The sequence below is a fragment of the Elaeis guineensis genome, chromosome 1 (assembly GCF_000442705.2).
Source record: "Elaeis guineensis isolate ETL-2024a chromosome 1, EG11, whole genome shotgun sequence".
NCBI classification, from domain to species: Eukaryota; Viridiplantae; Streptophyta; class Magnoliopsida; order Arecales; family Arecaceae; genus Elaeis; species Elaeis guineensis.
This window is the reverse complement of record NC_025993.2, coordinates 82,138,754-82,210,842: the sequence shown is the minus strand read 5'-3', so window position 1 is coordinate 82,210,842 and position 72,089 is coordinate 82,138,754. Positions and strand designations below refer to the sequence as shown.

At 35.1% G+C, this 72,089-nt stretch overlaps 1 protein-coding gene across 3 annotated transcripts; it reads right to left on the bottom strand.

Annotated features, from left to right (window-relative positions):
- Window positions 1–16,857: 16,857 nt before the first annotated feature.
- On the bottom strand, window positions 16,858–61,493 carry LOC105032267 (transcription initiation factor TFIID subunit 1). 3 transcript variants are annotated; one of them, XM_010906664.4, is made up of 21 exons: window positions 61,034–61,493; window positions 59,033–59,145; window positions 58,223–58,285; window positions 58,064–58,106; window positions 51,840–52,097; window positions 48,249–48,358; window positions 47,823–47,994; window positions 46,394–47,438; window positions 44,273–44,481; window positions 43,805–44,042; window positions 39,081–39,417; window positions 35,065–35,274; window positions 34,756–34,848; window positions 34,036–34,242; window positions 32,019–32,225; window positions 28,198–28,678; window positions 24,574–24,764; window positions 24,273–24,398; window positions 19,844–19,912; window positions 18,774–19,760; window positions 16,858–17,483 (listed from the first exon to the last, which is right to left on the bottom strand). In XM_010906664.4, the coding sequence occupies exons 1-21, from the start codon at window positions 61,041–61,043 to the stop codon at window positions 17,121–17,123; spliced, it is 5,532 nt and encodes a 1,843-aa protein (XP_010904966.1). In that variant the 5' UTR covers window positions 61,044–61,493; the 3' UTR covers window positions 16,858–17,120. The 3 variants fall into 3 exon arrangements, with proteins under 3 accessions (XP_010904966.1, XP_073111262.1, XP_073111266.1); XM_073255161.1 differs by lacking the exons at window positions 58,064–58,106; window positions 58,223–58,285; window positions 59,033–59,145; window positions 61,034–61,493 and adding an exon at window positions 52,330–52,393; XM_073255165.1 differs by lacking the exons at window positions 51,840–52,097; window positions 58,064–58,106; window positions 58,223–58,285; window positions 59,033–59,145; window positions 61,034–61,493 and adding an exon at window positions 49,194–49,319.
- Window positions 61,494–72,089: the final 10,596 nt, after the last annotated feature.

The window sequence follows — 72,089 nt, the reverse complement described above, 5'->3', positions numbered from 1 at the left end:
TGGAACAGCCACTTAGTTTCACATCCAGTGATGATGATCACAAGGTCTGCAAGCTGCAAAAGTCCATTTATGGACTTAAGCAAGCATCTCGAAGCTGGAATACTCGTTTCAATGATGTGATCAAAATATTTGGTTTCATCAAGAACGAGGAGGAACCATGTGTGTTCAAAAAGGTCAGTGAGAGCGCAATTGTCTTCCTCGTATTGTACGTAGATGACATCCTCCTAATTAGGAATGACATTCCCATATTGACCTCAGTCAAAATATGGTTGTCTAAGGAGTTCTCTATGAAAGATCTAGGAGAGGCATCCTTTATACTGGGTATTAAGGTCTATAGAGATAGACCAAATAGGATGTTGGGACTTTCACAGAAGATGTACATAGAGGAGGTGCTAAAAAGATTTAGCATGAAAAACTCCAAAAGAGGTTTAGTACCTTTTAGACATGGCATTCATCTCTCCAAGAAGATGTGCCCTAGCACACCTGAGAAGATTGAATGCATGAGCAAAATTCCTTATGCTTCGGCAATAGGGAGCCTTATGTATGCCATGCTATGTACACGACCTGATATAGCCCATGCTGTGAGTGTCACAAGCAGATATCAGTCGAATCCAAACGAAGAGCACTAGACTTCTGTAAAATGTATCCTTAAGTACTTGAGAAAGACTAAGGATATGTTTCTAATCTTTGGGAATGGAGAACTCCAGATTCAGGGATATACAGACTCAGACTTTATATCTGATATAAATGATCGAAAGTCGGCATCTAGGAGTCTGTTCATTTGCAATGGTGGTGCAGTTAGCTGAAAGAGTTTCAAGCAGATGGTGATTGCAGATTCCACCATGGAGGCAGAGTATATTGCTGCATCGAAAGCTGTGAAGGAGGTATTCTGGTACAAGAAGTTTGCCGCAGAGCTTGGAGTGATGTCATTAGATGCCATCCCTCTTTACTGTGATAATAATGGCACCATAGCCCTAGCTAAGGAGCCAAGATCTCACCAGAAGTTCAAGCATATCGAGCGGCAATTTCATCTGATCCGTGATTACCTCGAAAAAAGTTATGTCGAGGTTAAGAGAGTCCACTCCACAAACAATGTGGCAGACCCGCTGACAAACCCATTAGGCCAGCAAAAGATCGAAGCCCACCTTGAGAAGATGGGACTTAGATATGTAGCCAATTGGCATGAGGTCAAGTGGGAGTTTGTTAGATATGTGCTCTAGATGCCAGATTGGCTGACACGTTCCTGTATAAATCTAAGGGCAAATTTATAATTTTGATTATAAATCAATAAATGGGTTATTCTTCTATCACATTGTGTACATTGTGTCTATGATACATCCTTTGAGTTAGTAGGAATGTCAATTCATATTTTCTAGAATTAAAAATTTAAGGCATGAATTTACATAACTAACTCATAAACAGTTCCTGACCATAGGATCATCACGAGGATGGTGATCGATTCGAAAGGTTGGTGTACGATCGCTTCCTTAAAGTAGATGTATCTTGAGTCTACGGTGTAGAGACACCGAAGCGAGAGTACGGTATTCGTTGAGAATGAGAGTACTGAGCGTGACCATATCAAGCAGTCATAAGGAAGTCTACCTTCTCATCGATGACTAGCTCGATGCTGCAGCTGTGTGTCTAGTTCTTTGACCTGAGGTGCATTGACAGTTCACCTTGAGTGTGTTATAGTTTGACTACACCATAACTCGATCTCCTAGCCATTCGAAACCCTGAGGTGTATGTTGGCTGTAGCATATTCATTGTAGAAACCAGATTGTACTAAGATGGGATCTATCAACCTCGGTAGATGAGAGGAGTAGTCCTATGATGATCGAAAGATCGAGTCCTTAAGCCCATGGCCATGGCAGAGTGAAACAATGAAAAAGAGTTTTCCATTGAGGTTTTATATCAGACTCAGATCGATCGATTGATTCATATGACTGATGTTGGGTTTGACGAGTTCACCTTAACCCTAATTCAGTTGGGACTCATGATAGAGGAACTCAATCACACAGGTAGCTGCACCGAGAGGTTTATCTTTATTTCTGATGGGTTGCCACCATATACTGCTATGTATCACTGGTAAATTTTGGGAGCAATTAGAATGATCTTGATGATCGATCATTCTAATTATCTGAATCAGAAGAGTTCTGATCCATCGAAAGGAGTTTCAATGATGTCGATGATGAGATCACGACATGTCTCATTACCATACGAAAATGAACCTAACTGGATCACACAAACAAGAGTTAGGGTCTGGATGTCATCAATTGAGCTAGCCCAGTTTGATTGATTTGGATTAGATCCAATTAGGTTCAAGAAAATCATGCTAGCACACGATTGAGCCTAACTTTCTCCTCGTGCAATCTTTTCCATCTCGACTGAGCCAAATATGATTTGACTCACCCAGAGAACCTTGAGAAGGTTTCTCTCAGTCTGACTGGAGCCAGTCCAGCTCAAAAAAGTTTTGTCTTAATTCATGAGATGAATTTAAGACAACACCTGTCAATTTCTGTCACCTACCATTTTCGTTTTAGGACATCGGTCAAACGTTGACTTATGGATCTTAAACTGAAGGCCACTTGGCAAGAGGTCATTGGAGAGTTTTTATGGAATGTCTACCTACTAAATTAGGCCTCAAAGTGGGCACCAAGATCAAATTGGGCGTGCGCCCCAAGTGGATAAGGATAGAGTCCCATGAGATGAGGACTCTGATCCCTTGATCGACTTGGACTGTGGGGTGCCAATCTCACTGTGCTTATCCAGTGTTGGTGCCAACAGTGGTGAAAATTGAGGATATTCTTATTTGATATGATCAGATGATATCACTCTACCAATCAAATTTTTTTCAAAATTAATTGGAATTTTTTGATTGGTCGAATGATGTGGCACTACATGGCCCAACAGGGTCTATTTAAACCCTATCTGCGCCTAGGGTTTAGAAGCTACTCAATACCCAGCAAAAATGAGATTTCCCTTCAATTTTCTACATCCCCTCTGCTCCTCTCTCTCCCCTCTTCACATCCAAGAAGTTGGACGTCCATCTGGTGCTTGTCCAAGGCGTGGTGGCTCTCTGAACAAAAGGCTGCAGAAATTTGTCGAGAAGCTGCTGCTCCAGCTTCAGAAGATCTTTTGAAGATCTTTCAGATCAGATCTAGATCTGATTTTTGGAGCAGAGATTCAAAAGGAGAAGATGATCTAGATCCTACTCGAGTAGATACCGGTAGAGGCCAGACGACTGCGTGGCTATTTTTGAACCTCGCGCATTGCTGCGATCATCTACAAGGTAATCAGATTACCCTTGAGGTATTTCATGTTTCCTCATGCTTTTAGATTTATTTTAGAATTAATATCAGATAATAAACTTAGATCTAGAGATTTAGATCTGAAATAAATATAGGATAAATTTTTTTTTTAAATTATTCCTCTGACCAAGGCTTTAAGACCCATATGCTTTACGAGGCTTATTGTAAATATTGGCATATTGAGTTCTTTTGATGTACTTGATTAATGGAAGTGATTTTGTATTTATGTTTTATTGATATTTTATTGTTATGAATCTTTTTCATCTTATACACCTATGATAAATATTAATATACATTGTTGATATGATAAATTGGTGGTACATTTGCATTAAGTCTTTTGGTTGTGTCCATATTTATTTTAGTATACTTGAAGATATTTCTTGTTTATGTATCTGTAATATGAAACCTAAGATCAGGTGTCAAGTCTCAAATATATTGTGTTGTCTCATCATTAATACCATATTAAGCATATGAGACAGAATGGCTTGTTGTTGAAGCCGTTAAAACTTTTCTTGCTTATTTTGTATCCAAACATGTTGAAGAAAAATTGAAAGACCGACAATGAAAATAGCATGTGTTTATATCACTTTTGGATGCTATTTTCTTGCTACACTACCACACCAAGACTTATATTGATAGTGTTGGTGATGTTTGTAACCATAGATAGGTCTTGTGTCAAATAAAGGATGCAATGACTCCCATGATTTCGCATAATTGATACTATTAGATCGAGTCAATTTTAAGATACTGTCTATGGATCATATGTTGTTTAAAAAAATTATGGCCATGTACTGTATTTTCTATTATTCAGTCCAAGAGTTATTTTTAAAATAAAATATTTTTAAAATTTTAAAATCATAATTAATGTTGTCCAAGTAGGAGAATATGAGAATTTTTTTAATTATGGATTGCTATTAATTATTTATTTATTTTATTAAAAATAGACTGATGATATGATTTGGATTAATAGACATGCATGTAAACCCAATATTGTTAGTGATCCTTATATTTTAGGCTATGTGAGCCTTATGTTCGGTAGTGTAGTTGGGCCGGCATAGTATATGCCTGAATCTGACTTAAGCCCATGATGGGAGGACCTATTAGGATTAGTTTTAAATAGCTAGATCTTCTCTTTACTTTCTATAAATATCATGAGATTAGTTCTCAGACTTGCCACATCGAATAGCCACCTATAGAAAAGAAGCTAGAGAGAAGGACTTGACTTTTGATGTTCATCTGAGCATCTGTGATTAATCAATTATTCGGAATCTATGGCAAACACAGATAAACATTCTAAATTTTGATTTATAAATCTCTTATATATTGAGATCTGTTTTTAAATGATAATTTTTGTATTCTAATTTTTTGCGTGAGATCTATAGAAAAATTTCAACAGTTTCTTCTCATCGGACCAAACATGATTACACCAGCATGCACTCCCTTTTCTTATTTTGCTGCTGCTTGCATTGGTGCTGTCGTCCCCCAATCCGAAGACCTCTCCCATGGATCACTTCCTGCCAACTCCCTTTTCAACTACCCTCACTTCCCATGGCTATGAAGTAAGAGAGCCCCTCATCCCAAAAAGCAAAAAAAAAAAAAAGGGGATAAAAAGCAATTGGTTGCCAACTGGTTAATAGTTAACATATTCGTACGTTGATAAAAGAAAAGGAAATATAACCACCATAATGGTAGCCTATGCGAAACGGGCTTGGCATCTACTCATACGTCACAGGTTCGAGACCATGCACAGTCGATAGGACTACCTAGAGGGGGTTGCAAACATAAAATTGTATCATAGCAAAATCTACAATGTTGGGGTTGGCCCTTTCTAATCCATAAAAAAGAAAAACAAAAGTTCAAGATCTCTTAGCTTCTAGCAACAATGACTTTATATTTTAAATGTTCTGTGGTACATCCAACCACTTTTGCTTGAAGCTTAAAAGGACGAAAAAAATTTTGGTCCGCATTACTCAAAGTGTGTCAGCTAACAAAGTTGCGTCAGCTAACAAGGAATAGCATTGGGTCATCCAAATGGTAATATCCACCAAAGACCATGGCGGTCCATGAAGCATATTTGAAATCCTAAGGTCATGCCACGTAACTTTCAATCTTTGGTCTGTTGTCTTCAAAAAATGGACATTGAAGAAGTAAAAGTCATCTTATAACAGATTTTTTTTTCTTCATTTGCAAAAATCCAATCTGATAATAATCACGTATAAACATTTTTATTGAAATGCAGCCCATCACTCTTCTTCTGTAAACATTCACTTGAATACTGGTCGAACTATTTTCACACCCAATTAAGCCATAAATAGATGGACTAAAAGATTATTTTGCAGTACTCTAATAGTTATTCAAGTGCCTCAATCTCAAACCAGACCTCCTTTGGATGCTCATTCTTGTTTGCCACTGCATCCTGCACAATTATCATACTCCGCACCAGCTTCAGCATTTCCAATTCTAGTAGCTTCATGTTGTTGTGATTTGTTGAACCTGCGGCGTTTTATGACCTGAATCTACCTTCTTTTGGTAGCTAAGATGAAAGAAAGTGTTGGAGCACAGTTTATGAATATATGCCAGATATAGTCTAAAGAGGCTAACAAAAGTATTTTCTTATTTATGAAAAATTGAAAAAAATAATTTATAAAAGATAGCAAATCAAAATTGAAAAGAATTAAAAGTCTGCACAGTACTGTTCTAAGGCATATTTCTATCCTTCATGTAAGAAATATCTAAAAATATCATCCCAGGATACAACCGATATCCTCCACCTGTGAGCACGATCATGGAAGATGTTGATGGACACTCTTTTAGCACCTAAAAAGATGAAGAAAAGAAAGAATATTGCAATGAAAAAGTGAACTATTAGAGAATAGAGAAAAAGATTAGAAAAGGAGATTAAAGGCTTATTGGATTAGGTTTCAAGGAAGCCTTTTTATAGCCAAAATATTCTAATCATTTGGGCTAGCCCATTAAGGCCAAAACTAAACTCCCAATGTTCAAAAATTAAAGAGCCCAACATTTAGAAAATTAAAAGCCCAATGTTCAGAAAATTAAAACCCCAATGTTTAAAATATTAAAGGCCCAACATTTGGAAATTAAAATCCAACATTTAAAAAATTAAAATGATACTTAAAACTTTAAATGATCAAATAAAAAATTAAAATAAAGATTTCGAGTTGGCAGGGCACTGCACCCACATCTGCGCGTATGCCCACGTCCTATTCGGTTTGCTTCGCACATATATGTACTAAAGATTTTCTTTTAAACCTTCTCAAACGCCCCTAAGGGCTTAGATAAATACTTTTTTTATATAAAGGGCTCAAAAAATCTTTTCACTCTTAATGTTGGACTAAAAAATCTCAATCAAAGTAGTCAAAAGGAAAAGCACAATTAAAGAAAAAGTTATTTGAAAAATTTTGGGTTACTAAATTTAAATTTCCCTCCAACAATCCCCATAAAATTTAAAATTTTTTAAATAACAGTAAAATAAAATAAAATATAAATTTTTGAATTCTTATACTATGTAATGGATAAGATGTCTTTACAAAACTTAATCTTACTTAGTGTGAATAGTTTCCATCTGAAGGAATTAGAGTGAACCAAATCTTGAACTATATTTTTTTAATCCAAACTTCAACTACCACATACATAAAATAGAGTTTTTCATCACGAGTCTGTGTATTAGTGGCCCTGTATATGTATCTTGATTTTTCATAAAAGTTATTAGAGAGCTCAGATTTCATATCTGTGGTTATGTACAGATACTCCCATATAGGTAATCCCATCTAAGGATATATATAGAGTCACATCTCATTCTGAGCTATAGTACTTTCTTAACCATTACACAAAAGCATTAAACACCATAGGGATAGAATATATATCAATTCAAAATGTGCTTCTTGATCAATCAATTAGCTTGTTATTACCATATTGAACCTTTTTCAATGGATCTCTTGTCACAGACTATTGAAAAATTTATTATGGGCAAAATCCCATCCCCCTCAATGTCTCAAGGACTTTTGCCCTGTCAAGCCCTTAGTAAGGCAGTCGGCAATATTTTGGTTAGATCTTATAAAATTTAATACTATTATATCATATTTTTATTATCATTTAATAGATTTTTTTCTCAATCTATTGGTTTTAAAATTTATGAGTTTCTTTTAACAAAGGTCAATTGCAGCTCTAGAATCACAGTGAATAAATATAGGAGGAATAAGAGTTTGTATCAAAGAAATAGATGACCACAAATTTTTTAGCCACTCAGCTTCTAAAGATGTGATTTCAAGGGCTATTAACTCTGTTTCCATAGTGCTTCTAGCTATTATAGTTTGCCTTATAGATTGCTAAGAGACAGCACTACCAACAAGAGTAAAGACATATCCAAAAATAAATTTAATATCTAAAGAATCGGATATCCAATTGGCATCACTATATCTCTCAAGTACAGTAGGATAGCCAATAAATCTAAGCTCATAAGATTGGTACCTTTAAAATGGTGAAACACTCTTTCTAAATCAATTTAGCAAGAATGCTAGGGTTACTGGTATATCTACTCAATCTAGAAACACCATAGGCAATATCAAGTCTAGTTTTATTGGCTAAATATTAGAGTGATCCAATAATTTGAGTATATCTTTCTTGATTCATAAATTTATCAGTATTCTTTACTAATTGAACCCTAGGATCATATGGTATGGACATAAGAGAATGATCTGAGTATCCAAATTTGTCTAAGATCATTTGAGTATAATGTGATTGAGCTAGATAATAAGAATTAAATAATATGTTAATCTTCATACCTAAGATTACATTAGCTTGACCAAGATATTTCATGTCAAAGTGATTTGATAATAGAGTTTTGATATTATTGATTAGATCAATATCTGGTGCTAGTATTAATATATCATCTACATGTAGATAAAAAAGGACACATGGATCATTAGATCTCTTATAATATAAATAATTATCAAAGTCATTAATTTAAAAATCATGAGAAAGAATAACACTATCAAATATCTCGTGCCATTGCTTAGGTGCTTGTTTCAACTCATATAAGGACCTAACTAGCTTGCATATGTTATTTTCTTATCCAAACATAGAAAATCTTTAAATTGTGTCATATAGATCTCTACTTCTAGATCATCATAAAGAAATATAGTTTTGATGTCCATTTGATGAACTAGAAGTTTATGAATAGAAGCTAAAGTAAGAAAGCCTCGGATAGTGGATATATGAGTAACAGATGAATATGTATCAAAGAAATCAAAATCAACTTTTTGCCCAAAATCTTGGGCTACAAACTATGCTCTGTACTTTTCCATAGATCCATCCATCCTAAGTTTTTTCTTAAAGATCCACTTACATTTAATAGGTTTGCTTTTAGGAGGTAAATTAGTGAGAATCCAGATACTGTTTCCAATAATTGATTTTATCTCAATGTTTATGAGAGCTCATAGCATCTTGATAAGCGATCAGTATTTTTTCAATCATGAAAGTAATAAATTCTTTACTGAAACTCTTTGCAATTCTAGCTCTCTTACTCCTCCTAAGATCAAGTGGAAGATTAGGTGCTATAAGGTTATAATCAAGTTGAGAAGTAGAAGGATAATTTGATGGAGAGCTAAAGATATTGATGAATACTTAGATGTTTGACTAGAAATTCAAGTTTTGAAAGAAAAGATATTTTTAAAAAAAGTTACATATCTAGATTCAATTATGCCATCATTTAAGATCTATTGATTTCAGGATTGACTATTAGAAATTTATAAGTATTGCTATCAAGAAAATATCCTACAAAAACAGCATCTACAGTTTTAAGTCCAAGCTTTTTTCTTTTGAATTCAGGGATTCCAACCTTTGCTAGACACCCCCGCACTCGGAAGTAACCTAGTCTAGGTACATGTCCCTTCCAAAGTTCACATGGAGTTTTTTCATTAGCCTTAGGTAGAATTCTATTTAGGATATAATAGACTAATAAAAGAGCATCTTTCCACAAGTTCTGAGGTACATCAAAACTTATAATCATGGCAATAACCATGTCTAGTAGTATTCAATTATTTCACTCAGTCATACCATTAGATTGAGGTATGAAGTTGTGACTTCATGAATTATTTCACTCTTCACAAAATAAGCCAAATTCATTTGAAGTATACTCACCTCCTCTATCTGACCTTATTATCTTAATCTTTTTCTCTTGTTGATTTTGAGCCTCAACTTATAAACCTTGAATGTATTAAGAACTTTGTCTTTGATCTTCAAGAGATAGGTATAACAATATTTGAAAAAGTTATCTATAAAAGTCATAAAATATCAACTTTCTCCTTGGTTGGTCTCCTATTTGAGTCACATATATCACCATAAATAAATTCTAACTTTTGGATATTCCTATTTGAGATTGATTTGAAAAGTTTTCTAGGTTTCTTGGATTGTGCATAGATTTCACATTTAATACTATGATTGATTTTGAACTTAGGGATTAAATTTAAATTGGATATTTTTATGATTAACCTATAATTTATATGATCTAGCTTACCATGCCACACATCATAAGATTCAGTATTCATCACATGAGATTAAGTAGAGAAAAGGAAGACTTTAAATTAATTAAAAGAGACGGTAGATTGATCTTGAAAAGACCCTCAGATACGAAATTTTTTTCAATAAATATTTTTCCTTTGAAGATTACCACTTTATAGATCCACTTATTAGGTTCCTATAAATCTCGAGAACATATTGGACATTATGTAGAGTTATAGTCTTTTCAAATGTCAGCCTTAGCTTAACAGTTCCAACTCCTAGCATGTTGACAAGTGTCCCATCTTTTATAGTTACACTTCCTCCATTTGAGTCTTAATAAAAACAAAACCAAGCTCTATTAGTACAGACATAAATATTGGCACTAGAATCTAACTACCAATCTTAGTTTGAGAAGGTAAGGTTAATGGTAGATACAAAGGTTACTAACCTAAAGGTAATATTTGAAGGTCCAGTCTCTATCATGTTGATTTGAGACTTGGGCTGGTTCGGTTGATCCTTCTTGAACATGATGACTTTTTCTTTCTTTCTATATCAATAACAAGATGATTGTCTCAACCATAAATGTAGCGGAACTTTCCATCATTATTTTTCTTATTTCCTTTTGGCTGATTGGGTTTAGATTTACCTTTTGGACTTTTATGCTTGGGCTTAAAGTTCCTTCCCTTAGGTTTAAAGTTGCAATTTTGAAATTATCTGGGTTGATGGCCCTTAAAGTTATAATTCTTATCTTGAGAATCAATATCAGTTAAATTTACCCTAGTTTACAACTGATTGTAGCCTCTCTAAGTTGGTGTTGGTCTTCTATTTTAATATATTGGTTGACTGTTTTAAGATTAAGTATTTCTTAGGTTCTTCTAAGTTCTTAGGCAAACTTAATCAGAAAGGTGGTAACTTATCAATTAGACAAGATATTTGTTAATTTTTATCTAACACAAAACCATCTCTATAGATCTCATAGATATAGTTTTAAAATTGATGGATTTGATCATTGATAGGGATATTATCTACCATCTTATAATTGTTAAAGTCTATAATAGTAAACCTTGGAGCACCTTTATTATCTCTAATATAGGCATCTTCTAATGCATACCAAAGATCTTTAGTAGTCTTGTATTTTCTATAGATTTCATACAATTAATCTAAAAGACAACTAAGAATTCTAAATCTATAATGGAACTCAATTTCTTTTGAAGATTTATCTAGTATAGATTCGGTGTATAACAGATATAAGGCCCAAAGTTATGAGCCAAGCTTCTAGATGTTTTCGCCATCTAGCAAATCCTAAACCATAAAATTTTTCATCCATTCAAAGAGATTTAGGAGAGAGAATTGGAGAAGAAAAGATGAAATAAATGAGCTGCAAAAGAAATTCAAAAGTTCTACTCAATATTTTCACGATTCTGAATAACATTTAGAATTATTTTAGCCTTTAAAATTATTGGATTAAATCCAACAAAATGAGCTATTGATAAAAATGATAACTATTATATCTAAAATTTAATAAATAAATATTCAAGAAAAGAAAAAGACTATTCCAATAAACCAAGCTTTATCTTGAAGAATGCTAACACAATTTTAATTCAAGCTGATTAATAAATTATGTATTATTGGATTAAAACTCTATTAGCATCTTAAACACAATCAAAAAATATACACCTTAGAATGTTGGAGCATAGTTTATGAATATATGTCGGATGTAGTCTAAAAAGATAAAAATATTTTTTTATTTATAAAAAAATAAAAAAAATAATTTACAGAAGGTAGCAAATCAAAACTGAAAAGAATAGAAAATGTGCACAATACTGTGCTAAGGGATATTTCTATCCCTCATACAAAAAATATCTAAAAATACTAAGATACGATAGATATTCTCTACTTGCAAGTACGAGCATAAAGGAGATTGATGAAGACTCTTTCAACACTCAGAAAAATGAAGAAAAAAATATTACAATAGAAAAGTGTACTATTGGAGAATAGAGAAGAAGATTAGAAATGAAGATTGAAGACTCTTGGATGGCTTATTGAACTAGATCCAAAGGTGTCTTTTTATGGTCAACATATTCTGATCGTTTGGGCTATAGCTCATTAAGGCTAGAAATAAACTCTCAACATTTAGAAATTAAAGAGCCTAATATTCAAAAAATTAAAAAACTCAATATTTAAAATATTAAAGGTCCAAAATTAAGAAATTAAAACCTGATGTTTAAAAAATTATAATAATAATTAAAAATTAAAATAATAATTAAAAAAATGACTTACAGAAGATAGCAAATCAAAATTATTAAAAATAATAAATATATGCAGCACTGTCCTAAGATGTATTTTCATCTCTCGTACAGAAAATATCCAAAAATAATATCTCAAGATACAACTGATATCTTCCATTTGTGAGCACAATCGTAGAAGAGATTGATGAAGTCTCTTTTAGTACCCAGAAAGATTAAAAGAAAGAAGAAATATTATAATAAAAAAATGAACTATTGAAGAATAAAGAAAAGATCAGAAGACTCTTGGATGGCTTATTGGAATAAGTCTCAAAAAGATCTTTTTATAGCCAACATATTCTGACCATTTGAGCTGACCCATTAAGGCCAAACATAAACTCCCAACACTCAAAAATTAAAGAGACTAACGTTCAAAAAAATTAAAAGTCTAATGTTTAAAATATTAAAGGCCCAACATTCAAGAATCAAAACCAAATGTTTAAAAAATTAAAATGATAATAAAAATTTTAAATAATTAAATAAAATATTATAATAAAAATTTTGGATCGATAAGTTCCGTGTTAAAGATTTTTCTTTAAACTTTCTTAAACGCCCCTAAGGATTTAGATAAACCCTTTTCTCATATAAAAGGCTCAAAAAATCTTTTCGCTCCCGATGTAGCACTAAAAGATATAGTCAAAAGAATAAATATATTTAGAAAAAAAATTATTTGAAAAATTTTAAATTTTTAAAATTAAATTTTCCTCCAATAGAAAAAAGTATGAAATAAGAGAAAAGATTATATGTAATACAAAGTATCTTGGGATTTTGGAGGCTTAGACTGATTTACCCTTTGTGGGTATGCAAGTCTTGAGGTTTCCCAGATTTTGCTGATGTACCTCCAAGTACAATTTTTTTTATTGATTCCTGATTTAGATATTTGGAAGTCCCATCATATCAATGTGCCTATAAAACATTTCAGTGTTAGCAGCAATCATACCAGCAGAAGATAAATAACTAACATTAACTTCTTATTTTCAATAATATCACGTATATGATGTTATTCAACTCAAATATGTTAACCTCTTGAGCCATTTGTTATACTATTAATTAGTGCAATACTATATTATAACCAAATGTATTCTGCTCCACACGTATGCGTAGCAATGCAACCTTGTTTCTTACTAAACCAAGAAATGGCAGCATGGCTTAAAATAAATGTATGCATGGACATTGATTTACCATTTATTATTGGTAAAATCAGTATCTAAATAATTAGTTACCTTCAATTGATTAGCTTGGTACCATAGTTTAAGACTTTTAGCCCTTTTAATATATCTAAAAATTCTTTTGATTGCTTTCCAATAGGTTATACTAGGATTATTTGGCATCTACTAACTAGGTCTATAGCATAACTTATATCAGGCCCCGTGCAAAGCGCAGCATCCATCAAACTCCCTATTACTTGTGCATAAGGAATATTTAATGTTTTTTTTCTTTCATCCATCCAATCTTTCTTACTCAATTTTAAATCCTTTTTAATAGGAGTGGACAATTCTTTGTAATTATCCATTTTAAATCTTTGAAGATTATAATCAAAATGCTTCTTGTCTCAAACAAGGCATGCTGGATTTTCTATTTCTAATAATTTTGATACCTGATGCTTCTTCCATATCCTTCATCTCAAATTGAGAGCTTAGTCATGATTTAGTTTTCTGAACCATTTCAAAACTATTTCCAACAAGAACTATATAATCAATATATAAATAAATAATTGTAAAATAGTTTCCCCTCTTCACAATACATGCACAATGATCCATTTTATTAATTATATGCCCTAACTTTAAAATTGTATTATGAAAAGTAAAATACCATGAACAAGAAGATTGTTTCAGCCCCTAGAAAGATTTATATAAACAATACATATCATTTTCTTGTCCTTCAACACTATGGAGCCAGGTTGTTCCATATAGATTGTTTAATTCAATCCACCATTAAGGACAATAGTTTTTTACATCCAGCTATACAAATTCTAAATCATAAAAAGCAATAATGGCCAAAATTATTCCGATGGATATTGTAACAGAAGATGAAGAATAAGGGTTTAGCAAAAACCTATAACTTTTTATCGAGTAAAATGTTTAGCTACCAACCTCGCTTTCTATTTATCTAGAGAACCATCAAATCTATTTTTCAAAAAATTATAAAGATACTCCTCCAAGTTTGGGCTATTTATACTTAGATCCTAAAAATTTAAAAAATATCAATTAGCTATCAAAACTTTAAATTCATTACAATGATGCTCAGCCATTCATCTCCATCATAACCTGTTATCATATGAGGATCAAATGATCACAATTTTTTTTATTAAATTGCATAATCGCCCTTCTCACTAACTTGGTAAAAAGCTCTTATTTTGAGAGGAATTGAAAGAAAGAGAGGGAAGAGTAGTGCTTTGAGAGATGTGCTAGTAGATGAATGAAAAAATTAAGTATTTGAAGATCTATGTAGGTGAATGGATCACAAAAGATGAAGTGCTTTAAAATCTATGTAAATAGATGAATGATAGAAGATAGAGTATACTTTAAGATTTGTGCAGATAGATATATGCCAAATTAAGGATGGGATGCTTTGAGATCTGTGCATGTAAATAAATGATAATAGATGTAGCACTTGGAGATTTATGCATGCAAATAGATAATAAAGAATAAATGCTTTGAGATTTGTGTAAGTAGATGGATGATAAAGGATGAAACTATTTAAGATCAATGTAAATGGATGGATGATGCAGGATAGATCAATTTGAGATCTGTGTAAGTGGATGGATGATAAAGCATGAGGCACTTCAAAATCCATATAAATGGATGAATGATAAAAGATGAAGTACTTTGAAATCTATATAAATAGATGAATAATAGAGGATGAAGTACTTTGAGATCTATGTAAATGGACAGATGATAAAAGATGGAGAGCTTTAAGATTTGTATGCAGATAAATGATAGAGGATGGAGTATTTTAGGATCTATGTAGGTAAATGAATGATACAAGATAGAGTACTTTATGATCTATCCAAGTAGATAGATAATAGAGGATAAAGCATTTCAAAATTTGTGTAGACAAATGGATGATAAAGGATAGAGCGCTTTGAGTTCTATGCAAATGAATTAATCATGGATAAAGCACTTTGAGATTTATATAGATAAATGGATCATAGATGAAACATTTTAAGATCTATATAGGTGGAACTCTTTGAGATGTATGCATATGGATGTGATTAAGGCTAGAGCACTTTAAGATATGTGCTAGCAAATAATAATCCAAAATGAAGTGCTTTAAAATCCATGCAAATTGATGAATAATAAAGAATGGAGGGTTTTGAGATTTGTGTAGGTCGATGGATGATAGAGGATGGACTGCACTAGTGGTAATAATATAACAACTCAATAGGGTATAACCTTCCATTTGGAATGGCATAGAGTCATTATCCCTATTTTATCTGGAGATAAAATGGCAAATGCTATTTAGAGGCCTTGATTTAGTTGAGAACTTAGACCCTGCCACACGAACTTACTTCAAATGTACATAGACCTAAGGGAACTAGGTCTCATTCTCCACCTAGGAGCCATTTTTCAATTTCATCTTTATCTAGAATTGAGGGAGAGAAAAGTATTACCTTTCATCCTCTTCCTTCTAAAGTGATATTATGTGTATTATATTATAATATTATATATTATATATTTCACAACTTCATAATAACAATAATATGGTGTGTAAGGTGATCATATATAGTATTACACTAATATAAAAATATATAGAACATATTTATATGTTATATTAAGAATTATTATAACAACAATTTAGTCATGAGCTGCATAATATGATCAGTGATATAATATTATATAATATATATATTTAAATCATATAATATTATATATTCTAATTTATAGCATTCATCTTTGTAATAACCTAAATTATACAGACTACCAACAAGACTAAGGAGCCCAGATGACTCATTTACAAAATGGAAGGAAACTGACGTGATTAGATGGGATTAGGATTCGAACTTACAACCAATCAGTTAATAGCAAAATTGTCAAACTCTCTAACTAATAATACAATAAAAATTAATATTTGATTAATCTGTATTTATATATAGATTAATTTGATCCATTGCTCATAAATTAGCTTAACATGGAATAGTGAGGTCAGGAAGAGCATACCCGTCCGCCACCTAAAAAATATATCTTTCCCACAAAAACCAAAAAGCATGTTTTAAACCTCCTCAACATCCAAACATACTCGATCATTACAGGCTTTCTCATTTTTTCCCAAGTGCAAAAATTAGATTTAGATGTTCTCCGCCTTTATCCATGCATCTCCATACAAGTAGAGGCCAGAAAGATCAATCCAACTGAACCACTCACATCATAGTTGTCAATTGCTCATGACCGTTGATCTGGGGCGACCCCAAGCCAATAACTTTCACAGATCTATCACCCCCGATTTAGCTTTCTTGAACCTTTCTCAACGGACTTCCCCTCCGCATTTTACTCGGGCCTCAAAAATGCTTCCAACTTTGTTTTAGAGGATGTCCCTGTAGTCGACTTACCTTGGATTTCCGCTTCACCAAAGAAAAAAAAAACAAGAAGAAGAAGAGAAGAATGTAGGTTCTTTTTCCCCGCAGACCACCAAGTCACCAAAAGATGGAAAGATCTAATTACTGAGTTTCTGGAGTTGAACTCTCCAAGCACTCAGAACCCCAGCCCACGGAAGAAACCACAGATCCGCCATAAGATTCTCCAGTATTGCTGGGTAAATTTCATTTTTTAACTATTTCTTATAATTATTTTACAGACATTTCGAATTACACAATACTGAACCCTCTCTCTGTACATTGTTACAGAAAAAATTTACTCCCCCCGATGCAACATGGACCGGTACAGATGTTGGCACTGAAGGTCATATAATACAGAAGAATCTAATTCCATTCCAAATTTATCACATAACTATTTCTTCTAAGCAGAGGTACTCATATTCGCCTTAGGTGAGATGATTACACGAGTTATTTCTACATATCCATGAACTCAATTCCAGCCTCAGCATCACTCAACATGTGATGCTTCTGTTCCAAGTGGTAATCGCAGAGTTCCAAGAGCTGGTCAGCAAGTGGAGGAATGCCTGGATTTCGACCATCATTGTACTTGTGGGCATTGTAAGCAATCTGCCAAACATCATGCCTGAAGTCCTCCCGGCTCTTGTACTCCATGTTTCTTACTTTGTCTCTGATTGTGGAAAGGTCCATCGGGCGCTTTATGATGTCCAGGTAGTCAGGGGCTTCTTTCTTTGTCACGGGTTTAAGAAAAAGATACGATATTTCGATATTTTCCTTCAAGCTATCTAGTATGCTCTCCAGTATGTTGGATAACTCAACCTGTGGAGGAATCCATCAATCATACAAAGGAACCTCAACAAAGCTTGTACAAGTGAAGAGAACTATAAAAATAAATATCAAGACTAGCACCAACTATAAAGCAACAGCATTAGTGAATCCTTCTTCAGCAATAGTTCCTAAAGACAACTGCTGGTGTTTCTGCAAGCTTTTCCGGAGCTTTTCTCACAACATATAAGAGAAATAAATATAAAACCACAAGGGAAGAGCCAATATACAAGCCTAGGGCATAGGGATAGCAAATCCAATTTTCAGCAAAATGGTTTGATAAACAAGCAGAAAAAAATACATGCCATATTTCAGGAAATTAGATCGAAAAAAGATAAGCACGTGAGGTTTTCTTTTGTGCTAGATAAGCACTAATTACTTAATTTGCATAAAAGGTTGCAACACCATTACTTTAACTCAATATCAGATTCTAATGATAAGAACTTGAAATTAATATTCAATTTTCAGATGAAGTGGCAAGAGTGCATTTATTGTTAGAGGCTTTTAGCAGATCACAAGGTTTCATGAGAACATAAAAGACACTTGTTGGATCATTAATGTATTTTTTAATTTAAAAAAAAATCATGTTTTTAAATAGCTATTCTAATTTATAAAATGAACAAGACACAGGATGTGACTGACCACTCACTTACCTTGGAAGCTTATGTCCAAACTCGAAACAACTCTGTTAATGAGAGAATCAAAACCTCCTTAAAGTTGACCATGCATTCAAAACACACCAAAACCCTCCCCAATATACTAGATTCTACATCTTAAATATAAACGGCTTGATTGATTAATTTTGAGGTGAAAACAAGACGTTAAAATTTGCATGTCAGGTTTTTCTTTTTTTTTTTTTTTTGGATACCATTCAAATTTATTATTTCTGACTTTTTTAATAGGTTCTACCATCCTAAGCTTATGAATTCTTAAATGGGCCAATCAATCTATTAACCAACACAACTGATTATAGTGGCTGCATGGTTACTTATAGACATAAATTAATGTGAAAGTTTGTTAGATAATACCAAAATTTACAAACTCTCTTAAAACCAGAGTAAACTACTACTATTGTAGCTATGCTAAAAGTTAACATTTTTCTTTTTCTGATTTTGCACATATGTAGTGCATAAATTGCTTGCAGATTCCACACAAGCATGCAAATGTTTATTGAAAGCAATGCTAGCTAAGTGGCTAACACTTAGTCAAATGAGGCCAATTAAATGTCACTGCCATCAAGAATATGAGAACTAGTAATTTCAATTCATTTAATTTTAGTGTTACCTCTCCTCCCCTACGACGCTTTGTTAATGGTGCACATTCTGTCTGATCTGCATCGGCCGTCGATCGCCTCTTTGCAGCTCGATCCCTTTCAGGTATCCTTCTGTCATTTCTGTATGGCCTATGATCTAGTAAGTATTCATCTCTGAAATCATGTTTTTTCTTTTTCTTCTTCTTCTTTGCCTTTTCCTCCCTCTTGAATGCTTCTTGATACCTTCTGGCATCAAATAATCTATGATGCTCTTCTTGCATCCTTTTTTCCTCCTGAAGCATCCTACTAGTTTTCTCTTCCATTATCCTCTCCTTGCCTTTTCTTTTCTCTTCCTCATCCCATAATCTCCTGTCAGACATGAGATTTCTCTTAGTCCCTTCAGTGAACCTCTGGCTCTCCTGATTTTTTTGCTTCTCAAAACTCGATAACTCAGTAATTTTCTTTATTTTTCTGAAATCATGATCAATTCCAGTGTCAGTGGCAGAATTAACTTGCTCCACATTAGTATTTACTTTTGGCTGTTTGATGATGATTTTCTTGCGTGATTGTTCTTTCTCTGTGTCAACAGGAAGACGTATAAGAACAGAGGATTTCTGAATTTCATTTTGAACATCACCAGACTTCATCTTATTAGATATTACTATTTTATTGATCTTTCCTGTCGGTTTATTCACCCCCTCTGCATGTACAATCTGTTTATCAGAAGTCTGAATCCCTGACAAGTTTTTCTCACTAGGCTTTTCAGCTGGGCCACATTTGAACTTCACTGGGAGAATCTTGGTCTGCAACTTCAATCCTGCCTTTTCAACACTTTCTGGTGCTTCTGCCTCTGCCACTTTTGCAAGCATCTTAGGCACCAACTTCTTGCCCGGAGCTTTCACATGGAGCTGAGTTGCAGCATCAGGAAGATTAGATTTTCCTGAGACACTATCTAGTTCTGAAGTTTCTGCATCTTCTCCATATTTAGGGCAGTTCTTGTTGGTCCGCATGTGTCCCAGCTGGTCAATCACAAAATTGTCAGTCACTGCAAAGACGGACAATCCATTTCTAGATGTAAACCTGCATATGATATATTACTTACCTGCCCACAGGCTCCACAGACAAAATTTTCTCTCACTGGTTTGTCAGTCTGTTTCTTTTCCTTGAAAACCTAATTTAGCATAGAGAGAAGGTTAAAATATTACGGAAACAGCTTTATATACAACTGAACACTAACCAAGTGGTAATCCACAACTATATAAAAAAAATTACTTTATCATTGCTCCGACCAATTTTTCAAACCGAAAAAATAGTGAGCACAATTGTACTTTAGAATAAAAAATTGGCTATCCTTAGATGAATTTGCACGAAGCAAAAACACATATGCATGGTTAGTAAAACCTACGTTAGATAAATACATGCTTGTGCTGGAATATATCTGAAAATGACATGCTTTTCACTGCCATGATTGAACATAACAAAATTAAGCCCTTGTTGTCCCACTTAGCTTTCTGGTAATGTTTCTTTTTACGGGGACTATAATGCTGGTTTGCTCATTTAAGACAATATTGCTCATAGATTGTTGGTGCATTACAGGGATATGTACCTCTACATAATTAATGCTACCACATATCATTTTCTATTGCTTAAATTGAAGTGTATCTTTTCAACCTTTGATATGTATGGTACAGGTAAGGGTGCAAATGAGCTGAACTAAACCAGGTATCAGGCTAAACAAGCTGCTTGAGCTTAGCTCAAACTCGAGGCAAGCCCATATGCTGCTCAAGATTGGCTCCTGCAAGTTCTGAGCTGAGCTTTTATCGAGCCGAGCCAAGCTTCCAATATCTTTTCAGTCCTCTAGTTTTCAAGCCCAACTCTTTTATGACCCAAGCTCAAAAATCTGCTAGAGCTCCGCTTGTCTTCTAGCTAAGCTGACCGGAACCAAGCCATCATTTAGCTAATTCTGAGCTGCTTATGAGCAGCCTGGATCCTTTGTGGCCCTAGGTACAAGATGACACATAATGGCACAGGCTTATATCCCATTTTCTGTTTTAATGCTTGACCACCCACATTCCACTGGATTGTCTGAAGCTTCTTCACATTCCGATTTTGTATTCTTCAAATACAAGTACATGACCCTCCCAGAATGCTGGTATAGTGAACATACATGAGTTGTCAGCATATAAGCATATTTATATAACTTTTTGTAGTTTTATCATGTATTTTTGAGCTTTGCTGTCACCATTCGCACATATATCTACGGCAAATTTGTACACATGAATTATTTGATAACCAATGTTGTCAAAGGTATATGATGCACATTTAGGTAGCATTTGATGACCCAAATGGGATCAAATATCACTAGTGATCCGAATCCTATGATGATCTGATCCTTAGTGATCTAAGATCACTGTTTGGCAAGCCACGGTCCAGTGTTTAAAGATCCCCAAGTATCTGCAAGTAATATATTTAGTATTACATGATAATCCAAGATCATTGACCATATAATACCAAAACTACTCATGATATATTTCATAAAAATATATTTATTAATCATATAAAATATATATTTATTTATATTAATAATAAATATATTCTATAAAAATATATTTATTAGTCTTATAAATTATTAATCCTATAAAAACATATTAATTGTTGTTATCATTGAATCATAATATAACAATGATATGATTAATAATATTTTATAATGTAATATATATCATAAATATAATATATAGTATCAATATAAACTAATATCAGATATATAATATTGATATGATATAATGGTACATTAATATAGCAATTTTTTCACTAAACTGTAGTGCATTTTTATCTTTAAATTTTAGCTCAAGATCACTGCCTAAGAATAATCTTGGATTTCCGACCTCAAGGATCGGTATCCCATCATTGGATTGGGTGATGATTTGAGAAATGAAAGTGATTTACGATCATTGCTACATTAGACCACCATAGTGCAACCTAATATGATGATCTCATCACCTCCACCTATATCATCTTTGATCTTGAATAGATCCCATACCAAATGCCCTCTTGGGCACTAAAAAATGCACCTTTTCTACACCATGAAGAAAAGCCTGGGTGCAAATCTCAGCTATCCATTATATCATGCCTAAGAATCACCAACTCAGAATCGGACCCCGTACCGACTGACTGATGGTACACCACTTTATTGGATCCAAACCAACACAAAAATGAGGGATCAATCAGGGAGAAAAAGAAAGAGAGAGAAATGGAGGAAGGAAAGGAAAGAGAGGCTGACGGAGATGCTAGCAGTGGCCATGGGAGGGCCTCGGAGCTTCGCGGTCCTCCATGAGAGAAAATGAGAAGAGAGAGAAAATAAAGAGAGGGGGAGGGGAAGACGGCGGGGAGCCGTCGTGGCCACTAAACAGCCCAAAACACCCCCATGATTGCCGTAAGTTCGAAACAAGCGTGAACCCCCTGTTTCATCGAATTTTTTAAAAATCCGATACACAATGAAGCCGGCAATAAGGGCATGGGTTCACGGTGTATCGGATTTTTTAAAAAAATCCAACGATACAAGAATGAAGCTCCTGTTTGAAAAGCAGCAGTCGTGGGGTATTTTGGCTCATCCTGCAGCCACCCGATGGCCTCCCCACCACCTTCACTTCCCTCCTCTCCCCTCCCCCTATCTCTCTCTTCTCACATCTCGTGGAGAATCGTAGAGATCCGAAGGCTCGACAGCCCTCTAACGGCCTTGACGGGCCACCATCGGTCACCACTAGCCTTTTCCTTTTCTTTCCTCTCCTCTTCTCTCTCTTTTCCTCTCTTTCCTTCTCCCTGGCTCTATCTCGCCAATGTTTCGAATCGAATGCTTGAATCGCACCGGTTAGCTGCCAATACAATTCGGCACATCCCGAACCGTTTGGAGAACCGTGATTATGCCAATTGACATTTTGGGGCTAATATGGCCATAAAAGGGGGAGAGGGGGGGGGAGAGAGAGAGAGAGAGGAGGTGGGGTGGAAAAGGAACTATCATAGAAAAGAGATACAGGCAGATAAAACTACGATTCCATGCACGACAGCAGGCATTCTTGTTCCATCTATCTGGTAAGCCCCTTATTCTTCCTCTTCCTTTTTCTTCTTGATTTGCTTCTCTCCCCTTTTTTTTGGGGTGGGTTTGGGGGGTGGGGAAGGGATATGAACTGGACATCGTCATCAAAAAAAGAGGAAGAAATAGACCTCCTCCTCCTCTTCCTCCTTTTTCTTCTTCTTCTTTAGCTGTTGCAGCTGCTATTGTCTTTCTGCCCATCCAGAACAGAAAACAGGATATTACCCCTAGTTTTCTTCTTCCTCCTCTTCTTCTTCTTCTTATGCCCACGAAAACTAGATAATCAGTTATGATCAACATTTGCTAAACCGATATGTTTTGTATTAGAAGTATGAATTTTAATGCTTTTATTATTTTTACTTGCATTGGTAAATTGATAATTTATTGGTAGACATGTATGTACTTACGTATGCAGTTAAAAACACATCAGATGTTTTTTTAAAAAAAATGGAGCTTACAAATGCTACAAGCTCTGATCTTGGGGGTTGAAAAATGCAAATGTAAACCATTGGTTGCGATCAACAAGGCCAAAAACAGTAAGTACAAAAAATTGCATTTGTGGAGGCTCCTTGCTAATGCATCAAGTTGTCCCAAATAGACTACCATCAAAACTAATATGAATGGAAGGTTTCAATGCATAAGCAAAAGGCCTCCACAATACATCAATTTTTATATGTAGACATTTTAGGCCTTGTTACAGAGTGTGCCACATGTCATGTTGTATTGTACTACTAAGGTAATACCTAACAGATCTGGTACCTGAGACAGAGAACCTTTACAGAAGGAATCAAAACAAGAATTGCTGAATTATTATATTTCACTAAAATTGATAGCCCAATTAACTACTTTATGCCAACGAATTTATTTGTCTTAAACATATGAATGCAGTATTTACTATTAAGCAGAAATTTGACATTGTATATCATGCTAAAGTTCCATACTATTTGTTTTTCAATAGTTGTCAAAGGCTCAAGGCATACTAAGGTGCCAAGGCCTCTTGGAGCCTAGGCCCAAAGCAAGGCATGCTCCTCGGCAGAGCAAGGCACAAATACACAGAGCACATGCGCGCGCATACAGACATGCATATGTCAATACATACATACACATATGTATATGCATATATCCATACGTATATACATAGATATATACATACATATATAACATGTATTAAGTACTCTGTAACACAAAAAAAATGTTGGTTTCTAATTTTATTTTTTTGGGTTCAGAAAGATATTAGTCCCTTATCTCTTCAAAGCTGCATTACAAATGGAGCTGAGACCACAAAGGAAGACTAATTCTTTGGAGATCACTGATGCTAAAAGCGGGAAATGGAAACAAGAATTTTTACAGAACTTTAAATACTTTTCTACATGAAATTGTAATCTATGTATCGTGCAAGTGCAAAGTTAGACATATCTAAAACTTACAAGTCATGCTATACCTTGAGTCCATCTTTAACTGAAGCACTTTTCTTATTTACTGATCCAGTTATGTCATCATTCACTCCATTACCCTTTTTAGGTTTTACCTTCCCAGACAGACTCCTTTCAGCGAAAAAAATTTCAACCTGCATTCATGCAATATTTAGTTGTTCAGTTGTTTGCACATTTAGAATCTCAGATATTCATTTCAGACAACACCTTTGCTAAAGGATGATAACAGTGATCTATCATTTCGTCTCCAAGTATAATCCAAGTCCAGATGCAGGCCAGTACTTTTACCCAGTAAGTGATAAGAATTACCTCCTTAGATTCTCGTGTCATCAACTCCTTTGAGGTGAATGAACCATCAGGATTTGGTGTGCTAACAATTTGTCCAACCACAGTGTTGATTTTCTTGGTAAACTCGCCATTTGCAGTATCTAAATGAGAACCATGACCTACTTCTACTCCACTAAGTTTAGTTGTCTTCTTCTTTATATCAGCTCCATCATCTGCATGATAATTTACCCAGCAAGTCAGAATAGCAATGGGCAAAGCTCTCATATTCTGAATTACTTGTGGATAGCTCAAGTAACTTGAGTACTAGCTGAAAAATGCAACTTCTAGATCTTCCATAAATCGCATTCAAATGTGCTAACCTTGAAGCAAAATCATATCTTTCAATCAAATGCACTGACAAATGCAACGTATGGATTGTACAAAGAATGCTGTATACATGTATGCAGCTCTATTTCTGGGTGTGAAGGTGATCAAAATAATCAAAAATAATGACACTCTTACTTCATCTACCATATAATATCCAACAATAATACAGAAATGAAGTACGATGATAGCTCAAATGCATATGTATGCTATTCTAGTTGCACTCAGTCCATTCAGTTACGTGGGTAACCGGACTGATCACCATAGATTTCATATATTACATAAGATGATGATATGGATTAAAATTCTCCTAAATATAGTGGAAACCATTCAGTACCCAGTCCATCGTGACCATCCTAGATGAAACTGGTGAGAAATCAGGTCCTAGGACAACTATGAGAATTTGGTCCAATATGAATCAGTGCGTCATGGACTGTCCCAATAGGTAACAGCTGGAGGAAAGTGGGTTTGTGACCAGGTCAATCAGCATCAACTGCGATAGAGCCAGGACATAGTGAAAAGAATAAAACTGAATCTCTATGTCCTGTTTTCGCACATCAAGAGAAAGAAGAAGTAAAAGAGAGAAAGAAGAGGAAGAATGAAGAAGGAAAAGGTTACGGTATTTTTTTTTTTTTTTTTTCCAAAGCATTGGTTATTGATGGCATTAACTCAATCATGTGAACTAAAAAAATCTACCATAGTCCTAAAATAAGGCAAAAACCTATGATAACCTTCTAAAAACATTTATTAAAAATAACAAACAACTAAAAAATAAAAATAAATAAAATAAATTAGTGTTCAAGTGATTCACTGGGATATCAAAGCATCCAAGCATGATGAGACAACATTGTCCCTTGACCTGCCCCAGACCAATAAAAGTCCCGGTATTGGGATGTAAAACCTTGGTGGGAAACACTATCATGCCAAACCCAGCAAAACTGTTTTTTTCTTTCTTTCTTTTTTTTTTTTTTTTTTTTTTTTTTTAATCTTGAGATATTGAATTTGAAAGCATAAGCAGTCTACTCTTAGGACAGCAACATTCCTTTGCCTCGAGGATTTAAGTCCTCTTGGGACAGCACGACATGCCACCATCCTCAATGTTGGAACAAGGCACCATCTTGAGTGTCAAGATGCAACAGGACATCCACCATCCTGTGTTAGGATGCAGCACACCCTGTTCAATGGAATAAGTGGGATGACCCTGCCTACCGGATTTCAATCATTGCCACCTAGTTGTAAGCCTTTCTCGACCTCTATATTTATCATCTCCACCTTACGTTACCATTATAAGTCCCTAACCATTATTTATATTCATTCTTGTCAACTAGGGTTTCTATCTTTTAATTCATCAATTTAGATGTCTACCTCAAAATTCTGCTCATATTTGACACCATAAACCCCATTTATGTGTCTCATCGCATCTAGTTATGGAATGTTTTCTTGCATCCATAGTTTCAAGTTCTATCCTTGTCAAACAAAGTCAGACAACATTGGCACCTACCAAGTCATTGTGACACCTGTTAAAATCTCTTTTCTGGTATTTCCATTTTTATGGTAAGAAGCATCGTTCACCATCCCAGTACTAAACTAGTACCATCCTATTATAGTATCAATATACGATATAGTATTATACAGCTACCGGTTTGGTACGATACAGTATGATGATACGATCACTATGGCAAACCTTGTTAACAAATGATACTTTCATTTGAATAAAAGGTGTTTGACTATTTCTTTTAAGGTTTTGGCTTAACATGTCACTCATGCCCAATGATTCAAATCCTGTGGAATGGACTATCATGGTCTTTCTGTGGAACATTATGCAACCGCATCCCAAAGCTCAAGACAGTGGATGTCCCATATGGTCCCCATCCCCATCCCATCATGTCCCATTTTGAACTTAGGATGGTGCCCTGTCCTGACACCTCGAATGTTGGGACACTGCTCATGCCAACACAATACCTAAGTATTAGTAGGTAATTGGCATTATACTTTGGCTTGGTAGCATTAATATTTTAAGTGTAACACAATTTAAACAATTTTGGATTTCTAATGGTCTAACTTCTACATTTATATGTGAGAAGATATGATATCTTGTGCAAGCACATACTGCACACCCAGCCACATGAACCCAATAGAGAGAGAGCATAATAAATCTTGCATATGTTTTGTCATTTTACTCTTGCAACCCATAAGTCTTTGGAGGCACACAATTATCTGAATCAATATAAACAAATGTTAAAATATAATATAGAAATTTAAAAACATATACTTGGTCTTTTGATACACAACCAAACTAACAACAAGTCTTATGTTTATTTCAGTCCATGGATTCTTTATTTTCTCCATAAATTTTCAAATTTCATGCATTATCATCATCAAGAGGCATGTCCTTACCAACACAGCCACAACATTGAAAATCATTCAAGTTTCCACAGAGTACTTGCAAGTTCATACCAGCCACTCCATATTCTTCTGTAGTTCTGTGGTACTGGCATGTAATTTAGTCAGTGTCACTGCAATTATGAGAAGAATGTGCGCTGGAAATCATAGTATGTATGATCCTTAATGTTGCATGTAATCTAGTGAGTCTTTCGAACAAGTAGTGCTGATACTGTCAATAGATAGAAGAAACTGTCATTTGACCTTTGGATATGTGGCTACCTGAAATATGTGATAATATAAACCTGTGGAAAAATGGAATTTGATAGAAGGCATAGATTTTCCCATGTTTGACCCACAACTCATGTTACTTCTACACTTAGCATGTACAAGAGACATACTTCTAACGAAGCCCTTACTTATGCCCTATAGTGCTCATAATCAACTTCCAAGATGTCGTCTTGTGACACAAGACTCATGCTTATTTTCACATAGTTTTCAACTTCGCATGTTGCTAGACTAATGTAACAATCCTTTTTTACTAGCAAGCAACGACTTTTGCAATCTAAAGATTCATTCTTATGCAATCAACGAGTGACTAATTTAAATACATACTGTAGTAACCAATTATATCACCTAACTAAAAATATTAACTTCAGATTATGTCTGTTAAATCAAATACTAGTTTCTTGCCAACAGATTCATAATAATATTTGCATCTTACAAAACTAGGATTTTACAGCTGACAGGAAAAAAAAAAAAAAAGAACAGATGAAATTATAGTAGATACCAAAGTCTAGGATTACTTCAGGGAAAATCAATGTTGCAAACATAAAGTCTAGAGGTCAGTAATATGACCATGCAGTAGAAATTGGAAATCTGAATTACATTGTTTTGTACCTTCAAGCAATCTGCGTATAATGACAGCTTCTGCTTCATCATCTTCAATTTCCTCTTCAGTTTGAGCTTGAGATGGGCATCTTCTCATTTTAAGACCTCTAACACCCTCTGCTTTATCACCTCTCAAATCTGTGTTGCCATCATCTTCTTCACACTCTTCTGCATCTAGCAAATTCTCAAGATCCCCAGCAAATGAATCAAGATCACTATTTGCTTCAGAGTCACTATCATTTTCATCAACATCAGCAGCTGAAAGACTCTGAACTTGTCGATCCCAAATTTCCTGGCATTTTTCTCTAGTTTGCTGTTGAAGCTGAAGAAATGACATCCTCTGTCCACGTGCAAACTTACTGAGGGTCATTGCATCAACTTTAACTCCTGATGCAGCTTGCTCACTTGAAAGCTTGCGTACCATAGCAATCCGATGCCACCTGGTTAACTTATCAATTCGCTCTTCCGGAACTTTGAACTTCAAGAGAACCTACAGATGGCAATTATTGATAGCATAAATAATAGAATGCAAATTACTAACGCAAAAGACCATTTTCATTGTAAATATGTTTAAGAACAAGTTAGGGGTTAATACCAAGCAAGCACTGACACCTCCTTTCAGTACATGTCTAGTATTGAGGTGCTATATTTTCCCCTTTAAGGACAAAATATCATGGCAGTGCAGATGGCACTGTTGATGATATGGATAGGGGATGCCAGGGTCCACGTGGCTGAGGCTGTATTAATTGTATACATTTGCATACTGGACTTACAGATCATAAGACATAATCTGTGGGGTGAACAAAAGTTGCCAAGCTTATGCTTATTAAATATACAATGATGTCTTCATTCAATAAACCTTACTCCAGCACTACCTCCAACTCCAACTCAAGTGGAGAAAACATCATGCTGTGACTTCAGTGCTTGAAAGGCATGCCTAACACAAAATATCAAATGAACATGTCTTCTAGCTCTCAAGTCTCAACAAACCCAAATGGCAATTACCCTTGTGAATATAAGGATTATGATTATGCATTTTCATCTACTAGCATCATTGTTTATGAACTTCAGGTTTCTGATTATGTGGCTGATACATATATCTTTCTCCTTACCACCACCTGCTTGGTGTCTGCAAAGCAAATTTGTAGTGCTAATACCTCCTATAATCTTCCCCGGATTAGATATGGGATAGTAGTAACTCATTTGGTTTTTAGTAATGAACATTTGACTCCTTAATTTCCATGGCTTCAACACTTCAATATTATTGTTGTTTGCTTTTCTTTCAGATAACAAGATTATCTCTAAAACTATATAGTTGTGCCAGTGTGTGATGTAAAAACTTTAATATTCTTAAAATGCCTGCCTACCGAAATATCCCTATAATGTTTTACTTTTGACAGATCAGAATACATCTAAAATCCAGACATTTTTTTGATATATGTAAAATTTTCATACATCTCAACATGGAGAGATTGGGAAGAATCAGGATACTCAATCCTGACCTGACCTGTTCACACTTCCAAGCTTATTAAAAAACTCCTAGAAACCAAGTCAACTTCCAACATAAACTTCACCTTTTGATGCATCATCTCTTCTTCTCTCCCTATCTATACTCTTTGGTCATGTTCTACCTATCATGGAAAAACCAGTCTGCTTTGAAGGGCTCCAAATGAGTGCAATATAGTGGCCTTCTATGTAAAACCTTATATTCATTCATGGGACTGATTGGTTGATTTTATAGATTATACATTACTATGAGTTGCCCCCACCCACTATGCCATGCTTCACCCTCTCTTCCGATCTCACATGACCTAATATGAGTCTTAGTAAATCTTACAATAGAACTCTAAGATCTAGAGTATCTAGAGATCTAGACTTTGGGCTCCAGCCACTAGGACTGGGACATGTTTCTATGACTTAATATGGTTTTTTTTTTTCTCTTTCTGAGCAAACTTACTGCATGGTAGATTATTGTCCAAACTTTTATGCATAACTTAAGAAAAGGATAATTGATTAAAACAGTCTTGAGATTGCTGAAAACTACACACCCTCTTTCACTAACTCCTTGAATCCTACTCCATTGATTCGTGGGGTCCACACTTTTCTCCTACTAGGAATCAGACTTTTAACACTATATACATGGTATCCTTAAATACTTGGTCCACCTGAGAAAGTAAGAGGTACAAGTTTAAAATGAGTTGCATATTGCCACTTGAGTTCATGTTAAATTTTCTCATAATAAATTAGTAATATAACAGCAAATAAGTTGCAAATTAGATGATAAGTCGGAACACATTATCAGAAATTTATGTCCTGCACTATACAGAATATCTCAGGAGAAAAGAAACCCAATCTCAGTTGCAATCCAACTGGATCTGGTAACAAAACATATAGCTATGTCATAAAATTCATCAGCCAAACAGCACATGGCGTAATTTTTTGATATTAGAGAATAATTTCTTATTATTTTCTTATTTTACTATGACTTGTCTAGTTTACATCTAGCCTAAATTACAGATTTTCACTTTTCAGATTCAAGTGCGTAAGCACGTGCACTATAAATAGTACTTATTGCTAATTCCAAATTTTTTTATATCCATCCATTAAAACTGAGAGCAAATAATTTTTATCAGTTACATCTGATCGGTTGGATAACATGTTCACCAAAAGGCCAGGAAATATCCATTTAATCAATGCTTATTTCAAGCCAAGGCATAGAGAAATATGCTCCAAGAGCTTGCATCATGTGGGGTTTTAATTTGATTAATTATAATGGAGAAGTGATGTATTATATTTTTCCACCTCAATTTTTCAATTACTTGTATTGCAAGTCAAAGAGCTGGTTAGAATTGATGAAACAGAATGACACTAATCTGAACTTGTTATTTTCATCTCTTTCATTTTCTCTGCTTTCCTCTTCTTCCCTTGATCATGCATGATGTTTCCCATATATCAGAGACATCATCTGATATTTAAAGTAGACATTGGACACGTGATGATTATGAAACTCAGACTAACCGACATCATAAATAACATAGTAATTAACAAAAGAATAATTGGTTAGAAAGGATGCTCTTAAGAATGATAATAATATGAAACAATAAAAAGTTGGATGATATAAGGCACAAACAACAACATGACTAATGTTAAGTAATGTGTGGGGCAAAGTTCTGAAAAGTTGCAAGGTTACTTAGGAGTTTTTAACAAATAATACATAAAAACTAAAGAAACATCTTGACATGGTAGATAAGATTCTATCCATATCTTAAGTAGATTTCATTACAAGTACTGTCTTTCTCCAATCTCCATATTGTTTTTCTCAACATACAGCTTAGCACCAATAAATCACTCAATACATATCACAGTAATGATGCTCCAAGGACCAAGACAATATCATGTACCATAGCTACGAGAATAAAATATCTTAGTTTGACTCAGGAGGATCTGCAGTTTAATGACAAAAAAAAATTGATTACATTATGGCTGCGTTAGACTCACTGGAGCAACAAAACCCTAAAATAATCTCATATAAATCATTTATACAATATCACAGCATATTTTCAGTCTTCCAAAATATTCAAGTTACAAGATTTAACATATCTAAGTTCACAAAGCAAATTACCCCGCTTTGTCATCACATGCTTCAAGAAATTAACAAGATTATCAACCAAGAACAATTTCCCGCAGCATGCTTAACTAAGAATCCACTGCTTTGAAAAATAGATGCACTGTATAATAGCCAGCTCCAGCACAGGCTTTTTCTACAGAGACATAATACAGAAAGTTGTTCTAGGAATCACAAAGACCAGCACATCTAGAACTGGAAATACCTCACGTGCTGCATCCATGCTTAATCTGCGGAGATCAGCATCAGTTCCAGTGACTGTCGGACCACCCCGTGCAGCAGCTGCCTTCTTTTTCACCACTGCATTTGAAATAGGAGCCTTGGGAGTTACACGGACATAGCTAAAACCCAGTCCACGACCAGACGGATCACCAACACCCGTAATTTCCAAGCGCTCAATATTTTCTCGACCCTGCTCAAGTACCGGTGAACATAAAACCTTGTTCAAAGGGATTGTAGGCTAAACAAAAGAGGGTTTATAATTGATGTGTAACTAAATTTCAGAAAACAGTGTATGCAGATATTAAATTAAATATCATATACCAAAAATAACAGAAGAGATGAGAGAGAGAGAGAGAGAGAGAGGGGTAAGGCTAAACTGTCCAATAGAAATCTTGTTTCTTCTAAATAAATCATGCTCAAAGATTCCATCCAACCCTAGCAGGCTTTTGATGAACTCATTATGGATTCTACAAGTAAAATAGAACTCCTAATAACCAAGCACCAAATATTTCATACAGATGTTCAATATCTTTCCTTAAAATGCAAAATTCAGAATACCTCACAAGCCCGTATAAACAGACATCTAAAACAGCCAGAAGTCCCTTCCCTTGCCCAAAGTTGTAATGGCTAGCAATGTGGCACCATGCTAGAGAAATGGCATGAGCTTTTGAGCCAACTATAATACGTTACCAAACTTTAGTAGATCTATTCTAGATGATGAAGTGGAAAACATATGACAAGGCTTGTTTATGAAGGTCAAGGTTAACACTGACAAGTATTGCTGATTTCATGTCATCAGCAAATAGCCAGCTAGGAGTGCTCGATATTTTCTCAAAATTAATGGTAATCCAATGATAAATTTCAAATAAGAACCAAAAAACCTTAGAAAGTTCTTAGGTTAAATTAAGCCATTGTAGGATCTGAATCGTAAGACACAGTTCTCAAATACAAAATGTAGTAACATTTTTAACCATATTCCAGCTGAACTAACAAGTATCTGAAAATTGCAGCATTTAGCAAAATATCTTATTAATCTTATCATGATATCGCCTTTGTAAACACTGTTTTTTGAGTATAGAAAGAACGGGAGCCAGACTTCTTCTAAGGCGAACAGCCCTATAAATTAAGTAATGTTATTAATTTTCGTGTTCATATTTTTTCTGCATAAAAGCAGCGTCTACTGGGTCTTTGTGGCAGTTGATAGATTCTGCCTGTCATGATCGCATACTCGATGAAAGAGTTTTACAAGTGGCATTGCCCTTCTTCACTCACGCGATATTGCTAGATCGGGCTTTCATGGTGACCCTGCTTTTTCAAGGTAAGAAGGGGAAAAGAAAAAACCTCGAGCCAATGCCCAAGTACCCGGCGCTACGGTGCTGAAGTAACCCATTCCATACTCCCACAAAAAGATCGAATGACCTTCAACAAAAGGTTACCTGTACCCAAAACCGAAACAAATGGGTAGGTAAAGAATACTTAGGGGCACGAGACGACTCCCGTTGCGAGCTCCATTGCGGAGTTCAGGCCTAACCATAAATGGAGAAGCTATGGGAATGAGGGAAACTATGTTGCAAGACCCTCAGAAAAGAAATGGATTAAGGTGGGCTTCGGATTTGGAAAAATTTTCTCTTTCTTTTTTTTTTTTTTCCTCATCAAGTTCTTGTTTGATCTGCCACTGTTAAAACACCACAATATTCCTCCTTTTGGCATTAATGCTCTCAATGGTGAATCAATCATTCACTATCCTTTGAGTTATGAAATGACAGAATGGTAAAAAAGTAATGAAACCTGCGATGGCTACTGAATAACCACCTTTTACTTTGTCAATAATATTCACATTTTAACAAGGTGGGACAAGCCAATTACATGATTTCAGGAACAAAATGCAGAGGATTCAAGCACTACCAGTAACACAAGAAATTACAGGTCAAAAATAGAAATTAACTCCAGCTGTTTTATTAGAAGTTATTCAGTTATGTCATATAGAGTAAGTAACCAACCTGGTTTGTACAAGCAACAAAATTGCTAGTAAGATTCCATGGAGTTATCTGCAATTCCCGCTCAATGTGCGATGCAGCAGCTAAAGAAATAGCTTCATAAGGAAGCTGGTTAATTACAGAAGAGAGACCAATATTTTGAGTAAGCCTACTAATTCCCAATCGTTTAAGCCGGTAGAGTCCAGCTTGCATACTCTCATATGAGCAAACCTGATAATAGAATGCGATCAATAACAGAATATAATTTATGCAAACTACAATAACCAATACAGAAAAGAGTATAGCTACTAGTATGAAAGAGTAGATGGTCTAATCTAAAAATAAACCACATCACAAGTAGGCCACAAGAAAAATAAAAGACACATACTGGTCTTGCAGAGTAGGGTCGTATCAATTTCTTAAATGATGAAGATAGCACAAAAAAATGACACTATGTTACATAGATTTAAGTAACAGACAGCTTACGCAGCAGTACATTCATAGAACTTGCCTGGTAAAACTTTCATTATAGCAATGCGTGTATCTAAGGTTAAGATGCACATGTCGTGGTCAAATTTAAGTTAACGTACCATCCTCAGATAATTAAGATAGTAAAAAATAAAAAGGGAGTTTGATCCTCTGGACACTAGAACATATAAATTTCCATTTACATGATTGCGATGAAGTTTAATCAAGATGCAGCCACTCAGCTGCACTCACAAAAAGATAAGACAAACAACTTACATTCTCCGGCATCAACATCCTTCTCAATTCTTCCTCTGATGGAACGCGAAAATCACGTCTTCTTCCCCAAATTAACTGTCCATTTGTCCCTTTCTGAGAAATTTTATATAGGGTAATTTTTTCAGATAAGTCATAAACTCAGAATAAAGATGAATTATTCATAATGCAATGTTTAAAATCAAGGATTGTACGAAAATATGGTTTTCCACAGTACAATAGTGAAAGCCAAGCAGACAACAGATCAAATAAGATACCACTTAACAAAGTATTGTGAACACAATTTGCAACCCTCGTATGAATGAACCTGACCTTTAAAACTGCACAATGTTTCAAGCGTTTGCGTATAAACGCATCTGTTAGGCTTGGAAACAGAGCAGCCAACTCATCTGCTCGAATATGAGGAAGGAAGTCAGGCTTCTCATTAGCACGAAACTCGCGGTACACATGTACTAACATCCTGTTTGCAAGATATGTCTGCACATTTTTTGATCCAGGGGAAAGTACTTCCATGTGAGGCTCCTGCAGAGAGCCAATATTTTGAATTAATGAAAGATAAAAGAAACAATAACATAAAGCCATATAAAAACCTGATATAAGACTAAAGCTTCTCTTCTTCTTACTCATAAACAGAAGTTTCATACACATCCTGACACGGTTAAGAAAAGAAACCAATCTACATAGATAAGGGAGACATAGAGAACATTCCGATAATGAATCCAACCAGCCCAAAGTGGAATATATGATACTTTTCACACCAGCTACTAATACCTTCTTCTGTCATCTTTTGCACCTTTTGAGTTAATAATTAGATCATGCATGTATGACCAACTATTGCAAATGCTCAGACAGATTGTATGTCTAAATATATGTGATTTAAAATGGTTGAGCTCATCCAGCCCACAACAGCGGAAGTGTATTGAACAATTTGTCAGGCACTGTGATTAGCTTGCAAAATTGTTGTAAAGTGACTTAGTATTTTCAAAAAATGGGTACTTTTTTAAGAGATGCAAATGGTACCAAACCAAGCATAATTAACTCAACATCAACATGCCTTTGAATGATAAGAAAAGATGAGAGAGCAAGTAATGAATGTCAAAGAGAAAGTAAGATACATTTTAGCTTGCAATCCTAACAAAGTAGGGGGAGAGAGAATGGGGGTAGAGAAAGGGAGAGGCAGATGAACAGTAGGGGGAACAGGATGGTTATAACCTTTTGCAGCCCATTACTAGTTAGAGGTCCACCTATCACTGATTTGAGATTGAAATTTTAATCGCTTCTATTGAAAGCAGATGTGGAAGTACAGTAACAATCAAACAGAAACCTCCAAAAATTAGGGCATAAAGATCCTAGGAAACATTTATATGATATACATCCCATCACAAAATAAAATTTTCATTCTGTTAAGATATAGAAAGGAAAGCATGACTTAAATATCTAAAATGAGGATAAGACAGTGAATTGTATTTTCAAACAATCATCGATTTTAACATGCTAGAGAGCATGTTAAATTTAATGAGGGAAGAAATGCTCGAACGCAAATACAGGTGAAGAAGTCCTAGAGTAGATGTGGCACCCTTAGAAGAAATCTAACAAAATAGGCCAGTTATACATGAGAGCAAGGGGCAAGTTACAGCCCAAAAACAAAGAGTTGCAAAGATATACGACAATTTTACTGCTTAACTAATAAGCATTTTATGTGACCAAGAAAACAAATAAACATTTTATTAGCACATATAGAAACATGTAGCATGTAGAGATTTTAGTCAGTTTCACAAGAGAAAGCTCAAGCTCCACTTGTACTTATTCAAACATAGACAAATAAGATATACAACAACCATAATAAATTCTCTGGGGTACTGGAGAGGTTCAATTTATCACAAAATGTTTGGTTAATCTACTGTTATATCATGGAGGAGAACTAAACCCGCAAATAAAGTTACAAATAACTAATTTTCATTTGTATAAACTTCGGAAGCGACCACCCTACCCATGTGCCTCTTTTTAAGATTGTTAAGCTATGGTTGGGAAGCAGATTGAAATGCATTGGCATGGCAGCATTGAAAGCAATTAGTTCAAATGAGAAAACCAATTGCATTGGGATCCAACATAACATGAAAACAGACTTCACATTTGTGTATATTAATTTTCACTCTTGATACATTTACATCATAAATGACATGCCTTTCAATTTTTGCAGCTTTATAAATTCTAAAAAATCTTGTACTAGGTAACACAAGCCTTCTGCTACATGATTTACAACAAGTTGCCACAATGTTGGTTGCCATCCATATATTAGACAGCTGAAAGGCTTCCCCTTGATGCCAATCTTACATCATCACTAGATCATCCACTAAAGGAATTAGTTTCAGCCAAACAACAAATCAAAGACAGAGGTAATTCAAATTCAGAATAAAGATTGAATGATTATTTTGATTCAATATACTAATACAAATATACAAATATTTGAAACAAAAATCAAATAATAATTATCATATGACGTACAAATTTAGGGGCTACAATGTAACAACAAGGACATTGTTCACTTTCACTTTTGACCTCAAGTAATGTGTTCTCAAATCTTCAGAGATCAAGAAACTACAGTTCTAAATTCATTCATTAGTTGGTTTTGTTAATTGCAGAACAAAGGGCAATGGTGTTAATTATTTACCAACATACAATAAATTTTCTTTACTTGCAGCTTAAGCTAGTGTAACATGTACAACAAAGTTTGATATAAAATTAGGGCATGTGAATTGGTTGATTCAATTTTGAATTTATAATAAACTCATGTGCATGAACCACCTTATGAATTGATGCAGGATAAAATGAACATGCACAAAATTTCAATCTGAATGCAGCAACACAAACCATATATTAACCCAAAGATATACCCCAAGTCATATTCCATATCGACAAATTGTACATGTTTTACAATTGTATTCCTTCTTGCCATTACATAAACTTCAGCAATCCATGTAACACCTGTATATGTTGGTGGATGATACATTTTGCAATTGGACGGGGTCAGTTTTGCATGTTGGTTTGCAATAGTGGCGGAACCACTCTGAACTACTCAGAACTAAGTGGTTCCACTTGGTTCTGAGCAGCTCAGAGTGGTTCAACTAGATTCTAAACCTGAACCTAGCCTTTCCCAAACAGAAAGGTCTTCAGATTAGGTTCTTAATCTCTATTCTCTCCTTGCCTATCTTCCACCATTCCATAACAACTTCTCTCCCTCTCTCCACTAGGGTTAGGGTTTTGTCCTCCACCTTCCACTTCTCTTCTTCATTCTCTAGCTTCAGGACCCATGACATCGATGACGAGCACAAAAGCAGAGGTCCGCTGAAACAAATCACGGTGGTAATGGCCATGGAGAAAGGCCGGCAACAAGGGAGGACCTGGTTTGGGCCAGTTCGCCTCAACCTAAACCTAACCCTGGCCCTTCCCAAACAAAAGGTCTGTGAATTAGGGTCTTAATCGCTATCCTCTCCTTGGCTGTCTTCCACCATTCCACAAGAACTCTCTCCCCCTATCTCCACTAGGGTTAGGGTTTTGTCCTCCGCCCTCCGCTTCTTTTCTTCATTCTCTAGCTTGAGGACCCATGACATCGATGACAAGTACAAAGGCAAAAGTCCGCCAGAACAAATCATGGTGGAAATGGTCAAGGAGAAGGGCCGACAGCAAAGGGAGGACCTGGTTTGGGTTTAGCAATACCGGACCAATATGGTATGATACCATATCGTACCAACCTGGTTCTTGACTAGTATGTTAGCTAGTATTAGTTTTGCGAACCTTGATAACAACCTTATAGGACTATAAGCAATCATCTACAATTAGTTCATTATATATAGTCACCACCAATTTATATCATCAATCTTCTTTTTATTTATGTAAAATAGCAAATACTCCTTTGCAATTTTCACATTCTCATAATGAACTCCTTTACGGAATTTGTTAAGCATTAGAAATTGTGTTCTTTCCAAGACTTTCAAAAAAAAAAAGCAAACAATTACATCGCACTCAATGGTAAATTTAATCATTCCAAATATATGAAATATGATGAATATAGCATTCAAGAGCTCATAATAACTATCCTAGAAGCACAAACATATGCGAGCAGAGCATGATAATACCATTGAAATGGTAAATGAAGGTAGATTTAACAATAATAAGGATGAGTATTCTCACGAGCAACTACCTTGTTGTGAAAAACTAATCATTATTTAAAAAATCTTGAAATAAAGTGATTGGCTATGAATTTAGAGTGAAATATAATTTTCAAGATCTCAATTAAAAGGTATGTGTCAATGGGAAAGAATGCTTACTTGTTGTCCAACAACATATAATTTATCAATGCGACGAAGGGAAAGCATCCCTTTTGCTGAACGTACCAAAAGATAGTCTGTTGAAGACAACTTTTGAGGAAATATAGGTGCACGGTACATGTTTGTTTCAAGACACGACTGGCTGCAACCAGGACCTATATCTCCAAGAAAAGGAGATCTGTCAGCAGGATCAAGTGTAAGCACAGTCCCTAGTCCATCATTGCCATTTCGCAGTGATGAAGCAGTTTGATCACTGGGTGCAGTTTTCTGGTAATAAGTACATAGTCTAGCTCCCATCCCAACATTTCCTAGAAGCAAAGGTCTCTCCTCACAGTACCTGTATTAAAGGAAAAAAAGGTTAGAAGCTAATATGTGCATTATGAATTTTACTTTACAAGAAACATAAAAAAGAAACAGGCTAATAATGACTTGATAATAATCTTCAATATTAACTAATAACTTATGTCTTTCATAGAAATCATAGCCGCAAAATCTAATATGCAAAATGAGAGGAGCATCTGCTACTTATTGAAAGGAAAAAACAAAGAAAAAAGGCCAAAAAAACAAAAAAAAAAAAAAGATAAAAAGTAACATACAAAGCTCCCCTTGAAATTATTAATCATAACCATTACCCTAGTAACCATACAAAAGAAGATAAGTTTAGCAATTTGACAAAAAAAAAAAAAATCAAAATTCTCTAATACTACATAAAAGGTCAAAATGCTAAGATAATAATCTCATGTCTATAGACAACTTTATGGCATTACATTGAAAAATACAAAAGACAAAAAGGAAAACCAAAGAAAAATTAGAGTAACTTGGAGCAAGTGTGGTATATCAAGTAAAGAGGAGGCAATACAAATTACCAAGATTTGTAATATTGATTTCAATACCATACTAGTACCATGTTAGTACAATATCAATAGAGACTAGTGTACCGATATGCGGTATGCCTCTTGTATCGAGTACTGGTTTAGTACCAATACGATATGGTATGGTATGGTATATCTGGTACAAGATGGTACGCACTGATACATTGAACGTTGCAAATTACCATAAACAAACTTAAATTTATACATGAGTAACTAAATAAACTAATATATAGAAAAGGATAGGGATAAATCCTATTATAGAAATCAAAGTATAAAAACCTATCAAAGAGGTTTAAATTCAGGTACCAAGGCCTATCCCAGATTGGGACTAGGTTAGTATGGTACTTGGACAAAACCGAAACAACCATTAAAAACAACAATGAAGAGAAAAAAATAAAAAATGAAAAATTTTTAAAAATGGGTGTCCTAGGACACCGATCCATCCCAAGTGTCAACACACAATTGTCCCAATTCAATAGGGACAAACCAAGATATACCGGTCTAAAGAGACATGGGTCTTGAATGGTCTCAAGGCACAGTCTCTCTTTGGTACAGTATGGTATCTTTGAGACATACTAGGTCCTTAATCCTTGCCCATGACAAAACAATGAAGAAGCAAAGAACGGATTGAGGTTCTTTTCCAAATAATAGTGACCAATGGATAACTACAAAATAACTAGAGGATCTACAATGACCAAGGGATGCAGGTCATGCAAGGCAAACCATTTAACCAGCTTGCATTTTAAGGCATATTTGGTTAGGGGGAGTTGGGCTCTAGAATGTGAATGGAAATGAGTGACTCCATCCTAGCCATTTGGTTTTTTTTTTTTGTGGGGGGGGGGGGGTGTGTGTGGAGTCCCATTTTGATCCAATTCCAAGGGAGGAGGAATGGCAGTTAGGCGGGTACTTTCAGGTACCTGACCCATCCCAAACTCTAATAGGATCCATTTAGCAATACTCTATAAGGTTTTAGATGGGTTTGGTATTTAAAATTAAAACCCGAATGGTCTTAAGCCTAGTTTGGGATTTGCCCCTCAGCTACCCACAACCCAAACCCAATTATATATAAATACCAACACAAAACCCTAGCCATCGTCTAAGCTTCCCTATTCGGCTGCTTCCAACCTCCCACCCGATTGAGACCCATGAGGACGGAAAAAAACACATGAAAAATCAGGGGAAAACAAGGGGAAAATGGAAACAATTGAAAGATAAGACCTCTTCCCACATAGATTCATCACTTTTTTTCTTTTCACTTCTTTTTCTTTTCATTTCATTCTCTTTCTTCAGAGATTTGTGGGGAAAGAGAGCACCGAAGGGAGATCGGACGAGAGCACCTGAGGGGTTTCTCTTTTTTTCGGAGATATGTGGGGAAGGATATCACCTAAGGGAGATCGGAGGGGTTTCTTAGATTCCGGTTGGGGTTTTTCCTTGAACATGCGGGATTTTGTGAGAGTTGTGGTGGCCTAAGTTGGTCCCTTGAGGCTTTGAAAGCTTAATCTCGGTAGAAGCATGATATTTTGTGGGGTTTAGGGGATTTTTGATCGAAAGGATTCTTGTTTGGCTACAAAATTTTCAATTTGTGGATTTCTCTTCTCATGATAATATGATACCAAATCCATGGTGTGAGACTTGCACTAGGCTAAGTTCCACCTTTCTAAATTGTCATGTGGATGCATGAACAAGGCCTTTCTCACGCTATTCAACTCCAAGAGCAATGTGTGTCATGGTAGGTTGCACCAGCCACCACAAAATGAGAGAGACAAAGACTCAAGGCTCATTGTTTATTGGGGTTCGGATACACGAATAACCTGACCTGAATAAAGGGAATCGGGTGGGTTTAGGTACCCAACGGGTATACTAATTTTAAACAGGAAGGGTTTGAGATTTTTGGTTAATTTTGTAATCAGGTTTCGAACGGGTTCAAGTAGCAAGATTGTAAATGGGTTTGGATAGCGGGTACCCTACCCATTGCCATCCCTACGAGGGTAAATGAGAATGCCCAAATCCCCCAAAATCGAATCTGGACTCTCCTTTGGTATTCAAATCTCACTTTGATTCCGATTCCAATTCCAGTCACATACCAAATGCACCAGGAATATGGCCATTTCGTTTCCCATTCCAATCCATTCCAATTCTGATTCTGATTCCAGTTGCAAACGAAATGTGCCCTTAATTTTCAAGTGAACTAGATTTACCTAACAATTGGTCTAAGCCTAGACTGAAAATTCTTGCAAAACTTGTGTCCACCTAGCATAGTAGAATCAAAATACATAACGTATAATTTCCATATCATAGATATTAGATAAATCTACAGATACAAGTCATTAACAATTTTCTGAGGACTATAACAAATGTGTCTTGGCCCATGCAGGGAAGTTCTTGAGATGGCCCCTGTTCAGCTACATTTTAGTTTTTGCTAGTCTACGCATGCTTCGAATGGAGTAGTGCAGGCCAACTCAGGTCAGACTGAGCTTGCACCAAGATACACCCTTGGCCCAGCTCAACCAACCTGATGTCCACCGCTACATCATTCTACTTTAGCAAGAACTTCATGTCATAGTTTACTAAAAGTGTCCTCAATGGAATGGCACCTTTAAAAGGAACCTGGAAACACACCAATAATTCTTCAATTAAAATCATTTATTTAATGTTCAGCTTTTACATCTAATGAGAAAGCCACCATCTAAAACGATTACATCAGATATTTTGCACTAAAGCAGCTAGACATCCAGCCAACCTTCACCCAAGTATAAACAAATAATTGAGTTGTGTATTCCTGTTGTAACTCGTTAAAGTTACAGAACTTCATCAGAATGGCTAATTGTGGAATCTTAAACTATCATACGACCCATTAATCACACCCATGATAGTATAACAAAGTTATCAAATGGCAAACAGAATTCAAACTAATGCTAGCAAAACCCATAAGCAAAGATCTTAACACTTATTGGACTCTATTCTTTTAATGCGGCCACTGAAAAACAAAAAAAATCACAGTCCAAATTTTGGCTGACATGGCCTCACCAGTGTGTAACTTATTAAATAGAACATAACATCCTATTCTGAATTTTCTCAATAATGCTCCTAGCTTGAACTCACATCAGAAGAGGGCAACACAATGTGCACATACTACTAGTAACAAAAAAAAAAATCCATTTTACATAATCAAATATTACAGTGACAGAAAAAGGAAGCTCACTAGATCCCATAGTACGTGCAGATTTATCAAGTTCTAGCATAAGTAACCAATGTGGCAAAAAGGTGAAGACTTCAACTCAGCTTAATGTGATAACTCAGCAGGTAAAGATGTGAATGATTTCAGCCTTAAATAGGTTAGCTCTCATAATACATGCAAGATATTTATAAGGACAGATGAATTGAATGCAAGTTCAGCCAATAATGTGATAGGCATGGCATGCATTGACTGAAACATGACTAATGCCACAGAGAGTCATCAGTCTGGGGCTCATCCAAATAGCCTGAAATTAACTTTGATCAGACATCAACAAGCAAAACAAGCCAGCCATTAATTGGAAAAGGTGCATTTATGGGAGGTCTTAGACTCTTAATACATCTAGTGAAGATTGTTTAACCATGCACTGCTCAAATCAATGGAAGTTTTGATGTATGCATTGAAGTTCAAACTGAACTCAAATCTCCAAACTTTTCATTTGTTTAACTGCTTAAGTATGTGCTGCAAATATACAACTAACAAGCAAAAGACATGTTTGGACCAACATGCTTAAAATGAATAAAATTAGTGCAGCATATAAGAAGTCTCAAAAGTAATAGGATGCATGAGAGAAAATTGAGCTAAAAGGTAAAAAGTAAAAGGGATGGGCCTCTTACTCCATGAGAAACACATGTCCATCTTTAACAGATAGCTCAGATTTCTTCTTAAATGCCCCAGGAGGCCGCAGAGGCTTATTCTCACCAGGCAACTTTTGGGCCCGTGGCCACACATGGATTCTTGTACGCACAAGTTGAAGCACAGAATTTGGTCGCACCTGTTGTTCTGCGAGAGACATTTTGTCCTCAAGCTCCCTTCCAGAATAATATACTTTAACCTTCTCTGACAGCTTGAAATCTGCATGGATAACACGAGTGATTTTTATTAGGAAAAAAAGTGACATCAAATGAAGTTATCAGCCAGAAATTTTTCTCAGCATCTAAAGGAACTTCAACCCAGAAGTTAGTTTGTGGACATGAACTAGTGCAGTTTTCAGGATAATGGGTTTAATAGAGCTTAGCCAATAAAAAAGGAAATGAAAAGAAAGAAAATGATTAGTTTAATAAGGTTATGCCAACTGGACAAACCTAACTTCTTAGATGCCCGCCGTTTGAAAGATGACAAAGTTTCCTCAGCATTGACAGTAAGCTTAGTTCCCTTTCCTTTCCCTCCCACACTCATTAATATTATTTTCATAGGTCCATGGGTGCAAGGTGCTCCTTGTATCGTAGCAGCAACTTTGTTATCATGAGGGTACCATAAGGCTTTGGGTCTATGAAAGTTGGCGATTTCCTTACTGCAAAACCATTAGTAACAGAACTTGAGCAGCTGATGACAATTCACAAGAAATTACTGTACGTGTCTAATATTAGTACTTAAACAAATGGAAGTACCTACTATGACAAAAATAAATAAAAGAAGATTGTTTTTATCTGACCACATGTAGTACTGCATCCACTAGTTGAAAGTCAAATATCAACAGAAATGAAAGCCTTCTTTGCATTTGAAATTTCATTAGATGAAACAAACGCATGCAATAAGAAACCATAACAAATATAACTCCTTGATGACCAACATACTACTGCAAGTAGATGGTTCATTAAATTGACTAAGAAATGAGAAATTTGGTGATAAAATAATATATTAACAATTGTAAACAGTTCTAGGTGAATATCCAGCAATACATAGAATGCATAACAGCTCTATATTAAGTCAATTAACAGGCATCTAAAGTTATAATAACTTATAAGTATCAGCAGATGCTAGAAGTTCAAGAGACTAGAACTTGTGAAGAATGGCTCAGCCTCCTTCAGCTATCAAAATACTATACATGTGATCAAGGTTCCATGCATCAGTGCCAGTGAGAGTGCCCAGTACTGGCTGGCATGCGAAGCACCATGTCAATGCACATGGTGACATATGCTGAAAAAAAGATATTAAAAAGAGCTTTAAGTCTAATGAAAAGTATTTGTATAAATAAAATTAAGAATATGATTCAACAGTCCCATGCCAACCCAGTGCTGGTCCTGGTATTGGCCAGCACAGTGCATGTTAGCCAGCATGGACTGGCATGGGTTGGCATTTATAACCTTTTTAACTGCACATGTACTCAAAGCTTCAATTTAGTATTGAAATCTAATCTTCAGGAGATGCAACTCACATGGGAACATTCTAACAAAAGGCAGAGCTGCAGAAGCTCTAGCCCCAAGAAGGGTCTTAAAATGGAAGTCAAACACAATTCTTAGTTATTTGCTCAGGTTCCAACAAAATATGGAAAATTATGAAAAGCATATCCCATAAGAATACAACAGAGAATCTGTTGGATTGCCAAGCTAGATAGTCATCGAAAATAAGAATTTGTCAGGCCCATATCATCTTAGTGTTTAGTAGTCGAAAGGGCAATACACGGCCTGATCCAGATGCAACAGCAGTATTAAATGCTTAGTTTAAGCAGAATTGTTTCCCATATTAACTAGTGTCCAACATAGTTACATAACTGAAATGCACCTTACTATGATCATGAACCTTTGAAACAATAAATTAGTAAAAGTCAGCTTTCTGAATATAGATATTCTGAGAAAAAAATAACTGAAGATGCTTTCTAAAGGTCAATCAGACTGACATGCAGTTGATCTGCGAGATGGAGCCCTTGAATGCTTTGAAGTTTGAATCTACATAAAGGACTTAAAACAATTTCAAGGCCGACATTACAATATTTATAGTTGAGAAATGGATGACTTGATAGTCACACTCATATATAGGTAGAACATGATTACTGGATTTTCCTCCTTGCCTTGCCATAATCAATATAATTTTTTCATTGTTAGTTAGCAACTTAACTGCTTGTCAGATGGCCTCGCTTCTTGGGTATATACAGAAAAAAGATGTAAAATTATCAGCAAACACATCAGAACTTATTACATTGGCTTACACAAAAATAAGGACCAGGAACAAAAGGGAAGGCCTACTTGCAAAAATAATTCTAAATAATTTAACAAATCACTTGTAAAGAAACAACTAATACATTCCACTTGTTGGTTTTTAATGAATAGAAAAATAAAATTACTTCATGCCATGAAAAAAATTTAAGAATTAAAGAATTAAAGAAACTACCAACATATTTCTTATACTTTGATAAAATGAAAAAGTTGTTGCTTGTGTAGAGTATATTGCAAGACCACAACCAAGGAAAGGGAGCTTGTTCTTACTTGCTCAACTTTGGCTTCATGGTTTGCAGTTTTAAAGCAGGTACAGAATGCATGACTTTTATACCAAGAAAAGCATGCTTTTTAGCATGGGATTTGGCTTGCTGGGAGGATTTTCGATTCGAATAATATTTGTCATTAGAAATGTTAAATCGACAGGCAGATGATCCTTGGCTATGAAGATCTAGAGAGTCTTCCTTGGAAGATTTTGAAGAACGAGTTATCACCATAGCACCAGCATGAGAGCGAAGGTGCTCGCCATCCTTGTTATCTAAAACTTCAAAGAGCATTTGATCGTCTTGTAGGTCAAGGATCAGCTTTGGCTTTGGAATAGCTTCATCTGGATCCCAAATAATCTGATCCAACCAAGACCCTTCTAACAATTCCTTGTTCTGCAAAGAAAGTTTCATAAAACGCCGCAAAACATCACCTTTGCAAACTTCTGCTGTCCCATTCTCAGCCTCAACTTCTTCAGAATGCAAACCATCCTTTTTGGAAAGAGACTCTAACCTCAGTAATTGAGGATGATAACTCTTTTCTGCTGACTGATTGCATAATGAATCTGAAAAATTTCGGGAACCAAATGGCTCCACCAAAATATGATCACCCAGCAAATTACAATCATTCTCATCAGTCTCAGCATTTCTATGCTGAGATCTTTTTTCAAATTCAGCATCATTAGGCACTTCGACATCAAGTTCAGACACCACACAACTATCTGAACAACCATGACTTGCAGTGGGTGAATTTCCCCAATTAATTGCATCCTCCCAGTCTTGCTGATCAAGGGGATAAAAATTAGAACACAGTGGAGACCGTTGACCTGAAAACATATCAATGGTTATATTTTCCTTCATTGGCTGAGCAGAAAGACAAGAGTCTTTCAACTGCTCATCGACACCAAATATTTCTTGTTCCACATTGCCTTCAACATCATATATAGTGGAGTTGAAAACCCTAACAGCAGATAAATCTTGAGAAGAGCTCCTCAGAAAAGCCTCCTCATCTTCTTCAACAATATCAGCAACATCCAAGGGTTTGAGCCACTCTGATGCAACCAGGCAAAGAACAATAAAGTACTCACTCAACACCCACAATAGGGCAGAAAAAGTATAATGCTTGTCAATAAAAAATGAACATCAGCATTTACAAAAAGAACCATTAAGGTCTCAAACTCAACTCAACAAAAACTATGGTAATATACTAATATATCAACATAACATTGGGCATCGCATTGCAGGACAGAAAGATAAACTCCATAAAGAAATTTGCAAGTTAGACTAACTTCAAAAACAGAAACAACTGTTAGAGACTTAGTATACAGCATACATTTCACAAGCTTTTTTCCCTTGTTTTTCTTCTTCTTTTTTTTTTTCTTGATGTGCTACATTTCAGCAAGCATAATTCAAAAGAACTTGAATAGACCACAAACCTTTATTTATTGAATGTCTATGCTGATCCTTCCGCTCTGCCTTTTTTACAGGCTCATGTACACCAAAAATTTCTGAGAACCTCAAAATCGCCATACCATCCTCAATGCACAAAATAGGAAGGGAAGTTCCGCTTTTAGATTCCATTTGCTTTTGTTCATCAATAGCATGTTCCTATGATCATGAAAACCAGGGAAAAAAAATAATGCAGCCGTGAGCACAAATATGACAATTAATGTCAAATTTTTATAATTAGATTGTCTGGAAAAAAATTAAGCAACAAGTTCTCATGGCATATTTTAAATGCAAGTTCCTCATATATCACGGAGAAATTATAAATGATAAACAATTAAAGAACAAAATATTTTTTTTTTGTTTTCATAAAAATATTCTTAAAAATAACATCAAGAATAGCTAAGGCAGATCACCTGAAAATCCTCCAATTCAGGGATCATTTGTTCTGGCTCTGACGATTCAACAGAAGGCAAATTGTCATCAGGAGAAATCTCTACTGAAGAAATTAATTCCAATTTCTCATCTGAAATAAAAAATTAAAAAAAAATAAGGAATAGAACACAACAAAGGAATTCACATGAGAGAGCATAAAAATTCTCGTTGACAACAATTTGGCAATACAAAATTTGCATTGAAGTAATTTTATCGGTTTTCAGATCTCATCAACATTAGTTTCTTTGGGTGCGTTATTTCTCGCATATGTTTGTGAAAAGGCATGTAAGCTCCATTAGTCAATGAGGTCAAGCTCACTTTATTACTGTCCAAGAACTTAGTTCATTGACTCCAAAATCCTCTTACGTTCAAGCAGCACCTGTAAGGGTTCATAACTATGTACAACTTGGGTTATGTGTCAGTAAGACTGCAAACATAAAATGGCTGTTGTCAAATCTGTGCTTGTAGGGTGTTGCCCTCAAAACTGGCCAGCCATATCCCTTTGACACATAATCTGAACTCTGAAGTGTTGTCAAAACTAGGTCGTTTTGGCATTATTTTATGCACGGGTGGACCAAGTCTCTTTAGTGATTAATGTGACACCAATAATAATCCATGAATAGACAGGTTGCATGGGCTCATAATGTCTCTTTAATTCCAGAATACAGGTTCTCATATGATCTATCGAAGTTCTTGATCACTTTTTACAACTGGTCAGCCTGACCCCAACTCTAAGGTCATGAATAAACTTACTAAAAAGCAAGCCTACAAGTAGGAAATTTAACTTGATGACTATAAAATTAAAGCTCATGCGACAGAGACATTCCCCAGGTTTCCCTTATCATGCACTAATAATAGGTAAACTTGAAGCGAAAATAACATGTTACATTCTACAAAAATAAAATGAATTTAATTTTCTTGCTTGCCTTGATATAGTTCTCTCAGTAAAAGATGCCTAATTGAAGCGAATCTGAGGAGTTGAAAAGGTTTTGTGTCCACACAAAGCTGAGATTATTGAGCAGGTTTCATACACCAAATAGATAATTGCCCCTCTAATAGTCATATCAAAAAAGAAGGCTTAGGGCAAGTATGCATGTACAATGTTAATGGGCAATACAAAAATGCGAACAATCAGTCAACATGAAATGGAGAGAATACTGAATATGTATATGAAGGCTAAACCAAGCTCACCTTCCAACCTTTTTCTCTTTGAAGTTTGTACTGAATAACTATTGATCATTAAGAAACCATGCTTTTGGGAAATTCAACACAATTCAGTTTGACTGGTGAATATGAACACCCATTCCACTAAAATTATGGAGTAATCAGCGGTGCCAAAGACAATCATAGCCAAACATATGTAAGGTATTCTAGTCAGACATAAGGAGGAAGGGTGGAGGGGTGGAGGGCATATTTTTCAAGGATATATGAAATTAAGGCAAGGACAGGAAAGCTACAGTTGAGAGCATTAAAGGATTCTAAGTTTTCACAATTAAGGAGAAACACAAGGACCACTGACTGACCTCATGTAGTCATATGAATGTAATGGCTCTATTGCCCATGCTAAGAACAGTGCTAAACTTTGGTTTAAGGGAAGAATGAGAAGGCATACCCCAAGTTGAAACCTTTTGCTTAACATGCCAATATTCTATGCTACTGCAATTAACATGAGATTCTTGTGAGTTTCCATTTGTATGATTAGCTAAAATCATCTGGAATCCATCAAAATAACTGTGAAAGAAGTCCTCAAATCAAGCTTAGTCTACAAAATTTGATCTTCTACCTATAATTGGAAAGCCTCAATAATATGAGAAAAGATAATGAAGAAATAACAACCAGAAGAATTAAAATGAGAGAACAGAGAATAGAGGATGCTCAGCTTCATAAATCTGAATAAACGCACCTTTCATTCATTTATTATTTAAGAAACCAACCAGCAGAACAGATCTAACAGGGAAAGAAAACCATAATCGTTGGGGTAGGCCACTTACAAAAGGATTTCTTCAGTTACCAGCTCCAAAACACACAAGGCTAATTAGCATCAGAAAAACTATAAACTTAAAAGTATATCATGTAAATGAATTACATAACAATTCGACTTGGGTGCTATCAAATCAGGTGGGTCCAAATACCTCCTAATTCAAACCTCACACATAAATCCCCATTGGGGGCTTCTCATCTGCATTTCAAAACAAACTCTACCCACTAAAGGATCGGATAGTGACCAGGTCTAACTCCATGTTGAATTAGGTGTGGATCAGGACTAGATCTAGGTCTAAAGTGTGCATTATTATGTAGAAATCTAAATTCTTTCATGCCCTCAAAATTATCTATTTACAACATAGAAACAAAGTATAATTAATAAGTTTGATAAGAAACTGAAAAATAGGGGTAGAACTACACATTATATATCAGGTAAACTATCAGTCCAGGTCTGCATCGGGTTGATAAAAATCAGATCCATATCCTAATGTACCTCATGATCAGGGGAGGGTCCAGTCTGTTTCTGTGTCAGGCAATTTTCTTTAAAAGACTCAGACCTGCCCCTGAAAAGTTACACAGGACTGTCTTTGGACCTGTACCTTATCCACAGGCATACAAGCTGCAGTAAGTCTAGATCATGACTGAGTCAGGCACATGTCTGCAAGTAATGACAATCCCAGATTTCACTAGTCCAATTGAAATGATCTCTAACAATTATTTTAAAAAAATAAAGGCAACTACCAAATATACCCTTATTTGGACCATAAACATTAAAGAATTTGCAATAAAATATGAAGAACTTCTATTATAATTAGCAAAGAACAATGGTAACAAGATGAATGTCAGGCACTCCCACACCTAACAAAGTCTAGGAGCACCAAATCCCCAATCCCAAATTTGAATCTGCTCTCGAATAACTTTGGGCAACAACAGACACAATGGACATTAAGAAAAACTTTTGGTGAGGGATGTGCTCCAACATAACTGAGTATTGCTTGACAAGAATGGAACACAAAAAATTGGCGATGGCTGCAGAAGATATTACACACTGCATTGTGAAAGTAATGCATGCTCTGCTAGAAAGTTATGTAATAGCATTTCCCTGTGTGTTATATATATATCCAATAAACAAGAGTACAGGGATTTAATGAACAGCCATAATCCAGCTAATAAGGTTCATTATAAACCATATTCCACAAAACTACCAAGTCACTTAATAATAAAACAAACAAAATTTGCGCTCATGAAAGGAATTGCACAACTAACAACATTAGACTAATCTTAAACCAGATGTACTTTAACTGTCTCTAATGACAAATCTACATTTAAACAAAGCAGAAAAAATAAAATTTTATCATGTAATGATGCATCTATATAGTATAATACTCTTCACAAATAAAATTGTCTGTTAATCCTTTCTATATCCACAGATGAGCAAAATGCACGACTTGCCCATGTGAAAACAACAAAAATATGCACTTGATAGGAATTCTAATGATTGCAAAATGTCATTAAACATTTAAACCCAGACATGATAGCAAGTTTGCAACTCTGAGAGAAAAAAATGCAGATGGGTTCCAAGTCGTGACCTGCAGATGGACAAATTTGGACATCAACATTATTTCCATCCACCTCATTTTCCTTCACAGTTTCTTCATCCTCATCATAATTTTCTTCATCAAAAACAGAAGCTTTATGGTCAAAAGAAGCCAGTGACACATTGGAAGAAAAAAATTCTTTCTTTGGCAGCAAATGGTCTTCTTCTGTGCCAGCCTGAACCTCAGGCCCATCATATTGCTCATCAATATCCTCATAGTCAACAGCATCTTCAGCCTTCTCATCGTAATCTGAAGGACAAGAACAAATGAGATCATCTGAAAAGGAAATATAGTTTGAAGTTTTAGCTGAAACAAGAAGGTAGAAAATCAGAGTTGCACTAAGATACTGCGTCACTTGATCAAAGAATTGAAAATAAACGGTAAATTGGAGTCACGTCCAAAATAATGAGGCATGTGATTACTTTCGATTTGAGTTTGAAGACAAATAGAACAACATTTGATCAAGTTTTGAACATATAACCTATAGCTTGCATATGAAAAGATTCACAGGTTGTATTGCCCATTTATGTTCCATTCAACAAAAAATCTGCAATGAAGTACAAGGTACCATATCATTGCTTTATTTTTGTTTTGAGTAACAATCAACAATTGAAACTTCAATAGTCCAAGATCACCAGCAGTCTAGCAAACTCACCATCAAAGTTATATTGGTCAATAACCCTGCAGTTGAAGATCTGTAAGTGCTAATTAGTAGTTGATCATGGCAGCTCTAGCCACCAAAAAATACAAGTGGAGAACACACCACGAAACCAAGTGTTGATTAAAAGCAATCATTCCAATAAACCAAAAGTTTCAGCCCATCTGATCGTGCTTTTAAAGTTCATTCAATCAATAAATCACAATAGATGAGCAGTGTCTTTGAATCCAAAAATGAGATACACTAGAACAATCATATGATGGTTTTATAATGAGAAGGCTTTTTGTTTGTACCATTATCAGATTTTGGAGATTCGATTGCAGATCAAGCATGTGGATGACGTCTGAGAGATTTTATGACCAACAACTAATAGGGATAGTAAATATTCCAACAATAGATTATTGTCGAATTTTATTCTAATAGTTAAATTAGCCAGAGGCTATGAAACCCCAAAATTAATTTAAAGTTATTATCTACAGTTTCTAAATCACAAAATTTAAATAAACCAAAATTAAGTAGTTATATCAGCAACTAGAAGAATTGCATGAATGTAATGCCAATTGATTTTGTTACTGTTTTGAAGTTGCATTCCCTCATCTCAATTATAGCTTATGCCAAGTAATATAAAAAGCACCAAACAATACTATCATGTCATAACAAACAAGTATCATGTGGAAATGATAGGATTGATGGACGTATCCAGGGTTGAAGAAGTTGATGTGGTCATGCTGAGCACTTTGAGCATCTGATTAAGTGCTTATCTATTTTCAATCATCCATAATTATTTTAACATAAAATGGTTGGCCTGGTCTTACATAATCTTTGTTTGAATCTTTCACTCAAATGTGTCACCAGCTTCATTGCCAAGTCTTATTGGAAGAAGGTATATGCGATACAGAAATTGAAAATAAAAGACAGAGGACAGGTGCATGCCAAATCTTTGAAGGCCTTATCCACCATAACGCAATTAATTTTGCGACTTTGAAGTCTTCTATAAATGTAGGTCATCTTAAGAGTTGGCAATTGGTAAGTTTCTTGGGACCTATGAGTCTTGATAGTGTATGTTAGGCATAACAAGCTGCAACTTTAATATGCATTTTGGGCATAAATAAGCTGAAAATTTCTAAGGGCATTTTGAACAGCATCAAGTGAAGGAAATCAGACAGAAGAAATATTGGCATTTCTATATAGGTGATATTTCCAATCTATGTTTAACTAAATTGTAGATAGTCATACAATTCACAGATTGCTTTACTCAAAGAAGTATCAAGCAAAAGTGAGTAGTTTCTAATCAAGTTGAATTTCAAGTTTATTAAAGATTCCACTTGACCTAAAATCTTTGATAGTGTCCTAAGTCATATAGGTTGGGGGTCCTTATATCCTTCGAAAGCCATGTAAGGGGTTCATTAAGGGTGACAAACTGACTATGAGTTATGTGTAAGTAATGAACAAGTTGATTTCTTAGTGGGTTCAACATATTTCTCTCTTATTCTTCATCTTTTCCTTTTTTTCTTTTGTTTTTTCTCTATAAACTCCATGTCCCCCAAGGTTGTCAAACTATCTAGTGGAGATAGGAAATAGACCCCTTGCATAGCTGAAAGGTGCCTAGGCACTTAGGCAATTGCCTAGGGAGGAAAAATCTCTAAGTTATTTATTATATATACTTTTATCCATATGCATAAAAATATATACCTACATATATATACAGATGTGTGTGTGTGTCTGTGTGTGTGCGTGCGCGCGCGTGTGTGTGTGTTCAATTTATGTGAGATGACAAATCCATTTTCGTACCTAAAAAAATCCAAAGATCCACCTCCACAAGGAGAGCAGCAATATTGCTACTACTATAGCATCCAACAGGCTACAGATCACTGTTAATGAGCAAGCACCTAACAAAATGCAAAAGGAGAAGATAGAGGGTCATAATGAACAACCACCAAGAAGAACGAGGCAGCAAGCAAACCAGAGGCTAGGAAATAGAACTAAAGGGAAAAATTAATAAGAAGGTGGAAGAGGTCAGAGTTCAAGCAGGCTTGGCCTAGGCAGCTTGGCCAAATTAAGTGCGTAGACAATGACCTAGGCACCCAAGTGGCAACTTTACAACATTAATGTCACCCACTACCTACAACATCACTTAATATTTGCATGCCTCAAATTGGTTCGGATTTAAATGAATCACGGGTTTAAAAATTCATTCATGTTTGCAAGAAACACCCAAGGGTAGGTCACTTCATGGAAATCACTTCGCACCATATCAAGATTTATTTTTTGTTTAAAGAAATATTGCTCTTTAATAAGGAAATGATGCTCCTCTGAAGGATTTAAGTGTCACTGACACAATGCATGACAGCTAATGGCTGGCACAATACATCGTATTCTCCATAATGCTATATCATGCCATGTCAACAAAAGTTATACTACGACGGACACCCACCCCACCACCCCCCCCACCCCCCCCCCCCCAAAAAAAAAAAAGAAAAAAAAACACTTAGAAAAATGAGTACTTAACATCCCTTTCTGCCTTAGTACCTAGCAAAACAAGGATATCAACCTGTGCCAAACTGCAAACTGTCAATATGGGACAACATGCAAAATGTCCTGTGCAAAGCTAAAGTAAGGTCCAAATACTGGCCCAGCAACATGCATGCTAGCCAACATGGATTGATGCAAGCCAATAACTGAAACCTCTGATCTAGGCACAAGCTAGCACTTGAATCCTTTAGTCCGAGAACAGGCTAGAACTTCAACCTTTGGTCCGAGCACAGGTCAGCACTTTGGTCCATCCTATGCAGTAGCAGAGATGTGTTGCATCTCAACCAACAATTTTAACTTGTTAATCACATATTATGATACAAACCATAAATAATTCAGTCACATACCTTCCTCCACATCAAGCTTAAGTGGATAAGATATAAGATTCCTTAGGATGTATAATAGGAATGGCAATCTACTCTACCCCATCAGGTATCCAACCGGACCCAACCCTGATGGGGTGGATTTTACCTGACCCGTTTAGAGTCAGCAGCAAAGAGAGGTCTTCATTCTAAAAGCCACAGCGGATCCAGGATGGGTGCAAATAATGGCAATAGCCTTTGCAAACCCGACCTGATTATATATAAGCCTCGATGATTATGATGATTATGATGATAATGGAGAAGAAAGTATTGTGATCAATCATGAGAAAGATTAATTATGTTAACGGCTACAAGATACATGCTTAATTGTTCATTTTTTTAATTGAGTGCTTTTTCTTAGTTTACAAGTCCTAAGAACAATATTACTGTTTGTTGTTTCTATTATTGTGAAAATTTGGTTTTTTATGTTCTATGTCACAGACTCTTATTTTCTTTAATGTTATGTAAAGTACTAAGTTTTTTTTTATTTGTTTGATTTGTATGCAAAATAATAGTAATTATAATTTTTGCAGCTTTACCCCCTCACCCATCCCAACCCACCCCTCCAACTCTACCAGCCCCATCACACACCAAGGCAAAGATGGGGAGGATATGGGTACGTGGTTTCCAATTGTAAGGCGGGTACTGGTAATAGCCTACCAGACCCATACCTGCCTCGCTGCCATCCCTAGTGTATGACCATAAAATGAGCTAAGGTTCTAGCAAGCTCTTTTAGTTTGAATGAGCTTGTTATTGGTTCTTCTTGGAAGCACCCACAATTAAGATTCTTGTTGCCTTCTTGGAAGGCCTCCTTGTAATCTTGGCTATTTACTTCATAAGGTGCAATTCAATATCATCCCACCATGCCATAAGCAAATATCCTTATCGAGTCATGTTCCCCAAACTGACCATATGCGAGCTTGGCCTTTTGACTTCATATTGGCATGGCAAACTCAGCTCTTGTTGCATGATCATATCAACCAAAAATTTCCTTTGCATGGTGAGAAATTCAAGGACTTATTAGATCAAAAACTCTTATGTTGCCTAGTACATATAACATAAGTACCATGAGTTCGACCATCAACAGTGTGCAACATCATTTATAACTGAAAAATCCGCATAAGAAACAAGTGATGAAACCAGCATTGCATACTTCTTCACTTCCCCATTTGTAACGGATGCACTCCATTTAGTTAAATACTTAATAACCTATATAAATAAGATAAGTGCATCTCCTATATGACCAATGTAATTATCAAGTTTCTTAATTACAAGTTACATAAACCATAAAAACACATTTCTAGCAAGATCACCATAAAAACACATTTCTAGCAAGATAGGGAATCATAACCATCCATAATTTCTTAGGCATGCACCAGACTTGCGCAACATAATATGACATAGTTGCAAAGCTTTGATACCATAATGCCAAACAAATAGACAAAATGAAATTTTAGTTGGAGAATGCACTTAAAGTTCAATGGGTTTTTTGTTCAGAAAAGTTAAAGTTTATTATTCTAATCTAAGATTGATCTAGAAGTGGAGTTAAAATAAAGTATACAGAATGTTTTTCATGGAAATTATGTGCCAAATAACTTAAAGTAAGTGTCGATGACAGAATTCTAAGGTTTAATTGGATTTGCAATTAAGATTTTATGAGGAAAAAAGATATACCTCCAGTCCATTCAGCAGAAAAATGTAAAAGATTTGTGAGTAGTGAAATACGACAACTTTACCTAAAAATAACAGGAGAAAAAAAAATGTCAAAAAAGATAGCAAACTAATAGCGTCAGAAGTATTTTGGGGTTCCAGTTGGTTGTGATAAGTCAAAAAGGGTCATTAGCACAAATCCACACAATAGAGAAGTGAATAATGCTTTGTCGCTTTACTTTTGAGGTCTACATTACACTGGATCGTAGCTACCAAAAGCAAATGTGGAAGTGGGGATCGAAGTGTTGGTACAAGGAAGCAAGTCTCTTTAGAAAAAAGGGAACAATGAAACAGTTAAGCATTGGATTAGTACCTTTGTAAATGGAGATAACCCACTTTTCCTAAAGATACAAGGATGAGCTCCTAGTCTGACCCAAAGGATTCCATATACCAAAATAAATTAAAGAGGAAGAACGTAGAAGATTCAAACCCTGATAAGACCCCTTGTAGAAATTAACACTAAATTTTATTGCCTTAATACTTTCACTAATATCTAAATAGTATTAGACAATAATCCACATTAGAATAGATTCACAGACTTCAATTCCAAGAAGCCTCAAAAATATAAATAAATAAATAACTACAAGTTAGACAAAATTTTGCCTAAACCACGCTTAATACAACTCAAATTAAAATAGAAATAAACCTAAAATAAGAGGGCAGAATGCTTTGGAGAAAGATAAAACTTCCATTTGCTTTTGGAAAGTTTAAGCATGAGGTGATGTGAGGTGGTGTTGTTTTAGTCATTCATCATACATATTTCTTTTTCACAACTCAAAAGGACAACGTTGTACCATCAAGAAAACTAGGGCCCCGAAACATCCAATCATTTAAGAAAAGGTAAATCACTTAGATTTAATAGATGCATATATGAGCATCAACTCTTTCTTATATCAATAAAAAATAGCAAAAGAGCACAAAATGGAAGTCATTTTTCTAGGTACAAGCCTCACCTTGTTCAGAAGCATCAGTTGCTGCTGGAGAGGATTTGATCAACTACAATTTGAATCAGATAAATAATTTCAAACACACAATATTGATCGTTCAAATAGGTTCAATATTCAAGAACTAAGCATGAATTCAAAACCCTATTCATAGTTAGAGCAGCATACATCAATATCCGTAAGAGATGGACCTAGCTTGTCAGCCAATGCAGCAAGATGCTCCTTCGCATCCTGAGAAACAAGATCGCATGTTCAACATTAATCTTAACTATCATAGTAGATATCGAAACCAGCACAAGCAAATGCCCAAATAAAGAAGGGTTCATTCCTATCTTTCTAATTGTTTTATTCCATACTTTCTTTTGTACCTACATGTAGAGTTCTAAACAAAGATCGCTGACTCGGAACCGCACCTCATGCCGGCCAAGCGGCAGAACGAGTCCGTACACTCCCATACCAGATCATACCGGGCCCAAATCAACATGGAAATGAGGATGAACTGGGGAGAAAAAGAGAGAGAAAGAGTGAGAGGGAGGAACAGAGAGAGAGGGAAAAAAAGGGAGGCCGGCGAAGATGCCTACAGTGGCCACTGGATGGCCGCGAAGGCCATCAGAGGACCATCGAGGCCTCCCGATCTCCACGGTCCTCTGCGAGAGAAAATGAGGAGAGAGAGAGAGAGAAAGTGATAGAGAGGAAGGGAGGGGAAGGAGGCAAAGAGGCTGCCAAAAGGGCCGCCAGATGGCCCAAAATGCCGCCACAGCCGCCACGGGTTCAAAACAGGGGCTTTGCCTAATCATTTAATGGCCAATCACATTTCCTAATACTACATGAGAGTTATGTTTCAATAATATTCAACCAAATGAGACATCTAACTATAAGATCAAACATCTTCTCTGCCTTCACCTGATCATTTTATTAAACTTTGTGACACAACAAATACCTTTGAGCTGAAAAACAAAATACAAACAGATGAATTACCTCATCAAGATAGTCAACGTCAAGGTCGCCAGAATTATCAACATTTCCAAACATAAAACCCAGGAGACGATTTCCTCCACCATACTCCTCATAATCATCATCTTCATTGTCATCTGCTAGTAAGAAAGTCAAAAAGTTCATGTAGTGCAGCACTTTCAGCAACAATTTTTAGATGAAACATGCCGCAGATTTTGAAATCTCTACAACTAGCGGATAAGACTAAACAAGATAAATGTACATAATTAAGCATTTCAGTGTGAAAGAAACTTCAACAACTGCCACCAAGTGGGCATTTGCACTTAAAAATAGCAACATCGCATCTTCTAAAAGAAAGATAGGTCCTATTTGAACTAAAAATAGCATAAAAATAACCTATTTCAGAAGTTTCTTATCCAAAACGCAGAAGTCAGTAAACCTGCAGTTATCTGAAGCTAAAATTTTAGCTTTTAATTCATGAGAAGTCAGTCCCAAACTTTCATCATTCTTGGATTTATCAAGTGGTCCATCTTCCTTTGCTACAAATATTCCCTACCCCTTTCACCTTCTCTTTCATCCCTTCCTCATGCTATGATCCTTTCTAACCCTCTCTCCCCTCACTCCCAGGTTTCTCACAAGAATATTAAAACCAAGAAAGCATGTGTGACTGATGTGACTGAATATAATATTTTTCTTTCCGACAAAATTTTCTGTGAATGGAATCAAGTATATAATTGATTGTTTAAACTTTAAACAATTGGTATCTAACATTTGTCAATCAGTGTTTGGAGGGGGGGAATACTTCTACATTTTGATATCACTAAATGCTGCTCAAAATTGCATTTACTAGTAAAGGTACTAGTTATTACAGCATGTCAGCATCATTTGTCATACTTCATCCACTTGGCCATAATGCTGTCCCACTAGAAATAGCTTGCTACATTTAGTTGCCTTTGCTCTTGTCATAAATTTGATCAGAACAACAAGGGATAATCACCAGACATGTAGCAACAGGACAGTTTTTTATCAGCAAATCTTTCATTTAACTATAAGAAGCCCAAAAAATTAATTTTCAACTTATCATATTCACTAATGACCCAAAAACACCCAAAGATACTAAATGGAAGAACAGTTTTGTTGCATGGTTGCAAACTCCCCACAGCCTATGCACACAGTGTGTAGCCCAAATCAATTATTAGGTGTTACCACACCCATATGCCTCCAGTAACCAATACAAAGCTGCTATAGTATCAAATGAAACATAACAGTAAGAATTATGCGCATGTGATTGCACATAAATCTTCAACCAGTATCTATGCTCCTTAAGCAACATGATACCAGCATAAACTAAATGAGAAGGTCCCAAAAATTTCCTGATAGATTCAGCTGCATCTTGAGGTTTATTTCTCTCTCCCTAAAGTCTTTTAGTTCTCAGCAGTGACTTCCCTTAGTTTAGCCATCAAAATTCAAGTGTTTCTAGCTACTCGAGTTTGTCCCTTCATCAGAATTTTGGCATCAAGGAAGACGGAAGTCATTGATTGCTTCTCTTGTATGGCACTTCCTCCTGTGGAGAGCATATGCCTACCTCGCAAAGCCCCCCACAACAAGCACATTTCATAAGATACTACATGCTGCAATGGAATTTAAACGGAACAACTACGCTTTTTATGTTCAAAATTGGATACAGTCTTGTTCCACATCTTGTCACCAAACTTAACATGATTGCTCAGATCAAGATGGCAATTTCTACTTTATCACCCATCAAAAAAATATAAAAGCGAAAAGAAATCAAAAAGAAAAAGAAATGAGTTCTTTAATTGCAAGAATACTCAAAAACAACAACCAATCGAAACCAGATAGATCCTAAATGGCAAACATCCAAGGATCTGCAGTTCTTTTATAAACCCTAAAACCGGATTCCAAGAATTATCGATGTGAACAACAAAAACGAATTGGGACTTGTAATTTCTTTCCCATTTTTATCCGGCGATCAAGAAAGAAAGAAGAAGAGATGAGAAGACGTACCTCTCGACATTGCTGCAGGTGAAGATAGAGGAAGAGAACTCGCCGGTGGAGATGAGGCGGAACGAGAGCTTCACTTAAAGAAGGAAAGAGGGAGGGCGAGGTTCGATTGCGGGATTCTGCTTCGTGCTCAATTTAATTTAGTGCAAGATAATCTTTGGAAATAAAAGACGTAATCTTTCTCGTGGTCGTGGGATATATCGAGCGAGTCAGGAGAGATCGAACTGGGCCGGATCAAGTCGGACCCGGACCGGCACGGCTCCAGCGTCATGACCGCCGCGCTCCTCCTTCTCTCTTTGGCGGTTTCACCATCGGAAGCGGCTCAGATAGGACGGTGCCGGCCAACCGATCATGGGTGGACCGGAGACGGAGGAAGGATAAAAATGATGATCAGGGTAAGGCGGTCGGAGGTGAAGGCGGTGGGTCGAATGGGAGACGGTGGAGGAAGGCTACCCGCAATATTTGCCCTACCGTATCCGAACCCGTTTACAATCTTACTACCCCTCCCGTCCCAAACCCGGTTACGAACTTACCACATTAACCAGAAATCCCGAACCCATCCCATTTAAAATTGGTATACCCGCCGGGTACCCGAATCCGTCCGACTAAATATGATGCTTCTACCAAGATTAAACTCTCAATGACCCCTCCGAGCTCCCTTAGGATCTCTCCTTCCCCACGGATCTCCGAAACAGAGGATGAAACGAAAAGAAAAAAAAAAAAGAAAAAGAAAAAAAAATTGCCAATCTACATGGGAAAAGATCTTGGCTTTTTTTTTTTTTTTTTTTTGATTTTTTTATATTTTTTCTTTATTTTTTCTCTATTCTTTTTGTCCCCAAAAGTTTCAAGTGGATGGGAGATTGAAGCAAAAATTTCTCAAATCACACAAAAAATCATGTTTTTATCGAGATTAAGCTCTCAAAACCTGAGAAAAATCCCAATAAGAGCTGTTGCCACGAATCTCCAACAAAATGTTGCACCTGATTGCTTGAGGGTAGGAAACCTGCAAAATCAAATTCGTTTGTCGGAAGTTATCTGACGAAGGATCTGCAATACTTAAGTCAGTTGGAGAAAGAAAATAATTGAATAGACCAAAATACGAAAGTCTAAAAATTGTATAATTAGAAAATTTATCCAGTCCCCCTGCTTACCACTTTATATAAGATGGAGAATGCCATTACTGTATAATTTCTGTCCTTTAGAATTCGAGACGTGGGCATTATTGCCTTTGGTGGGTAGTTATCTTGTTAATTTCCATTAAGACCACGTAATGAGCGATTAATGGGAGATTGTTACACCCATAATCCTCCGAATGTGGGGGGATTAACACCCACATTGAATAACCGTCGCTTAACCCCTACTTTCTCGGGGTCAAGATATTCGCGGAGAACCTGAGTAAGTGTTCAAATAAACCAGTGTGTCGGACTTAGTCAGTACAAAATCGATTTAATCTTATTTCATCAGTCAAAAATTAAGTCAGCTCGATCTATTAAGTTGTACGTTCAATTGGTAGAGAGACAAGGACAAATGTTAGTCAGATAAGCAACGAGGATTTATCCCAACACTTGCCCCCTAACTTCTGAATCTGATGCTGTAACATGATCAGACGAGAGGAGTTAATCGATGTACGGATTTGTGTTGCTTTCTTTGATGAACTTCATTTATTATTGTCTTGAAAAAGTGTCTAACCATTCTGTTATTTCATGAAGCCAACAGCCATTTTATCATTTCGCAAGACATGCGGTGGCTCCGTCGTCTCACGAGATGTGCAGCAATTAATGTTGTGGGTCGTCGAAAGCAGGATTCCATAATGATTACGAAAATCAGACGGTAAAGTAATGATTCTCGAGCAGTCCGAGTTAGCCATATGTCAGACAATTATTTGTTCAGTCGATTTTTATGAGGATTCGACTGATTTGGCGAGATCACAATGGTAGTGCATCGAAGAGCTGAGAGAATAATTGGCTAGGATTGTGGCCACATGTAGAATCTCCAATGATGGTGGGATTTTCTACGTTAATCGCGGCCATCGGGTGTGCCTATAAATAGGAGGTCTTCTTTTCTTCAGATTTTCTTCTAGTTTCAAGATTTCCACCTCCAGTCTAGTTCTCTCTGTTTCAACCTTAGTCGCATATAGGGTTCATCCTCCTGGGAGCATTCTAAACTTCGTTGTTGTCGGCTTCTTCATCATCGTCGATGGACTCTTGAAGTCGAGTTTTTCTTCTCTTCCTTTCTTTTTTAGTTTTCTTTGATTTTTCTTAGAAATGGCTTCATTTGGGAGAGAGTCCGGAGACGAGAACGTTGTGAAAGATCAAGATTCTCAAACTCCGACCGTCTAGAGGGAGATCGAGGATGTTCCTCATGATGCTCCCAAGGATGTTACTTCTTCTCGATAGGATCATCAGGATCTTCATGAGTTGAATGATCAGCCAGCTATCAAAAATCCTTTTGGACCTCTTTATGAGAGATCCGAATTGTCTGAAGCCGACATTCAGTGGCTAAGAGATCATTATCATATTCCTAGACAGTATCAATTGTTATCACCTGACAAAGATGGTCGGGTTATCCATCCTTTAGATGACTATATTACTGTCTCTGAAGAGTTCCTTCGATCAGATTATTGTGGTGTAGAGAGGACATCTTTAGTCCCACATCAGTTATGAGTTAAGAGAAAGTATGACTTATATAGATTGAAACTTTCTCTCCCATGTGAGGCACCTTTTAGAAGACAAAATCGTGAGGCTCTAAATGACCAAGGCCTACTGAAGCCTAAAGATGGTCATGAGTCAGAGTAGATAATACCTCACATATGCGGATGCAGAGTCAACCTAACCATCTGAGCTATTCGATCTCTTAAGTCTTGACACAATAGAAGCATTCAGAAAGTATGTTCTTATTAGCTTCTTTGCTTGGCTATCTATATTGTAATGAAATTTTAATTCTGAACATTGATGTTTTTATGTGGTATCATATAAATGAGAAGAGAAAAATAAAATTTGTAATACAATAATTATATGGTATTACTCACATTACTATCATTGATGTTTCTGTGGTATCTTTGTTTGACTCTTTTTATTGATGGCAAAAAAGAAGAGAGTAAATTGAGCATTCATGTATAGTATATATGGTATCAGATTAACAATTATGTAAAGAAAATGAAGTTGAGAAAAAAAAATTAGAAGGTAATGAATTGAGGGGGAGCAACTAGAACATTTAGAAGTTTCAACATTACATTAAGGAGGAGAGATTAAATATTTTTTTCAACTTTCTTGTGAAACAAAAAGGGGGAGAGAAAATTGTTAAAGGTACATTAAAAAGGAGTGAAAATTAGTTAAATATTTGAATAATTATGCAATGTCTTACCTTTAAATCTCAAATCTTTAAATTTCTTATCTTTATGATATTCTTGTGATACGCTAAAATTTGAAGTGATATATTATATTTTGTTAAGCAATTTTTTGTTTGCCTTTATACTTAATATTTTGTTATCATTAAAAAGGAAGAGATTGTTGATCCAAAAAATAATTTTGATGATTACACAATATTGAAGGATAAAAAAAGACTAATGACTTTAAAGGTTGGTTGAAAATGTTTTTGTAGAAAGCTAATCATTGTGATAAGCTATGAAATCATTTGAAAATATTTAGAAAACTTTTGAACTAAGAAAAATTAAGTTTGGATGTTAATTAAGTGAGAAAGTTAAATGGAAGAAGTCGAGTCGATTCATGACTTCAAGGAATCAACTTTGGTACTATTTCATAATTTGTTACAAATCTGGAGTTGGCCCCAGCAGACTACGAGTCGACTCTGGCATGCAATATAGCACCAACATAGACTCGAGTCAACTTCCGCAAAGATCGAGTCGACTTCTCAGAAAAAATAAAGAGCCTATTTTTTGAACATAGGGCTCAAGTAAATTCCAGGCCTACTCGAGTCAACTCTTGAGTTTTTGACAAGCAATAACAAACTGTATAGAAGAAGTTGCAGAAACGTCCAAAAATTGTTTGAATGATTAGATTCCATCTCCAACATCCTAAAATATCCAATTTTTAAATTCAAATTATTTTAAATAATCAAGAGATCTTTTAAAATGGAGAAAGAATCTAATTGAATATCAAGAATAGCATATTTTAAGAAAAGAAGCCTATTTTCAGTCTAGAGTGCATTCAAGAGAATTTTTCACCTCCACATCTGAAAGCCCTTGATTTTTGTGAAGATTATCAATAAGAGAAGAGTGTGCAATCTCGTGCCAAGTATTCAAGCAATCCTCAAGCAAGCATCAACATTTTCATCAGCTCATTAAGGAGTTGTTTACGTTGTAAAATTTTTGTTTTATTGAAATCTACTGTATCAAGTTTTAAAGGATTTAAAATTTGGAGAATAGGTTGTGGTTGGTAATCTTAAAAAATCAATTGGGTTGATTGTGAACCCAAAAAATAATCATTGTAGATTTTATTTGGTGAGCCAAAAAAATCAACTGGATTTATTTATGATTCCGGTTAATACAAACACATTATAATCAGGAGATTATAGTAGAAATTTTCAAGTAGAGCTTGCAAAATAGACGTAGGTACTGGGTGTATACCAAACCACTATAAAATCTCTTGAATTTATGAGATATGCTTGTCTTTACTTACTTTATATTCTTATTTAGTTTTTATTTATTTAATTTCGCTACTGTACACTGTATTTACTGCACGTTCATAGCAGTTAACATAGATTGTTTTAAAAACCTATATATATTTATATGAATTTTTGAAAACCCAATTCACCTCCCCTCCTTCTTGTGTTGTCTAGTTAGGCAACAGTTACTAAACCATTCACAATCCTATAACTCCCATTCAAAAGGAGAGAGTTTGATTTTAAGTGTAATTCTACTCCTAAAGAATAACCTACAAGAGAAAAGCAATGTTAGTTCTCTCTGCAACAAGAAGAGAAGAATACGATAAAAAAAAAAAAATCAAAAGAGTAATAATAAGTGATTAAGAGGCGATTCAGACTGCGGTAATTGTTTTCTTCTCATTTTATGATAAAAATAATCGGACCATCAAGAGGAACGATATTTAATCCATCAAGGTGATTTTACTAGACCTAGTGATTTGGGCCTATAAGAGGTATGTTAATTTCTACTATAATTTTTTAGTTTCTACATTGGTATAAGAGCAACTTATGATTAAATTCTATCCAAAAAAAACTTATGGATTAAGTTCATTGCTAGATAAGCTTGAATGTGTATTTCTATATTTAAATATGTAATTATACATTATGTGCTTTAATTATGTCGTAAATAGTAATTAATGACATCTTGTATATCTAGGCCTAATTTTTGACTATGTTGTTGCTTATGATTTGTTTGTTGTCCCTGCAAAATTTGGTCTAAAATGGATTTGTGTAACTTAAGTTATTTGAGATTAAATTTTTGGATATAATAGTGTTAGGAAGGTATGTTTCGAGACTTATAACTCTCTAAGTATATTGAATTAGATTATGAAATTTATGTCATTATAAAGTAGAGACATAGTGCTTTAAAAATACATATTATATGCATAATTTGGATTTCAGGATCAAAAGTTATAGGTCTTCAAAGTTGTAAAAAAAAAGGATCAGCCTAAAATTTAAAAATCTAGGTTTCTAAATTTAAATTTAGGATGAGTTACAGTCTCATTTGATTCAATTGATGCACAGACACCAAGTTAAAGATGAGATTTGATAAATTTAAAACTTAATATCAACTCTCTATTTTTTTTTAAAAAAAAGAAAACAAATGCCACCCATTTTATTGGAAGAGGAGGTTGGGAAGGCAGCATGCGAAGTACACATATAATTCATGGTGTGTGGAACCTTTTTTGGTGGTCGAAACTTGCATACTGATATTATTTTTGTGATCTATTTATTGATACTTTTTTATTTTTTTTTAAAAATTAATGAGTATTTATTTTAAATTTTTTATTAATAAAATGTATTTGAAAAATTAATAAAATTAATGAAAATTTTGGATAATAAATTTTAATTATGAAAATTTATTTTTATCTAATTTTAATCAAGTGGGAGCTAATGGGAGTTAATGTTATTATTATTTTTTTAGCATATTTAGTATTTTTGAAAAATACTGAATTGAGTGTGAGACTAATAGTACTCATTTAATTTATTGACAAACAAATAGGCAATTAGTAGAACTATGAAGGCTATTAGCGGACCTATTGTGAAGAATAAGTTTCATGATCTGAAATCTAATAAAATGAAAGGCAACAACCTAGAAGCATACTTGATGATAATTAACTGTATAATGAGAAGGTTTCAAAGAGAGTATACAATGAGTGAATTTCATAAAATGGAACTCTTGCATGAGAGAGTACAGAATTTTTAGAAAAGAGTAATAAAAGAACATTAAGACTATGAGAAGATACATGCTTATAAGCAGCTACTTGCCAAACTTAAAGGGACTTATAGGACTTTAGCGACTAGGTCAACTATTAGGCAAAATAATGTTGATCTTCATGGTGCAACATGTGTAGTAGCTAGAAATATTTATACCTATATTTTCTAGCTATTTTAAATTGTTGAATCATGTTTGTAAATATGCTTGTGTGTGTGTATATATATATATTTATTTATTTATATTATGTTGACTCATGTACGGTTAAATTCTTTTATTAATGCAAGTTTAATTATTCGATTATACTTGATTAAGTGGGAGCAACTATTAAATGAATAACATATGTGTTGTTCTAAGTATTAGTGAGAGTGGATGATAAATAATGATGTTTTAACATAAGATAAGAAAGATGATTGGAAACATAGTGAACTTTCGATTCCTCTACTTATGTAAAGGTATCATTATTTATGCATGTTACAAAGTTAAATAAATATGTGCTTGAGGTGAAAATTTGCTAGTATTCATCTTGTACCAAATTTCTATATAGTTTGAGATGGCATCAAAGAACATTATTATCGACCTTAACAAAGATGAAAAACTAGATGGCAAGAACTATAGTATTTGGTAGACTAAGATCCACTATGTTCTTGAGAAATAAGAGGCTTTGAAAGTCATCAACCATGCCATGGCTGATCCTGATGAGGAGAATGGTGCTCAGAATAGGAGAGATCAAGAGGCTTATCATGCTTGAAAGGCAAAAGATAGCACCAAACATGGTATTCTAATAAGTGCAATGGTGGATTATCTAGTGGATGAGTGAAAGCAACTCCCACCTACTCATGAGATGTAGGTGCATCTGAAAGAGAAATTTGATGGGACAACTATGATCAAGCTGAGACAACTGACCATTAAATTTGATACATATAAGAAGCATCCTAATCATATAATAAATGAGTATCTGAATTAAACATCAAAAATGATTAGGAGCTGAAAGCAGCTGGTCATGCCCTAACAGATGAGCTGCAAGTCTAGATAGTGATCTGTTCTCTTTTTAATAGCTGGGAGCATATGAAGCTCAATTTGAGCTATAATGATAATATCAAAATCTTCACAAATATTGTTTGATATCTTAAGCTTAAGGAAAAGTGCTTTATATCTGAAAAAGGCACAGAGAAGGTCTAACTAGTTGGATCATGTTCAAAGGGAGCTTCAAGCTCTAAAAATAAGGGCAAGAGTTAGATATGGAAGGGAAAGAGCAAGAAAGTAAAAGAAATTGGTCGTGGGCCTAAGAACTAAAAAAGAAATAAGAAAGGCAAATAGTTTAAATAGAAGGATAAATCCAAGATAAAGTATTTCAATTGTGAAAGAAGGGCCATTTTGTTCATGAATGTAATAAGCAGAATAAGGTAATATCTCATACTGATTTGAAAGATACTATTTACATTTCTAGTATAATATTGCTCATTGATTCTTATCCTACATGGACCATGTGAGTAAAGATCGAGGAGCATTCGTGGAGTACTATTATGTCCAAATTAGGACAAGATGGATATATGTAGGTAACAATACAATACTGGATATCAAAGATGTTGGAACATATAAGCTGACTTTACATAATCAGAGAATCTTGTACCTACATGATGTCCTCTATGCTTCAGGCATAAGGTGCAATTTGGTTTCTGTGAAAGTTCTACTTAGCTTAGGATATGTTTTACATTTTCATGGCTATGTTGTGGATATTTACAATGATAACATTTTAATTACTTCAGTATGTTTACTAAATGGTTTCTTTATTGTGGATGATGGATATTCTATGAACATTTATCATAATAATAGTTATTTTTCATTAACTACTTCTAAATTGATTCAACTGTTAAATACCATGATATATGGCATACTAGATTTGATCACATTAGACAAGAGAGAATAAATAGATTAGCTAAGGACTTTTAGATCCAGGAGGCAAAATTGAATTAACCAATTATGAACATTATCTAGCTAGAAAAACAACTAAGAAACCATTTAGAAAAGAAACAAGGGCCGATTATTTGTTAGAACTAGTCCATTCTGACATCTATGGTCCAACAAGTGCTAGGACTAGATACGGTGCATATTATTTCATCACTTTCATAGATGACTATACTTGATTTGGATATATCTATTTAATTTCTCATAAGTGAGAAGTATTGAGGATTGCTTCAAATGATATATCAACTTGGTTAAAAATCAATTAGACAAAAAAATTAAAGCTTTAAGAACTAATCGGGGAAGAGAGTATCTATCTGAACAGTTTAAGGATTTGTGTGATGAAAAAAGAATAGATAGACGTTTGACCATTCCTAAAACTTCACAACAAAATAGAGTGGCTAAGAGAATAAATATGACCCATTGAAAATGGTTAGGTCTATGATGATATGGATCAATCTCCCAATTTCTTATTAGAGAGATGCTTTGTTAACGACTATGTATGTATTAAACTATGTACCTTCTAATCAATTATGCCAACTCCATATGAGTTATGGATAGGTAAGAAATTTGACTTGTCTAGTTTAAGACCCCAGATGTCTGTAGCATATGTTCAAGATCCTTCCCACAAATATAAAAAATTGGGTCCAAGAGGAAAGAAGTATTTTTTTATACAATACCCTGAATACTTGAAATAATACGTATTCATAGATGAACATCTAGATGGAGGAGTAGCTAAAATTGAATTATAAAATGTCACATTCTTGGAGAATGAGTTTCCAAGTAGAAGCGAGATAGATAAAGAAATTCAATTATATGAATTGAGTGAGGCTAAAAAATAAGAAATCTAAACCTCTTGATCTGAGTGGGAGCAGTTCTGTGCCTCAAGATAAACCATCTCAAAATATCCAAATATGAAAGAGTAATTGTCAGAGCATTCCTCAGAGACATTTTGAGATAGAAAGTAAGAAATTTATGTTGGCTTCATATCATGAAGTAGAATCAAAATCAATTGACGAAGTCTTATCTAGCTCTACTAAAAGAGAATGAAAGATTGCAATGAAAGAAAAAATGGAGTCAATGAATGCAAACCATATTTAGAACTTGGTTGATCTACTATAAGGACAAAAGATCTTGAGGAATAAATAGATTCTCAAAATCAAAAAGAAAGACAGATAAGACAATCGAGAGATACAATGCATGACTGATAGCAAAAGATTATATCTAGCATAAAGGTATAGATTATGAAAAAATCTTTTCTTTGGTTGTTAGGTTTACCTATATTCACTTAATATTGGCCATAGTAGGTTAAAGGACCTAGAGCTACATCAAATAGATATTAAGACGGCTTTTCTTAATAAAGAATTGGATAAAAAAAATCTATATTGAATAACCTATGGGTTTCATAGCCAAAGGTCAGGAGGATAGAGTTTGTAAGTTAAATAGATCAATATATGGCTTGAAACTATCATCTAGATAATGGTATTTAAAATTTCATAAAGCTGTTAATGGAAAAACAAGTAGTTCAAAACATATATTTTTAAACTTTTACAGCAGAAAATAAAAGATTAAATACTTTAATCTTCTAAACATATCTTAGATTAGATCTAAACTACCAATTAAGGATCTATGATATAAAAAATTTATATATAAAATTTGATATAAAACAAAAAATTGTATCGATCAAATTGATACCCTAAATCTGATCTAACCTTTAGATCTCATCGGTTGAGTTCAGAACTCGTTACTTTTTTACGAGTGAATGATCTTCACTGCTGGTAGGTATGGTACGAAGCTTTCGCTGATATCGAGCAGCCGCACAGATCGTCCGATCTCTACAGATCGTCCACTTGAAGTCCTGATCAGATCTTCCTTCACAAGAGTGCTAGCTCGCGTCGAAGGCTCTAGATGGCTGATCCAAGCTCCTTTCTTTAGATCTCCTAAACTCCTCTAGATTAGAAGATGAAGCTTTATAAAAAGATGGTGGTGTGCGAGATTGAATAAGACTCACTCTTATATTTTTCTTCTCACAAAATCTAAAGTTGAAACCCTAGACCCTACACCTCACGCTCGAGAGGAAGAATAGTTCCTCTATTTCTCACGCATGGAAGTCCAACCCACTCTCAACATTTCACACCCTAACTCTTAGGTTTTTCACATCAAAAATCACTTCTAATCTCATACAAAACTGATTCCTTCTTAAGGGTGGAGTCCTATAGAAGATAAAGATAAAGAAAAGGTAGTTTTGATTCAATTTCAAATATTGGTTGATACTTATCATGAATTCAAATCAAATTTGAATTAAATGTGGAACCAAACTTTATTCTCATCTTATAAACTCAAAGAGGGGTCGACCAATATCAGAATGGTGTAAAAAATCTCATACAAAAATACTTTATGCATGGAGAAAGATGATGGTATGAAGAGAAGAATCCAACTCAATTTGGACTCTAGATTTTCATTCAAATTCAAGCCCATTTGAACTCAAATTTAAACCAACTAATTTTTAATTCAAAAAAAATTAGATATGAACATAGAAAAGCTTCTGGACATGAGAAAAATTCACATAAAAAAAATTTTCACGTGAAAAATAAGAAGGCACAGAGAAAGGAGGCGCAAGAGATTTGAATTCAAATTATTTTCTTATCCAATTAGATTCTTAACTCAATTGAATTAGGTTAGATCAAATTGGACTATTAAATCTAATCTAATTAGGTA

Bases quoted from the DNA above. Each gene is read 5' to 3' on its own strand.
- LOC105032267 (XM_010906664.4), bottom strand. The intron at 47,995-48,248 runs GTGATCTGCCTT...TCATGATCATAG, and splicing joins CTGAATTGGAGGATTTTCAG to GAACATGCTATTGATGAACA. The intron at 34,243-34,755 runs GTAAGTTGTTTG...TTCTATTATCAG, and splicing joins GGATGTTGATGCCGGAGAAT to GTTTGCTCATATGAGAGTAT.